At 38.8% G+C, this 72089-nt stretch overlaps 1 long non-coding RNA gene across 3 annotated transcripts; it reads left to right on the top strand.

Annotated features, from left to right (window-relative positions):
- Positions 1 to 17194: 17194 nt before the first annotated feature.
- Positions 17195 to 20035, top strand: LOC308093341. Of its 3 annotated transcripts, none has more exons than XR_013933881.1 (8): positions 17205 to 17309; positions 17622 to 17675; positions 18415 to 18481; positions 18627 to 18674; positions 19005 to 19055; positions 19252 to 19297; positions 19634 to 19724; positions 19861 to 20035. It is a non-coding gene; the product is annotated as an uncharacterized lncRNA (long non-coding RNA). The 3 variants fall into 3 exon arrangements; XR_013933882.1 differs by having other exon boundaries at positions 19008 to 19055; XR_013933880.1 differs by lacking the exon at positions 17622 to 17675 and having other exon boundaries at positions 17195 to 17309.
- Positions 20036 to 72089: the final 52054 nt, after the last annotated feature.

Genomic DNA, 72089 nt, shown 5'->3' on the forward strand with positions numbered 1-72089 from the left:
AAGACCATATAAACATTAAAATTATAAGAATTCAAGTACAATTGCCAGAGATCTGGCCAAATGAAATCTCAACTGTTCTGTTTGAATGCACAAAATATGCTGATATAGAATTATTATGAGTGACCCCTTGGGCCAGGGGGGGGGGGGGGGTTCGGGGGGGGTCCCTTTGGGGGGGGGGGGGTGTAGGAGTGGGGGGGTTTAGGAATGTGGATTACAGTAAAATTGTAATGACAAATTCCAAGATGAACTCTGCAGCCGCACTGAGGCGCTCCAAGCCGTCAGATATTCCCCGAATGTTGGTACCTGGATTGCCTTTCAATAAAACCATATTTGATGGGCATATGTATCACCTACCTGTTACTGATTTGAGAGAATTTACATTATTGTAATCAGTTCATTATTTCCTGTGTAAACCATGAATAAAACTGAAGTGTGTCATTTGGAGCGAATGGAATGGACTTCAAACGGCCCCGCCTCTGGTCCCGCCTCCGCTCCCCCCCGCCTCCCTGCGAGGTTTCGAGTAGCAGTTTCAGAGTTTCAACACTTATGGCATGCCTCTGCCGCTGCTGCTGCTGTGTGTGCGTGTGCGCGCGCGCGTGTGTGTGTGTGTTCAGAGATTTGAGGAGAATGTGCTGCTGTGTGTGTGACGCTAAATCACAGTCTCAAAATAAAGTTTAACCATTGATTTTTTTTTTCAGTCTTTCAACAATAAAGTTGCTAGTTTCAAAAACGATTCCCATTTAAAAGGTTTCTAACATGGAAAACAAAATAATACCCAAGGAGAACAGTGCCAAAATGCATATTCTGAAAGTGTGTTTGTGACCAATTTGAAACTCTGAAAAGGTGTTGACGAAACACTGTAAAATGTGTTTGCAAGGATTTGAGAAACACTTTCAGCCTATCAACACTTTTTTCAAAGATTCAAAACCAGTTCTCAGTCTTGAAATTATTTTCAAGCCTTTTGAACCCTTTATTTTAAGTCAGGAGTTTACAAGGTTTCACACATGTAAAACAAAATAATACCCAGGGAGAACAGTGCCAAAATGCATATTCTGAAAGTGTGTTTGTGACAAATTTGAAACTCTGAAAATGTGTTGGCGAAACACTGTAAAATATTTGTTCAGAGTTTTGAATTTTTTTTTCGGCCTATCAACACTTTTTTCAGAGATTCAACACTTTTTTCAGAGATTCAATACTTTTTTCAGAGATTCGAAACGAGTTTTCAGTCTTGCAAAAAAGGTTTTCAAGGTTCTGAAACCTTTATTTGAAGTTAGGAGTATTGGCAGTGATCCGATTCCATATTATCCCCAATGGCAGTTGCAAAGAGTTGCATTGGTGTGGACTGGCCTTAAAACTGTCTTGTTGCAAGGAGTTGCGACTAGCTGCATTGGTGCGGTCTGGTCTTTAGAATGGGGCAGTTGCTATAGAGTTTTTGTTCAGTAACAGTGGTCTCCCTGTCTCTCCAGGTCTTTAATAAACTGTACATTTTCAGGTTGGTTACAAATTAAGCCCCATCAGCAGAGGGAACCCCACAAATATAATTCCTCAGCTTGTGTCATACTTTTGTCAAATTATTTTCACCAAATACACTTGTTTATTCACAGAGCTGGAGAGACCCCAGTCGTCTATAGCAGTGGTTCTGAACCTTGTGTTATAATTAATACATATTGTGAAAACAGCAGATCTACATGCTCACAACGCCTCACATTGCGAGGTCTTAATAGTCCTTAAATTGTGACTTCATCCCAAAAATTAGACCCACAGGTTGAGAACCACTGGCCTATAGCAACGATTATACAGGAATATAGAGTGGGCAGAGGATGGGCCGTGGGTAGCGTGGGAACCAACGCCCATCCTGCCACATTAACAACACAGATAATCACTTTATTTTATTCACATACCAGTAGACTAACCTTTTTCATCATCTAAGCTGACCATTTTATTGACCAAAATAATTTGATCACTTTGGAAATAAACTGTTAACATCTTGAGGTTTGCTTTTTTTGGCGAAGAACAGTCAGCATGTTGATGAAGACATTGTCAACTTGTCTCTATGTAAATATCTCTGATGATGGCCCATCATCATCTAGGTGTCTTTTGTTATGAGCCTTTTACATTGAAATGGTCCCTGACTGCAGTTAACTGGAGGAGGTGGGAGGAGGTTTTTCTCCACTCCAAGACAAAAGACACACACACACACACACACACACACACACACACACACACACACACACACACACACACACACACACACCTTATTGTTATCATATTTGCATTTCAAATGTGCCGGCCGGCCCACTTGGCACAGCACGGATAATCTACACACACTTTAGGTGTGTCATTGTCTCCAAGTATCCCCCAATCTAGACTTGGTTGTCGTTGATCTACATGTGATTGATTCTCAAACTCTCTAATTTCAAGGACCACACATTAGATTTGCATTAGACCACAAACCTCCATTTGACAAGATGTTTATCTCTGGAACCCAAATCTAAGATATTTATGTTATTAGGAATGATTCAGTCAAATTGTCGGTCCATAATAGAGACACACGGCCGGAAGCGGAAGGCCTACAAATCCACGCCCACTTTTGACACTCGGGGTCCGTTAGAACGATGAACTGCAGCTCTCAATGCAATCTCTATGAGAGGCATTGTAAAATACCGTCATTTCACTGGTTAACTACTGAGGCTGTAGCGATTTTTTTGGTGTTCTAATAATCTGTCCCATTTGTTTAATTTGTCCTTTTAATGTCCCATATCTTTCATCTCGATATACTACCCACAATATACTATAATATACTCCATCAGTATGTCAAAATCGCTAGCATCGGAGATCTAGAGTTTAAGTGATTGCATGGTATATACGTCACGGACGCATCCCTTGAGGTTTTCAATACCCAGAAAACTGGCCGTTTTCATCATTATCTCTGGAACAGAAGGTCCAATCTGCTCAGTTCAAAGCTTGTTGGATGCGTGACTTTGAGGACATTAAGCACGCAATGACACATTTTCGGGTTCTTTTTTTTTTTAGGGGAGGCCAGATCTTAGTTGGGCAGGCGACCGCCTCTCCTGCCTCTACAGTGGGAACGCCACTGGTCGGCGCTCGGCAGGCACTCGTAAAGACAGTGATGTCACTGAAATGCCCGTCTGCTGTCTACCCTCTGCTGTGTTAGCATTATGGGTAACTCGTTAAAGTGGCAAATTAAATGTGAAACACATCAACTATTAAGAAAACAAGAAGATATGTTGACAAAGACACTCCATACATTTGGAAACATATTTTTATTTAAATCAATATCGTCTTCAGTTAATGGAGGATAATTTTAAAAGTAGGCTAATTCTCATATCCTCTCATAGGGAATGCATTGGCAGCTGCAGTTCATCGTTCTAATGGACCTCGAGTAGCGGCGCTGTCTCAAAAGTGGGCGTGAAATTTGTAGTCCCGTGTGTCTCTATACAGTTACTGTCTATGTACTGAAGGTATGGAGATCACAGTGAAATTGTGATCAAATTCAATGACCTCGGAGGTCCCCAAACCCTACATTGAGATCCACTGATCTACAATATGGCAAATTAAGAACTAACTAGAGACACCATGATTGATATACTGATATCTGTTGGGTGCATCTCATGTGTTTGGTAGTTGAAGAAACTCAGCATTTATGAATGAAACAATGTCATTCATTAGTAAACACTCCCCCACTCTGTGTGCAGTGCAAAGGGCCTTGATCAGCCACATCCTGAAAAGACAGGAGAGGATATGTAAAATGTTATTATATTAGGCAGTATCGTCTCAACAACCTAAGAGTCTCCAGATAAATATAAATCCCTGTCTGCAGATTTGACTCGAATTTAAAAACAATAAAGGACTAGGGGTCCTTTAGTTTAGTGCGTTTCAGGGGGACCTCAGCTAATTTGGTGAAAGATTTGGTGTAGAGGAAAACAGGGAGGGGTGGACCCCAGTCAACATAGTGGTTCATATAGCATAACAATTATGACTATTTTAACCTGTTTTATACTATATATACTTCTGGGTCACTGTTCAAAATTATCATTTTATAATGACAACACAAAAACAACTAATAATAATAATAATAATGCATTTTATTTATAATGCACTTTACATTATTGTAAATCTGAAAGTGCTTCAGGGTTTAAAAGCATGGCATAAAAACAGCATAGGCAACCACACAATGACATGGGACCCAACTAGGCTAGATTAGGGTCAAATTAAAACCATAGGTGAAAAAGCAGTTTCACTTTGAAAACCTTTGCATCATCATCATGTCACACACACAGAATGCGGCACAAACACAACACCAATGGTTTGGATCATGTGGATTGTGGAAGTTAAATGGTGGATTTGTGGATAGGACTCTATATCAGGGGTCTTCAACCTTTTCAGGCCAAGGACCCCCTAGCTGAGAGAGAGATGAAGCAGGGACCCCCTCTACATATTGTATAAAAGTGTGTTGCAGATTAAACCTTTTCATAGATTTCAACAGTGTTGTGTGAACTAATGTTTTTTGTTTATTTCACTTAAACCCTCAAGTTAATGCTTCAATCGTTGGCTCTGTACTTGATCTGCTCTTTTTTCCTTCTACACCAAACCTCTTTGCCGAAAATAGCCAATCTACAAGCGAGGCGTTGTGAGCTTGTAGATCTGCTATTTTCGGCTATTTCCCCTCAGAATAGGGATTCTAAGGTTGAAGGTGTTAATGTAAAAAAGAAATCCTATCACTCAAAGATTTGGTGGCCCCCCTTTAGTAACTCTGAGGACCCCCTAGGGTCCTCAGAGTTACACACCCCATGAAGCCTTGATTTCATGGATTTATTTTTGTTTTTGTGGCATTCCTAAGACAATAGTTTGATGACCGTGTGTATTTCCGGTAGGAGACACAAATAATCTACTTTGTCTCCTATCGGATACAGGAAAAGGAGACGGAAATCAAATTATTAGCTTAGGAATCAAATTGATAGAAAATAAGTAATTTTTTGGGTGAACTCCTCCTTTAAGGCTAAAAGCATAACACACAAAAAGTCCTGGGGACTTTTTTCCACATAGCATAAAATAATAATAATAATAATACAATGTATGCAGACTGTAAAATGAATACTTACTCATGTACCCTGTAGTAATACAAGTATACAAGGTATAAAGGCCAACATTGCTGTAATGATAAAGCACACATAGAGGACATACAGTGGTGAAAACTTTATTAAATCAAACAACCAAAAACGTTTAAATATTGGTCTGAAATGTCCAGTACAAATATTTATGTTAATCTGTGTGAAGATGTGTATGGTGGCCTTTTCCCCTAAAAATGTCTAGATAACTCTCAAAAGCAGGTGTGTATACAGAGATATTTGGAGTAAAACATGAAAAATGCAGGGCAAAGGTTTTTCCTTGGCCTCTAGAGAGTGTGCATACAAAGATTTACACTGATCGGTGCAGTTATAGGTAAAAACACAAATCGGCCTGTTACAGCGCCACCATGAGGCTGATTTGAACATTTTCAAATGGCATTTCTTCCTCGGCCTAATGGGAATGTGTTTGCAAAATTTCACGGAAATTGCATGATGTGTTCATGATTTGAGGCATTTTGTTCAAAACGGAGTACTCCTGCAAACTTTGAAAGTCAATGTTTGCCAATCAGGATGGAATATGAAAAATCTGAAATGAGCCGTTTCTTTTAATGACTATAGAGATACTATCTAGCGATTTGCTGGATTTTTGGCCAAAATCTGTAGGAGTACTGTCCAAAAATGTGTTTTGCACAAATCGGCCTCCTGGTGGCGCTATAAAAGGCCCATGTGAAAAATTTGGATCATCCAGGGAGTGTGTGTGCACAGTTTCGCTGCGATCAAGCCAACGGTGCCAGAGATTAGCTGTACACAAACTGACAAAATGACACACGGACACACACACACGGACGGACGGACAGACAGGGAGTAAAACATACTCTCTCGCCATGCCTTTTGGCCTGGCGGAGACAACAATTGACTCCAGACCAAAAATGCTGAAGCCATGGTTGATGCCATCTTTGTATTGAAAGTCTTTTTGCTATATTTTTGCATGCAATTGCTTATAACCATGTCATCTAAATGCCAATTCATTATAAACCCTGAATAATTTCAAATAAAGTATATATAAAACGTAGATGAGGTGTCGAAATGATATTAAGTAGTAAAGGTCTGCTCCTTTTTTAGCTCGGCACCAAATCTCTTTAATGAAAATAGCCCATCTACAAGTCGCAATGTGACGCATTGTGAGCATTGTAGATCGGCTATTTTCGTCACGTTTGTCTCAAGGCCAGTCCACACCAATGTTACTCCTTGCAACTCCTTGCAACCGTTATCCCCAATGGCAGTTGCAAAGAGTTGCATTGGTGTGGACTGGCCTTAAAACTGTCTTGTTGCAAGGAGTTGCGACTAGCTGCATTGGTGCGGTCTGGTCTTTAGAATGGGGCAGTTGCTATAGAGTTTTTGTTCAGTAACAGTGGTCTCCCTGTCTCTCCAGGTCTTTAATAAACTGTACATTTTCAGGTTGGTTACAAATTAAGCCCCATCAGCAGAGGGAACCCCACAAATATAATTCCTCAGCTTGTGTCATACTTTTGTCAAATTATTTTCACCAAATACACTTGTTTATTCACAGAGCTGGAGAGACCCCAGTCGTCTATAGCAGTGGTTCTGAACCTTGTGTTATAATTAATACATATTGTGAAAACAGCAGATCTACATGCTCACAACGCCTCACATTGCAAGGTCTTAATAGTCCTTAAATTGTGACTTCATCCCAAAAATTAGACCCACGGGTTGAGAACCACTGGCCTATAGCAACGATTATACAGGAATATAGAGTGGGCAGAGGATGGGCCGTGGGTAGCGTGGGAACCAACGCCCATCCTGCCACATTAACAACACAGATCATCACTTTATTTTATTCACATACCAGTAGACTAACCTTTTTCATCATCTAAACTGACCATTTTATTGACCAAAATAATTTGATGACTTTGGAAATAAACTGTTAACATCTTGAGGTTTGCTTTCTTTGGCGAAGAACAGTCAGCATGTTGATGAAGACATTGTCAACTTGTCTCTATGTAAATATCTCTGATGATGGCCCATCATCATCTAGGTGTCTTTTGTTATGAGCCTTTTACATTGAAATGGTCCCTGACTGCAGTTAATTGGAGGAGGTGGGAGGAGGTTTTTCTTCACTCCAAGACAAAAGACACACACACACACACACACACACACACACACACACACACACACACACACACACACACACACACACACACACACACACACACACACACACACACACACCTTATTGTTGTCTTATTTGCATTTCAAATGTGCCGGCCGGCCCACTTGGCACAGCACGGATAATCTACACACACTTTAGGTGTGTCATTGTCTCCAAGTATCCCCCAATCTAGACTTGGTTGTCGTTGATCTACATGTGATTCTCAAACTCTCTAATTTCAAGGACCCCCACATTAGATTTGCATTAGACCACAAACCTACATTTGACAAGATGTTTATCTCTGGAACCCAAATCTAAGATATTTATGTTATTAGGAATGATTCAGTCAAATTGTCGGTCCATAATACATTTACTGAAGGTATGGAGATCACAGTGAAATTGTGATCAAATTCAATGACCTCTGGAGGTCCCCAAACCCTACATTGAGATCCACTGATCTACAATGTGGCAAATTAAGAACTAACTAGAGACACCATGATTGATATACTGATATCTGTTTGGTGCATCTCATGTGTTTGGTAGTTGAGGAAACTCAGCATTTATGAATGAAACAATGTCATTCATTAGTAAACACTCCCCCACTCTGTGTGCAGTGCAAAGGGCCTTGATCAGCCACATCCTGAAAAGACAGGAGAGGATATGTAAAATGTTATTATATTAGGCAGTATCGTCTCAACAACCTAAGAGTCTCCAGATAAATATAAATCCCTGTCTGCAGATTTGACTCTAATTTAAAAACAATAAAAGACTAGGGGTCCTTTACTTTAGGGAGTTTCAGGGGGATCCCAGCTAATTTGGTGAAAGATTTGGTGTAGAGGAAAACAGGGAGGGGGGGGGGGGGGCAGTCAACATAGTGGTTCATATAGCATAAAAATGATGACTATTTTAACCTGTTTTATACTATACTTCTGGGTCACTGTTCAAGATTATCATTTTATAATGACAACACAAAAACAACTAATAACTAGACGCGTCGCAATTCTGGGAAATTGCAAAGTTTGGTTGCGCCGACGCCGGTCGCTGGTGCCGGCCGCCGGGACTCGAGGAATACGCCTTGAGGAATAGCGTCGGAGGCTGCACGACGTGCGATTCGAATACGGGAATTCGTGACACGTGACGTTTTGATTTGAGGAAATAGTCCCCTCCCACTAAAGAAACAGGCCCCTCCCATAAATGTAGCAGGCCAATGACATCATCATGTCACTCCTGAGATCACTTGCTTTTCTTTTTGAGAGAACTGATCCCTCCAAAAATCATGTTTTTGTGTCAAACAGTTACATTTTGCGCATTTGTGGCGCACCCTGTGGGTCAAAGTGGAAATGCTTTTGGGGATTTGTTGAGTAAACCATCTTCGACATGAGATTCAAATTTGGGATTGACTGGACGTTTCGTTCGAGTTTTTTGGCATTTTTTGTAAAACAGGCTCCTCCCGCTAACTTTGAAATCCAATTACGAACGGTATGGACTATCAAAATTCCGCTTGGATGTGTTTATCGCATGGCTCCATAGATCATGTGTACCGATTTTTGTGAGATTTGGAAAAAATCTGTAGGAGGAGGAGCTAAAAGTGTGTTTTGAAGAAAATTCAAAATGGCGGAAAATCTATCCAGACGGAAATGGGCGTGGCCTATATGGGGAGTTGCGTCGTGACCCATGGAATCCAGGGGAAAATATGTTTTTATTTTACGACATACGGTTCAAGAGTTATAGGCCAAAACGTGAAGGGAGCTGTTATAGCGCCACCATGTAGCCACATAGTGGCGCTATAACAGCTCCCTTCCTTTATAATAAAATGCATTATTATTATTATTATTAGTGTGGTTGACTGGTGTAATCTTTTTATTAATAATTTAGCAATAAACTATGAACCTCCCCTCAATTTGGGATTGACTGGACGTTTCGTTCGCGTTTTTGTAAAACTTTGAAATCCAATTACTGTCAAATGGCCGATCTACAAGTAGATTTGTAGATCTGCTATTTTCGTCTATTTCCCCTCAGAATAGGGATTCTAAGGTTGAAGGTGTTAATGTAAAAAATAAATCCTATCACTCAAAGATTTGGTGGCCCCCCTTTAGTAACTCTGAGGACCCCCTAGGGGTCCCGGACCCCCTGTTGAAGACCCCTGCTCTATATGAACAAACTTGTTATATCAACAAAACGCATCGCATTCTGTTTGTGTGACATGCATGATGCAAAGGTTTTGAAAGAGAAACTGGTCAAAGTCACTGGCCACCTACTGTAAGACATTAAAGGAGGAGTTCACCCAAAAAAAATACTTATTTTCTATCAATTACACACCCCATGAAGCCTTGATTTCATGGATTTATTTTATTTTTTGTGGCATTCCTAAGACATAATCAAATTATTAGCTTAGAAATGCGACAAAAACAAAAAAATATCTAATTGATAAAAAAATAAATCATTTTTTGGGTGAACTCCTCCTTTAAGGCTAAAAGCATAACACAAAAAAGTCCTGGGGTCTTGTTTCCACATAGCATAAAATAATAATAATAATAATACAATGTATGCAGACTGTAAAATGAATACTTACTCATGTACCCTGTAGTAATACAAGTATACATGGTATAAAGGCTAACATTGCTGTAATGATAAAGCACACATAGAGGACATACAGTGGTGAAACCTTTATTAAATCAAACAACCAAAAACATTATCAACATGTATTTCCCCCGGTATTAAAGTGTTTATTTGAGTAAAAAAAAACGGAGTTAATGTAAATAAGTAATCTGTAAAAACAATTCCGTAAAAGTAAACAAAGTCAACTGTCAGCTGTCTCAGACATCTACCAAATATGTACTATGATAATTTAACAATACAAACAACACACGTGTCAACACACAGTGAACAGCTACACAAAACCAGCAGCTTGTCAGCACTTTACTGCACCATTATGCATGCATATCAATGATAATAATAATGAACAAGACTCGTTTTAATCCCGACAAATGTGGACAGACAGTGGTGCTCATGTTGTTCTACCAATAACCTATAGGCTGGAGGGAATAATACAAGATTATAAAAAAACAAGCAATTGAAATTACATCATGTTAAATGGAAAATAATATCCATACACAAGATAAATCAAACATCTATATACACAAACAAATAATGTTTATTCAGTCGTGTTGATATTGTCAGATTATGAGATTCCTCTGTTTAGTATCCTTGTCATTGACATCCTGGATTAGACTGAATGATCATATGTGTGTCTGTGTGTGACTAACTTCAACTAGAGGCTTTTCACCTGTATGAGTCATCATGTGTTTTTTAAGATGACTTGTGCTAACACAGCCTTTACCACAAACTGTACAGGTATAGGGCTTTTCACCTGTATGAGTCATCATGTGTGTTTTTAGATTACACTGTTGACTAAAGCCTTTACCACAAACTGTACAAGAAAAGGGCTTTTCACCTGTATGAGTCCTCATGTGTGTTTTTAGATGACCCTGTTGATTAAAGCCTTTACCACAAACTGTACAAGAAAAGGGCTTTTCACCTGTATGAGTCCTCATGTGTGTTTTTAGATTACATTGTTGATTATGGCCTTTACCACAAACTGTACAAGAAAAGGGCTTTTCACCTTTATGAGTCCTCATGTGTGTGTTTTTAGATGACCCTGTTGATTACAGCCTTTACCACAAACTGTACAAGAAAAGGGCTTTTTGCCTGTATGAGTTTGTTTCTGTGATTTCAGGTCTTGGGACAGCTTTCGCTGTCCTCCCACATGTTGTGTCTTTTGTGATTTCAGTGAGTTTAAAGCTGACTGATCTGCCCTAGTCTCCTCCCAGTCATCACTGTCTTCAGTGTCTGATTCAGAACAGTGTGAAGAGAGGAGCTGGTCATCACTAGTTGGTTGTGATGTTCCACAGTCCTCTACATCAGCTTGTGTTTTCATGTGTTCAGTTGAGGTGCTGGCTACAGGCTCTGTCTGTCTGTTTTCATCATCATCTTCACTTTTCACAGCTAGTAATGTCAACGTTGACCCACCAGCCTCTTCTGGTCTTTGAAGTAGCTCCTCTTGTTCCTCTTTAATCTGTGGAGGTTGTGGTTCCTCCTGGAGCAGACTGGGGCTCCTCTCCTCTTCAGGGCAAACCTCCTCTTTACACACAGGGACATGCAGGAAGTCTACGAAAAAGATACAATGAGACTCTATAAAATGTTTGAATCTTGTACATCCACTGCAGTACCTCAGTGCAGAGTTGTGGCTGGAATAAGTATCAACAGATTACTCTTTGCCCACAACTGAACCATCGTCTGATTCATGGTACATTTAGATTGATGCAGCGGTCCGTGCATCAATGTAGTCACATTGTTAATGCTAAAATCGACAACCAATTCATATCGGTTCAACTTTACACCCTCAGTACCGGCCTACTTTCACCAATAAAATAAATAAAGAGAGTGTGCTTGAAACTTACTGAGATCCAGGTGGTCTTCAGGTTCCTGTTTAATAGAAACAGTCCTGGCTGGAGAACTGATCTTCACCTGCAGACTGGACTCCACACACTGATCTGGAATGAAGGAATACAGCACACACTTTAATAATATGGACTTTGGTAAGACACAAATACAAACTTTAATAATAAGGACTTTGATGTGATGTGAATAAGGACTGTAATAATAAGGACTTTGTGACATAAATAAGGACTTCAATAATAAGGACTTTGTGACATAAATCAGGATTTTTTAAAAACAATAATGAATCTAATCTCAAAATGAAAGAACCTCAGCAAGCAGTATTGTTATTGCATATTAGAAACAGCCAATCAGTTTGATAACAGATGTATGATCCTAAAATAGATGACACAAGTAGGTATAATATTGTTGCTGTCAGGTGGAAACCAGGTGGACAATAATTTACGAGAAAAAAATCACTTCAAAGGTTAACATATGGAGATACAAGGTTTCTGCCCGACAGCAACGATATGTTAACAAAATGAACAGCTGCTATAATAGAACAGTGAGAATCAGGATGTGAATCTCAGGATTCACATGGGAACGGTGCGGCTCCATCTAGAGTTACCAAATGGAAATCACGTACTGAATTTATTGACATTGTGTGTGTGTGTGTGTGTGTGTGTGTGTGTGTGTGTGTGTGTGTGTGTGTGTGTGTGTGTGTGTGTGTGTGTGTGTGACAGACATACTTGCAGTGTGTAGTTTGATGTTATGTGTGCAAGAGACATACCTGCAGTGTGTAGTTTAATGGTGTGTGTGTGTAACAGACAACCTGCAGTGTGTAGTTTGATGTTGTGTGTGTGTGTGTGTGTGTGTGTGTGTGTGTGTGTGTGTGTGAGTGAGTGTGTGTGTGTGTGTGTGTGTGACAGACATACTTGCAGTGTGTAGTTTGATGTTGTGTGCAAGAGACATACCTGCAGTGTGTAGTTTAATGGTGTGTGTGTGTGTAACAGACAACCTGCAGTGTGTAGTTTGATATTGTGTGTGCAACAGACATACCTGCAATGTGTAGTTTAATGTTGTGCGTGTGTAACAGACTACCTGCAGTGTGTAGTTTGATGTTGTGTGTGCAACAGACATACCTGCAGTGTGTAGATCGATGTCCATATCAAAATCAATGTCCAGCAGTTTGTTTTGTTTCTCCAGCAGAGTTTCTAGTGTCTCTATCTCTCTCTGGAAGAGGTTGCACATGAACTCTGCAGCCGCACTGAGGCGCTCCAACACAAACACTCTGACAAGCTTCACACAACAAACATCAGCACCACGCTGCTGTTTGTCCAAAACACACAATATCTCCTCTCCCACCGACGTCATGTGTTCATTTATCTTCAGCCATACAGACTCCATTTGACACGTTTTTACCTCCTTTATGGCCTTTAGCCCCCTGGTGGAAGAGGTGTGTAAGTGAAGATAGAGCTGTGGAAAGACAGTCTGTCCTCCCTCACTGTGAGTCCTGAGAGTTTAACTGTGGTGTGTCCTGGAGTCTGAGCAGGAGGACAGAGTGGAGATTTGGAGTGAAAACACCACCATTTATCTTGAAGAGGAGAAACACCTCCCACCTCCTCACATTCTTCCAGTTCACTGCAGTCAGGGTCCATTTAAATGTGAAAGGCTCATAACAAAAGACAGTGTAATGATGGGTCATCGTCAGAGAAACATTTACATAGATGCAAGTTCCAATGTCTTTTGTTACATCAACATGTTGACTGTTTTTCTTTCACCGAAGAAAGCAAACCCATGATGACAGATTTCACTCACTTCTTTGTGATGAGGCAAAAGTGAACTTTGAGTTTTAGCTATTGATCAAGTTCTTCTGTGGAATTGTCAGTTTAGATAACAAAATGTTACTTTGCTGTGAAAACAAGTGTGTTTGGTGGACATACGCTGTCATGCCACCCTTTTTTGTTTTAGAAAATGTGCTGAATTCTGGGTTTTGTCAGCACTGCACACAGAGTGGGAGTGTTTACTAATGAATAACATTATTCCAGTTATTTTGTTCTTCTTTTACATAGCATGTGAATGAATTCTTGAACTACCAACAATGTCTTTACTTTCATTTCAATACCCAGAGCAACATGTTGCGCAGATGTTAAAAATCTGCATACTGATTGACATACAGATAGACAGATACAGAACTAAAATATTAGTTAACTTCATATGGGGAACTATTACTAGGGAGGTTACAAATGTATAAAAAAATAAAGGATGGAGGGCTTGGTAAAAATGTAGCATCCGGTTTATAAAGAAGAGCTTTGTTGATAGTTGAGGCCTTGAGTTGGAACAAACAGAAGGGTTGTGCAAGGAGCTCTGTGCCTTATTTTAATATTACGTATGGTGAGTTAGTAAGCACATCTGCTTTTTGAAAACTGTTAAAAGACCTATTGAGAACTGTAATGAGGACGAATCTATTGAACAATGTATGGGTTTTTTGCCATGGATCAGGAGTTCCATTGGCCTGTTGTGTGCACTGTGGTCAGCCAACTATGGACCACTCCATGTGCCATGGTCATACATCAGGAGTCAATCTCTGGAGAGGTGGTCTTTAAACAAATATAAAACTGAACTAAAAAGACAAAAAAACAATTGACTCCAGACCAAAAATGCTGAAGCCATGGTTGATGCCATCTTTGTATTGAACGTCTTTTTGCTATATTTTTGTATGCAATTGCTTATAACCATGTCATCTAAATGCCAATTCATTATAAACCCTGAATAATTTCAAATAAAGTATATATAAAACGTAGATGAGGTGTTGAAATTATATTAAGCAGTAGAGGTCTGCTCCTTTTTGAGCTCAGCACCAAATCTCTTTACTGAAAATAGCCCATCTACAAGTCGCAATGTGACGCATTGTGAGCATTGTAGATCGGCTATTTTCGTCACGTTTGTCTCAAGGCCAGTCCACACCAATGTTACCCCTTGCAACCATTATCCCCAGTTGCAAAGAGTTAAATTGGTGTGGACTGTTCTTAAAACTGTCTTGTTGCAAGGAGTTGCGACTAGTTCCTCTTTGCCTCTTTGCCTGGCCTACTTGTTGTTAACTAGTTGTACGAACGCTTGTTTTATTGTTTTATTGGATCTTGTTTAGTCGATACAATTATTTGTTTTAGCTCCTGCTCATTTGATTTTGCTATTTTCTCTCATCTGTTTAAGGAAATAGGTAGCTGATATATTGCACTTTTACCTTAGCGCTAGGTATACTCTTGGTTGCTTGTTTTTGCAGAAAATGCACTTAAGACTTCTGGTGATTAGTAGTTTTTGTTCCCTACCTATGTTGAATGCACTTATTGTAAGTCGCTTTGGATAAAAGCGTCTGCTAAATGACTGCAATGTAGTTGCATTAGTGCGGTCTGGTCTTTAGAATGTTGCTTTAGAGTTTTTGTTCAGTAACAGTGGTCTCTCCAGGTCTTTAATAAACTGTTCATTTTCAGGTTGGTTACAAATTAAGTCAAATGTGTCAAATTAAGTTTTGTCAAATTATTTTCACCAAATACACTTGTTTATTAACTTTTTACTGAAGAGCTGGAGAGACCCCTGTCGTCTATAGCAGTGGTTCTGAACCTTGTGTTATAATTAATACATATTGTGAAAACAGCAGATCTACATGCTCACAACGCCTCACATTGCGAGGTCTTAATAGTCCTTAAATTGTGACTTCATCCCAAAAATTAGACCCACAAGTTGAGAACCACTGGCCTATAGCAATGATTATACAGAAATATAGAGTGGGCAGAGGATGGGCCGTGGGTAGCGTGGGAACCAACGCCCATCCTGCCAAATTAACAACACAGATCATCACTATATTTTATTCACATACCAGTAGACTAACCTTTTTCATCATCTAAACTGACCGTTTTATTGACCAAAATAATTTGATGACTTAAACTAAATAATAAATAAACTGTTAACATCTTGAGGTTTGCTTTCTTTGGCGAAGAACAGTCAGCATGTTGATGAAGACATTGTCAACTTGTCTCTATGTAAATATCTCTGATGATGGCCCATCATCATCTAGGTGTCTTTTGTTATGAGCCTTTTACATTGAAATAGTCCCTGACTGCAGTTAACTGGAGGAGGTGGGAGGAGGTTTTTCTCCACTCCAAGACAAAAGACACACACACACACACACACACACACACACACATACACCTTATTGTTGTCTTATTTGCATTTCAAATGTGCCGGCCGGCACAGCACAGATAATCTACACACACTTTAGGTGTGTCATTAGATCCAAGTATCCCCCAATCTAGACTTGGTTGTCGTTGATCTACATGTGATTCTCAAACGCTCTAATTTCAAGGACCCCACATTTCAGTTCAGTTCAGTTCAGTTCAGTTCAGTTCAGTTCAGTTCAGTTCAGTTCAGTTCAGTTCAGTTCAGTTCAGTTCAGTTCAGTTTTTTTTTATTTTCGGATAATGGGCACAAACATGATAACAAATAACATTTCATTATTATTATTATTATTTTCTCAGTAGTGTCCAAGAGTCTGAAAAGGGGCTAGGGAGAAGCACTAGGCTTGTCGGGCCCTGCCCTGTAGTCTTCATTATTGTTTTAATCACAAAGCACGCCCCATGGCGTACTTCCCAGTGAGCCATAGTCGTTTTTTAGACGTTCGTTTTTTTTGTAGACCTAAATTAGATGGTCTAGATTCGGTCTATATCTAGACCAAATCTAGCCGATTGAATTTAAACAATTATTCCATAAATATTGATTAAAAAAAACAACTGTAAGTTGCATAACTGATCTCCAAATATTGGACAAAAATAAATTGAATAGCCATTGATCAATATACAGTATAGTTTAGATTTAGCCTTGATCTAGACGTTTATATCAAAACTATATATCAACGTTCAAATGTAGACCATTTCTAAACTTTTATTTTTTATTCATGTTGTTTGAAAATCTTTATTTTAGGGTTTATTTTTTACCTAACATTAGGTTCAGAAATTATTATATCTCACTATTGTCACTATTGATCAATGTACAGTATAGTTTAGATTTAGCCTTGATCTAGACGTTTAAATCAAAACTATATATCAACGTTTAGATTTAGACCATATTTAAATCATTAAATACATTTTATGTTTTAGTCATGTTTTTTGAAAACGTACATATTAGGATGCTAATATGTTTAGAAATACTATTACAGCGAAATAATGCAGTTTGCATAATGGTGATAATATGCAAATATATTTTTTTAATATGTATAAATATAACAAATAAAGGCAGTTTGCACTAATGGTGATAGGCTAATATAAAATACAGAAGAACGAGTGAAAGCCAAGCAGTAAACTGCTAACCTCGCATCACTAGACTTTCTACAGTAAACCGCAGATTGGGTTTGGAGGTCGTTTTGCTTGTTTCTTTCACGAGACTTGGCAACATTGGTTTTGCTTAGCGGTCTCACAAGACGTGGCAACCCCTGGAGAGGTTTTGTAACAACACGGAAGTCAGCAACGCGTTCTAAGGCAAGCGGAAAACTGAACAGAAGAGACTATAAAGAACAGAATTGCAAAAAACATTAATTCTGAACTCAGTACACTGCATAGGTGAGTGCTAAAGGATACATTATTTGAAGGAGATGTTTATTTGTGTTGACATAGTTAGTTGGTCATGTACTAGTTAGCATTAGCCAACTAGCTGCCAGCTAGCTTCTGCCCAAACACAATTCAATGTTTTTTACTGGTGGACCGTAACGAAGTACAATCACTTGAGTTTAAATACAAATTTTAATACTTTAACAATAAAATAATCGTTTATATGTGTAAGGTTTAATCTGGAGTTAAGACTTTACAGAACCTTGTGGAATGTTTGATTAATGTATTATTTTTTCTTTATTTTTTTTGAACGACCTGTACCAGTAAAACCGACAAAGAACAACAATAATAATGGTGCTATCAGATGAAACACCACAGGTAAAAAAACATTTCGTGAGTTTTACATGTAACTGGCCTTAAAAACAATGTATCTAGCTATTTCTCACCACTAGTAAGACAACATTATTAACCTTTCCTTGAGTTGGGCCATGTGTTGAATATATTGTTTAAATCAATCAGTAGCCTATTTACATTTATTTACAGCTCTCAATCTAGGTGATGTCTAAAAGTGGCAAACTGGTGACTTTTGTCACATTTTATCTATCTATCTATCTATCTGGCTATTCCACGACAATGACTGCAACTCCTTGCAACTATTTGTGGAGCAGTTACTCTGCTCTTTTCCTTATGATAGTAAGGTCTAGATAATATGGGTGTTAAAGTGCTGAGAATATAGCATCTCCTATCTGTCATATTACTATGTCCAAAGATGTGGAAGGAGGCTAAGGTTATTCCTATAGATCTAGGTTATACCTAGAACTATAAGTATTTTACCTGTTTTGAGCAAAATCATGGACAAGTTTGTGCATTCACAAATTCAAGCTTGTTTTGTTTCAAACAAGCTTGCAACATATTCTCAACATGCCTATAGAGCTGGTCACTCTACTTATACTGCTTTGATACAGGTGACTGATGACTGGCTTAAAGCTATAGATAACTCTATGCTGGTGGGAGCTGTGCTGTTAGATTTGTTTGTTATTTTGTCCTTTTTATGTTGGGAGTATTGTCATATTCGTTCATTACAATAATATACATCTGGCCTAATTATCCTCCCCAGGTGAATCACTGCCCAGTGCCCATAGCTAAGACAGTTTTGACAGCCCCTCTACACACCTCAACACCAGGTAAATTTAAATGCTATGTTAATTGATTTAAGCCCAATGTTAAATATATATATATTGTAGATGGAAATTACAGCCTGTATCAGTATTAATGTCAAAACAAAACCTTAAGAGTTTTCTAATTCCTTCATTTCGTTTTCTGCTGTAGATCTTGACAAAACTCCGGTCAGCCGTAAAAGAGGAAGAACTGCACAAGGTGACTGCACATGAATGATTAACATTTTAAATACATTTTGACAGTTTTTGTTTGTTTGTTTACCCGCCTGTATTATCGTTGGGACTACTACTACTATGCTTTAGGTCCTCTAGAAAAAATGAGTGTAACAGAACGTTTAGCCGGAAGATTAAAATAAAAATGTATTAAAATATATTATGTATTTCAACAACAGTACATCTACTGTGGGGGCCTTACTCCTGAACAGAACAAACTAGGACTCCACAATGAAAATGTGGATAAAGCACAGCATATATCATACATGACTTGATGGTGTAAGAAGGTGTAATTTCAATGTGTTTTCACACCCAGCAGAACATTGAAGCTACACACCGGTCCAAATCAGATCCAGAAATACACAAGGTAACTTTCAATTGACTGTAGCAGTGAGCAAAATGGGTTTCAATGGGGGTTTTCTCTCCCCCAACAGTGAAGCCATAATCTGGGCCAAGAAAATGTCTGGACTCTACTCCACCTTTCAATTGACTATAACAGTAATCCTCAATGGTGATGTTGCAAGTATGACATGTAGCCTAATTACCTTGTCTTTCACCAACAGGAAATCTTATCAGAACTCCCAGGAGAAAGTCACAGGATTCCAAAAGGTACATTTTGATAAAGTTTGGAAGTCATCTTACTCTGTCAAAAGTTTAATTGGGGAGAGATAATGATGTTGAACTTGAAAACAAGTAATGTTGTTTATTAAGATCTGCACCAGCCAAAGTATAGCCTCACATTCTAAATCACAGGCAGACTGTCACATGGTTTGTTTATTTCAGTTTCCCATGTCGGAGAAAAGTAAGAATGGAATTATTTATCACATTCCACTGTGTTAGTGTATTATTTCTGTTTCATATCAACATAATTGTCTTCATTGCAGGTTGGCAGAGTGTGCCGTTTTTCTTTTTGCAATTTAGCTTCACGTTTTCTTTTTGTTTCAGACTTTTCACCAATGGCCTGATGAGTCCTTTCTACTTGCATGGACAGCAGGAGAGAGCTTTCAAAAGCACTGCCTTCTATCTGTCATCAATGGTAAAAATAACTTTGTCAGTGCTAGTTATTTGTTGATTGCTTATTCACGTTGTACACGTGTGACTGACATATACTAGATAACCTCTGTAATGTCTACTGTCAGTCTGAGAGTTATTTGTCATTGTTTTGACTGCAGAAGACATTCAGAGAGACAATGGAGAACCTCGTCAGCGCTGCCATCTCTGACCACTTCAAGCAGGCGCCTGGTAGAAGTGGTGGAGAGGGATACAAGAAGAAGAAGAAGCAAATCCAATGTTATTATTTGGTCAAAACATTTTGTTAAAACTTGTCTTTTCTTGTTGTTTAACGCATTAAGACAGGGAACGCATTTCTTTGGCTATTCAAAAAATAGCAGATATACAAGCTCATAGTGCGGAACTCTGTGCCGCGCTAAGAGCTTGTAGATCTTCTATTTTTTGAAGATTAAAAAAAAAAGTGTAAATCTTTGAATAAATATATATATGCATTTAAACTCAAGTCTAGGCAAAGCAAAGATTTGACGTAAAAACATACATTCAAAGATTTGCAAAAATGTTCAAGATTGTTAAAACAAAAATATAGCAGATCGACTAGCGCTGAGTGCCGTGCTATGAGCTTGTAGATCTGCTATTTTTGAATAGCTCAAGTATAAGATGTGTTAAAGCAGAGGTCTTCAACAGAGGGTCCGGGACCCCTAAGGGGTCCTCAGAGTTACTACAGGGGGTCCGCCAGATCTTTGTGTGATATGATATTTTTTACATTAACCACTTGAACCCTAGCATTCTTTTTCTGAGGAGAGCTTTAGCCAAAAATAGCAGATCTACAAGCTCACAACGCCTTGCGCTGCGAGGCGTTGTGAGCTTGTAGATCTGCTATTTTTGGCAAAGAGGTTTGGTGTAGAGGGGGAAAAAAAGATGAATATACAACACAATGTTATAGATATGGGGGTCCCTGCTTCATCTCTCTCTCAGCTAGGGGGTCCTTGGCCTGAAAACGTTCAAGACCCCTGTGTTAAAAATCTAACATGACAGGTCTTAATGGCTTAAAGCATTAAGAGGCGCAGAAATTAAAGAACGATTGTACAAGCTTTGGTATGTTTTTTTGTTGAAATATGTATTGTGATTACAGTTGAAGGATAGTTATGTTCAGAGTAGATCAACGTTAACATTAAGAAACATGATTTTATCCAGTGGTACAATAAAGAGTAGCATGACATTAGTGTCACACTGCAACCTATTTAAAAGATCCAGAAAGATAACAACATAATGTTAACAAATTATCAGAACATCATGGGACTACACCACTACCAAGGTAAGCAAAACAGGTAAAATTTGGTCCATCAGGTAGTTTTTGTAGAGAACCTGGATCTGCATTAAAATTGAGGCATTTAAATGCATTAATATAGGTTTCGTGTGAATAATTTGATAGATCTTAAAGGTGTATATTGCCTACAAGTTGTTTAGATGTTATTTAAACATATGATTTAATTATAAGTATATTAATATCCTTATTAAATAGACGTTTACATGACGTCTAAACAACGTTCATAGTCTATAATAGGGTTTAACCCACTGAGCGTCTATTAGACGTCTAAATAACGTCTAGGCCAAATCCGGTTTATGAGTGGTCTAAAAATGAAAGTTTTTTCGACGTCTAGGCTAAGCCTAGACGTTCTTTCAACGTCATTTGAACGGTTATATATTTATATCTAGCCGTCCAAACGACGTTGAAATAACGTCTAGGCTAGGTTTAGACGTTGAAAAAACTTTCAATTCTAGACCACTCATAAACCGGATTTAGCCTAGACGGCTAGGTGACGTTTAGACGTCATTTAAACGTCTAATAGCCCGAAAAATGCTCAGTGGGTTACTTACGTATAAATTATTTATATATACATATATATATGTACATATATACATGGTATGTGGTATATACATCCCAATATAATACAATAGTATGTTGTATATTATAATATAATTCAATATTACAATAGCAATAGTATAGTAACAATATAATAGTATATAGTATAATTGCAAATATATAACACAACATATCCCAACACATCATTTAATATAATATGTTATGATATAATATGATATAACAATACAGCAATTACAATATTATAACCATTTCTACTGTCTAATATAATTATACAATGTAATTATATAACACTACATCATACTTTCAATCAAGCTCTTCTTCCCTTCTGTACCTATCGAAAATAGATCTCTTTAGTCTAACTTTGAATTTATGTATGTTTTCACAATATTTTAATTCATCCTCTAACCCATTCCATAGGGTGGCTCCATAAGAAGAGATACACATTATTTTAAGATCTGTTTTCATCACATGTTTCTTGAAGTTCAGTGGTCCTCTGAGGTTATATCCCCCCTCTTTATCCAAAAATTTGCTTCGTACATTTCCCGGTAATTGATTATATCTTGCTTTATACATGACCTGTAGTGTTTTAAAGATGACCATATCCTTGAACTTCAAAAGATGTGATTGAAGAAACAATATATGTGTATGGTCCCGATATCCTGCATTATTTATTACTCTTATTGCTCTTTTTTGAATTATGATTAATGAATTTATGGTTGATTTGTATGTGTCACCCCATACCTCTGAGCAGTAATATAAATAGGGTAATATCATTGCACAGTACAGGGTATGTAATGAGCTGGGATTAAGTTTGTATCTTGCCTTACTTATGATTGCTATGCTCTTTGCCATTTTTTTCCTCACATGTTCTATATGGGGTTTCCAGCAGAGTTTATGGTCTAGGATCACTCCCAAGAATTTATTTTCATATACTCTTTCTATTATATTATTATCTATTATCAACTGGATATCTATTTTTATCTGGCGGTTTCCAAAGACCATACATTTTGTTTTATTTAGGTTTAGAGATAATTTATTTCTGTCAAACCAGAGTTTGTATTTGCTCATTTCTATTGTTAAGACCTTCATAAGCTGCTGGATGTCCTCCCCAGTACAGAACATGTTAGTATCATCAGCAAATAGTACACACTTCAATACACTTGACACTGAGCACAAATCATTGATGTATAAGTTAAACAGTTTGGGACACAAAACTGACCCTTGGGGGACTCCACACATAATGTTCAGGCTTCTGGATTTGCATTCTCCAAGTTGTACAATTTGTTCTCTGTTTTGTATGTAGCTTTCAAGCCAATTTGACACCACCCCTCTGAAACCATATTTTACCATTTTCCTTATAAGGATAGTGTGGTCTGTTGTGTCAAAGGATTTTTTTAAGTCTACAAAGACTCCAACCGTGTACATCTTTGAATCTATGTTTTTTATTATTTCTTCTGTTAGTTCAATCAATGCCATTGCGGGAGATCTGTTGGCTCTAAAACCGTATTGGCTCTCTGTTAGTAAGTAATTTTTTTCTACAAAGTGATCTAACCTGTCCACAAATAATTTCTCCAATACCTTTGAGAACTGTGAGAGCAAGGAAATTGGTCTGTAGTTGGTGAAATGCTGTTTATTGCCTGCTTTGTAAACTGGGATAACTTTTGCCTTTTTCATTTTATTTGGGAATATGCCATTTCTGAAAGATGAGTTGCATATGAAGGTAAATGGTTTTACTACGGTGTCCATAATTTTTTTGACAAGTGACATGCTTAGGTCATTACAGTCAGTGGAAGTCTTATTTTTGCAGTTTCCAACAATTTCCATAACTTCCTGTTCCTCCACAGCTCTCAAAAACATAGAGTTAGGGTTGCAGAAACCCCATTCATCGGCAGGCACATTTTCCTCTGGTCTTGCGGTTTTTATTTCATTTGCAAGTGTGGGTCCTATATTAACAAAGAAGTGATTGAAGCCATTTGCTATTTCGTTTAGATTGGTTATTGTTTTACCATTGTCAATGAAGGTTTGCGGATAGTTTGTGGACAGTGATCCTTTTTTTATGATTCTGTTCAGAATACTCCATAATCCCTTTATATTATTTTTATGGTTTTCTAATAAGTTATTATAATAATCTTTTTTACTTGCTTTTATAAAATGAGTTAATTTATTTTTATATCTTTTATATTTATTTTCATTATCTACAGTTCTATGTCTTATGTATTCCTTATATAATGTATTCTTTTTGTTACAGGCATTTTTTTATTTATGCGTAATCCACGGTTTCTTTGTCTCTATTTTCTTTTCTTTACATCTCTGAGTAGGGCAGTTTTTGTCAAACAGTTCCCCAAATATACTAATGAATATATTATATGCTATATTAGTATCATCTTCATTATATATGATGTTCCAGTTCTGAGCCAGCAGATCCTGCCTTAGGGCTGCAATGGTCTCTTCTGTTATTAGTCGTTTATATCTAGGTATAGCTGCTATATCTTTATTTTCATATTCACACTTATATATAGCAAATATTGGCAGGTGATCTGTAATGTCTGTCACTAATACCCCCCTCTCTATGTTATTTCCAAATTAATTTATATGTTATCAATTAGTGTTGCTGAGTTTGTAGTTATTCTAGTAGGTCTTGTTATTAATGGATATAGATTAATGCTATACATATTATCAATAAATGTATCTATGTATTTATGCTTTTGTGAATTTAATACATTCAAATTATAGTCACCACAGATAAAAATGACTTTCTGGTGGGATTTGGAAAACACACTTTCCATAGTTTTGTAAATATGTCAATGTCAGTCCCAGGAGCTCTGTAGATGCAGCTGACAATAATATTTTTATGTTTTTCTCTACATATCTCAATAGTATATTACATACATTACAATACATTCTAGCACATTATCAATAACAATAGACATATTTTCTATCACTTCATATTTTAGGTTGATGTCCATATACAGGGCAACTCCACCCCCTATTTTCTTTTCTCTGTTCCTATAATTAAGTTCATACTCTTTAAGAGGAAAGTTGATACCCCTGTCAGGGTCAAACCATGTTTCAGAGACAGCAACAATATTGAAGGGTTTTTTATGTTTATCTAGGTAATCCCTGATGTTTCCATAATTTGTATACATGCTCCTACTATTGAAGTGTATTATTGATATATCTTTTCCAGGTGGTTTTATATTTAGTTGTTCCTCAGTATTGCCGTGCTATGAGCTTGTAGATCTGCTATTTTTTGAATAGCCCAAAGAAATCTTTAAAATGACACAGATGCTTTACCGGTCTAAATGGGTTAATGTGCACATTGTCCCTCGAGGAGCTCCATTCATGGGGTGAATAACACATAATCTCCAGTGTCCATCCTGGTGTATTTAGCTCCATGCCAGGAGGGAGAGAGCAGCTTATTCTCTTGTTTTCACACACAGATGCCTGTATGGACGCTCTGATGTAGTTGCCAAGAAATAGCCTTCATGTGTTTGTGCCTCTTTGTATTTATACCTGCCTTTATCTTCTCTGTCCTGTCTGTCTCTCTCTCAGTTTACCTCTATCCATTCCTCTTTTTTGTCTCCTCTTCCTCTCCCTCTCCGTCTCTCTCTCCGTCTCTCTCTCTCTCTCTCTCTCTCTCTCTCTCTCTCTCTCTCTCTCTCTCTCTCTCTCTCTCTATCTCCTTTCTCTTTGTTGTCTCCGCTAAGCCGGTTTGGCCGAGACTATGACTATGTCTCGGCCAATGTCCGTCTGTGCGTCCTTGTGTGCGTCCTTGTGTGTGCGTGTGTTCGTCCGTCTGTCTGTGAGCAGCTAATCTCCGGCACCGTTGGACCGATCAACTGTGCACGTATGGAGGCCAGAGCAGAACCAGTTTCCATAAGTTTTTCACATCGACTTGTAATAGCGCCACCATTAGGCAGATCTTTTCAATACTTTTTTTTTAATATTACGCATGCAGCGGCCGATTACTGTAAACTTCACATTGGCCGGTTATAGCACCACCAGGAGGCAGATTTTTGCAAAACATTTATTTTTGCTATTAGAGATTTTGTCCAAACATCACGCAAATCAGTACACATTGGCCCTCATTTATCAACACGGAGCAGCCCAAATAATGGGCGTACGGCGCGTTGTGAGCTTGTAGATCTGCTATTTTCAAAATATACAGCGCTTCTGCGAGCGCATTTTCGGGACTCCCGATGATCTTTTCATGGACAGTGAGGTGTACAAACTTACAGTAGCTTGTCCTATGTTATGGAGTTATGTCATAGAGAGTTATGAAGACTACAACCTGGCTGGGTTAAGGATATAAACCCGACGCTCCAATCTCTTATTAACGTGGCGGCACGGAATCACTGCAGCCTGGCTGGCCGAGTCTGACTGCTTTATTTTAGTGTAACTCGAACGCGCACTGCTTGATATGGGGTAAATAAATTAATATGCAAACGTATTCCATTCATGGTGATGTGATTGTTATCATAATATGTAATTCATGTAGGGGGGGGGGGGGAGAGGGAGAGAGAGAGAGAGAGAGAGAGAGAGAGAGAGAGAGAGAGAGAGAGAGAGAGAGAGAGAGAGAGAGAGAGAGAGAGAGAGAGAGAGAGAGAGGCAGGCGTGTGACTTGACAGGCAGCGAGGCGAGTCGGCGAAACTGTCTTTCCTTTAGGTTCTTCATGTCGTAAAATCAGGGTGTTTCCAGAATATTTAAGGGCGTGTTATTTATATGACGCTCGTTTTCAGACGTGAGATTTATCAAGGCAGGGACCAAATGTACGCTCGGATCGGCTGTGTAGGATTCGTTGATAAATGTGACTTCGACGTTGGCGTACGGCCGAATATATGGAAAAATATACGCCGGTTTATACACTGCGTTGATAAATGAGGGTGTGTATCTCTATAGTCATGTGATCAAGATCGACCTGTCCGATTTTTCATGTTTCATCCTGATTGGCTGAGATTGACTACCTGGCCTGGCGGAGACCTGTGCTTCTAGTTTCCCTCCTGTCTCATTCAGCCTGTTATCTGTCCGTCTGTGTGTGAATACATAGTGTTGGCAGGTGGAAGCAGCGAGTGTCCTGACATCCTGCAGGTCATGCACCGAGCGCAGACATCAACACAATTTGAAACACGCTCTTTTTTTCTCCTTCTCTTTTGAGGTTTTTTATCCAGTGGCTTACAATGAACACACCTGTTTCACAACAACACACAGTAAAGCCACATTTCCCAGAAAGTCCCCTCTCTTAAGCCATGGATTTATGTTGCTGTCTTGTCTGCGGTTGACTGACACATCAGTCTCTTTGATCTCATTGACCTCAGTCTGTCAGCGTTATTGATCTATACGGTTGATCAAACATATAGTATGTTTTGATTGATTGAATACTTTATTAGACAGAAATGTAAGCACTTGGTATTAACGTAGAGTAGGTGGCCAGTGACTTTGACCAGTTTCACTTTCAAAACCTTTGCATCATCATCATGTCACACACACAGAATGCGGCACAAACACAACACCAATGGTTTGGATCATGTGGATTGTGGAAGTTAAATGGTGGATTTGTGGATAGGACTCTATATCAGGGGTCTTCAACCTTTTCAGGCCAAGGACCCCCTAGCTGAGAGAGAGATGAAGCAGGGACCCCCTCTACATATTGTATAAAAGTGTGTTGCAGATTAAACCTTTTCATAGATTTCAACAGTGTTGTGTGAACTAATGTTTTTTGTTTATTTCACTTAAACCCTCAAGTCAATACTTCAATCGTTGGCTCTGTACTTGATATGCTCTTTTTTCCTTCTACACCAAACCTCTTTGCCGAAAATAGAAGATCTACAAGCTCACAACGCCGAGCTCGTAGATCTGCTATTTTCGGCTATTTCCCCTCAGAATAGGGATTCTAAGGTTGAAGGTGTTAATGTAAAAAAGAAATCCTATCACTCAAAGATTTGGTGGCCCCCCTTTAGTAACTCTGAAGACCCCCTAGGGGTCCCGGACCCCCTGTTGAAGACCCTGCTCTATATGAACAAACTTGTTATATCAACAAAACGCATCGCATTCTGTTTGTGTGACATGCATGATGCAAAGGTTTTGAAAGAGAAACTGGTCAAAGTCACTGGCCACCTACTGTAAGACATTAAAGGAGGAGTTCACCCAAAAAATGACTTATTTTCTATCAATTACACACCCCATGAAGCCTTGATTTCATGGATTTATTTTTGTTTTTGTGGCATTCCTAAGACAATAATTTGAAGACCGTGTGTATTTACGGTAGGAGACACAAATAATCTACTTTGTGTCTCCTACCGGATACATTAGCCGGTAGGAGACGGGAATCAAATTATTAGCTTAGGAATGTGACAAAAACAAAAAAGAATCCAATTGATAGAAAATAAGTCATTTTGTGGGTGAACTCCTCCTTTAAGGCTAAAAGCATAACACAAAAAAAGTCCTGGGGTCTTGTTTCCACATAGCATAAAATAATAATAGTAATAATAATAATAATAATAATAATAATAATAATAATAATAATAATAATAATAATAATAATACAATGTATGCAGACTGTAAAATGAATACTTCCTCATGTACCCTGTAGTAATACAAGTATACAAGGTATAAAGGCTAACATTGCTGTAATGATAAAGCACACATAGAGGACATACAGTGGTGAAACCTTTATTAAATCAAACAACCAAAAACATTATCAACATTTATTTTCCCAGGTATTAAAGTGTTTCTTTGAGTTAAAAAAAAACGGAGTAAATGTAAATAAGTAATCTGTAAAAACAATTCCGTAAAAGTAAACTAAGTCAACTGTCAGCTGTCTCAGACATCTACCAAATATGTACTATGATAATTTAACAATACAAACAACACACGTGTCAACACACAGTGAACAGCTACACAAAACCAGCAGCTTGTCAGCACTTTACTGCACCATTATGCATATCAATGAAAATAATAATGAACAAGACTCGTTTTAATCCCGACAAATGTGGACAGACAGTGGTGCTCATGTTGTTCTACCAATAACCTATAGGCTGGAGGGAATAATAGAAGATTATAAAAAACAAGCAATTGAAATTACATCATGTTAAATGGAAAATAAGATAAATCAAACATCTATATACAGAAACAAATAATGTTTATTCAGTCGTGTTGATATTGTCAGATTATGAGATTCCTCTGCTTTAGTATCCTTGTCATTGACATCCTGGATTAGACTGAATGATCATATGTGTGTCTGTGTGTGACTAACTTCAACTAAAGGCTTCCCCCCTGTATGAGTCCTCATGTGTTTGTTTAGATTACTTGTGCTAGCAAAGCTTTTACCACAAATTGTACAGGTACAGGGCTTTTCACCTGTATGAGTCATCATGTGTGTTTTTAGATTACTTGTGCTAAGACAGCCTTTACCACAAACTGTACAGGTACAGGGCTTTTCACCTGTATGAGTCCTCATGTGTGTTTTTAGATTACTTGTGCTAGCAAAGCTTTTACCACAAAATGTACAGGTATAGGGCTTTTCACCTGTATGAGTCATCATATGTGTTTTTAGATGACCCTTGTGAACACAGCCTTTACCGCAAATTGTACAGGTAAAGGGCTTTTCACCTGTATGAGTCATCATGTGTATTTTAAGATGACCTGTGTTAAGACAGCCTTTACCACAAACTGTACAGGTAGAGGGCTTTTCACCTGTATGAGTCCTCATGTGTGTTTTTAGACTACACTGTTGATTAAAGCCTTTACCACAAACTGTACAAGAAAAGGGCTTTTCACCTGTATGAGTCATCATGTGTTTTTTAAGATGACTTGTGCTAAGACAGCCTTTACCACAAACTGTACAGGTACAGGGCTTTTCACCTGTATGAGTCATCATGTGTGTTTTTAGATTACCCTTGTAAACACAGCCTTTACCACAAACTGTACAGGTAAAGGGCTTTTCACCTGTATGAGTTATCATGTGTTTTTTAATAGTATTTTTCTGATTAAAGCCTTTACCACATACTGTACAAGAAAAGGGCTTTTCGCCTGTATGAGTCCTCATGTGTGTTTTTAGATCGCTTGTGCTAACAAAGCCTTTACCACAAACTGTACAAGAAAAGGGCCTTTCGCCTGTATGAGTCATCATGTGTATTTTAAGATGACTTTTGCTAACACAGCCTTTACTACATACTGTACAAGAAAATGGCTTTTTGTCTGTATGAGTTTGTTTCTGTGATTTCAGGTCTTGGGACAGCTTTCGCTGTCCTCCCACATGTTGTGTCTTGTGTGATTTCAGTGTGTTTAAAGCTGACTGATCTGCCCTAGTCTTCTCCCAGTCGTCACTGTCTTCAGTGTCTGATTCAGAACAGTGTGAAGAGAGGAGCTGGTCATCACTAGTTGGTTGTGATGTTCCACAGTCCTCTACATCAGCTTGTGTTTTCATGTGTTCAGTTGAGGTGCTGGCTACAGGCTCTGTCTCTCTGTTTTCATCAGACAAATGATCTTGAGACAAGATCTGACTGCTAGCACCAAACGATCTACGCCGACTTAGATCGTTTGGTGCTAGCAGTCAGATCTTGTCTCTTTTCTACACGTCTGTTGTTCAAACTGTGATGTTGTACTGTAGCACGGCCTGGTTTAACAGCCTACCAGTGGTATATAAGAACAAACTGTATAGCCAAATTAAGATCTGCGCTAAAATTGTTGGTAGGCCAGTTGAGGCTGTGTTACGTTCCTTTAAAGAAGCCCAGATCAATAGCATGCTTAGACTGGCGAAGAGCATCTCCTCTGACCCCTTACATGTCTTAAATGATGAATATCGACTGTTGCCCTCCAGGAGGCGTTTTGGAGTCCCAGAATATAAGAAAAACAGGCTAAAGAACTCTTTTGTACACCAGTCTGTTCTGCTTTTAAACCAATATCGGTAAGCCAAGAGGATGTTCTATTGTTCTTGTTTCTGTCTGCTACTGTGATGTGAGTCCTGTAATGTATTGTGTATGTCCTGTCTGTATCTTGAAACGGTGACGTCTTGGACACAAAACAAATTTCAGTGAAAACTGACAATAAAGTTGTATCGTATCGTATCGTATCGTATCGTATCGTATCATCATCTTCACTTTTCACAGCTAGTAATGTCAACGTTGACCCACCAGCCTCTTCTGGTCTTTGAAGTAGCTCCTCTTGTTCTTCTTTAATCTGTGGAGGTTGTGGTTCTTCCTGAAGCAGACTGGGGCTCCTCTCCTCTTCAGGGGAAACCTCCTCTTTACACACAGGGACATGCAGGAAGTCTACGAAAAAGATACAATGAGACTCTATAAAATGTTTGAATCTTGTACATCCACTGCAGTACCTCAGTGCAGAGTTGTGGCTGGAATAAGTATCAACAGATTACTCTTTGCCCACAACTGAACCATCGTCTGATTCATGGTACATTTAGATTGATGCAGCGGTCCGTGCATCAATGTAGTCACATTGTTAATGCTAAAATCGATAACCAATTCATATCGGTTCAACTTTACACCCTCAGTACCGGCCTACTTTCACCAATAAAATAAATAAAGAGAGTGTGCTTGAAACTTACTGAGATCCAGGTGGTCTTCAGGTTCCTGTTTAATAGAAACAGTCCTGGCTGGAGAAGTGATCTTCACCTGCAGACTGGACTCCACACACTGATCTGGAATGAAGGAATACAGCACACACTTTGATAATGTGGACTTTGGTAAGACACACATACAAACTTTAATAATAAGGACTTTGTGACATAAATAAGGACTTCAATAATAAGGACTTTGTGACATAAATAAGGATTTTTTTAAACAATAATGAATCTAATCTCAAAATGAAAGAACCTCAGCAAGCAGTATTTTTATTGCATATTAGAAACAGCCAATCAGTTTGATAACAGATGTATGACCCTAAAATAGATGACACAAGTAGGTATAATATTGTTGCTGTCAGGTGGAAACCAGGTGGACAATAATTTACGAGAACAAATCACTTCAAAAGGTTAACATATGGAGATACAAGGTTTCTGCCCGACAGCAACGATATGTTAACAAAATGAACAGCTGCTATAATAGAACAGTGAGAATCAGGATGTGAATCTCAGGATTCACATGGGAACGGTGCGGCTCCATCTAGAGTTACCAAATGGAAATCACGTTCTGAATTTATTGACAGAAAAGCTCATAACATGTCTATGGCGGATTTTTATGAAACAAAAACTTTGCAGATAGTAAGAGGATCGTTCAAGATTTCTTTGCAGCTACAATGTTGGTGAGTTTAAATGTGTTTAATACAATCAGATAGGACTTTTCTGTTTGGATGTATGGGCTGTCAAGGGTTGGTATTAAAACTCTAGAGTCCAGATATAAAAAATAGGATCTAAGAGTTGATTGCGGCTGTGTGTGTGCAACAGACATACCTGCAGTGTGTAGATTGATGTTGTGTGTGCAAGAGACATACCTGCAGTGTGTAGTTTAATGATGTGTGTGTGTGTGTGTGTGTGTGTGTGTGTGTGTGTGTGTGTGTGTGTGTGTGTGTGTGTGTGTGTGTGTGTGTGTGTGTGTGTGTGTGTGTGTGTGTGTGTGTGAAATGTGAAAGGCTCGTAACAAAAGACAGTGTAATGATGGGTCATTTTGACTCCAGACCAAAAATGCTGAAGCCATGGTTGATGCCATCTTTGTATTGAAAGTATTTTTGCTATATTTTTGGTGAGTTTAAATGTGTTTAATACAATCAGATAGGACTTTTCTGTTTGGATGTATGGGCTGTCAAGGGTTGGTATTAAAACTCTAGAGTCCAGATATAAAAAATAGGATCTAAGAGTTGATTGCGGCTGTGTGTGTGCAACAGACATACCTGCAGTGTGTAGATTGATGTTGTGTGTGCAAGAGACATACCTGCAGTGTGTAGTTTAATGATGTGTGTGTGTGTGTGTGTGTGTGTGTGTGTGTGTGTGTGTGTGTGTGTGTGTGTGTGTGTGTGTGTGTGTGTGTGTGTGTGTGTGTGTGTGTGAAATGTGAAAGGCTCGTAACAAAAGACAGTGTAATGATGGGTCATCATCAGAGACACATTTACATAGATGCAAGTTCCAATGTCTTTTGTTTCGACAGATTTCACTCACTTCTTTGTGATGAGGCAAAAGTGAATTTTGAGTTTCAGCTATTGATCAAGTTCTTCTGTGGAATTGTCCGTTTAGATAACAAAATGTTACTTCGCTTTGAAAACAAGTGTGTTTGGTGGACATTACAATGATACGCTGTCATGCCACCCTTTTTTGTTTTAGAAAATGTGCTGAATTCTGGGTTTTGAGTGGGAGTGTTTACTAATGAATGACATTATTCCAGTGATTTTGTTCTTCTTTTACATAGCATGTGAATGAGTTTAATTCTTGAACTACCAACAATGTCTTGACTTTCATTTCAATACCCAGAGCAACATGTTGCGCAGATGTTAAACATCTGCATACTGATTGACATACAGATAGATAGATACAGAACTAAAATATTAGTTAACTTTATATGGGGAACTATTACTAGGGAGGTTACAAATGTATTAAAAATTAAAGGATGGAGGGCTTGGTAAAAATGTAGCATCCGGTTTATGAAGAAGAGCTTTGTGGATAGGTGAGGCCTTGAGTTGGAACAATCAGAAGGGTTGTGCAAGGAGCTCTGTGCCTAATTTTAATATTATGTATGGTGAGTTAGTAAGCACATTTGCACGTTTAAATATTGGTCTGAAATGTCCAGTAAAAATATTTATGTTAATCTGTGTGAAGATGCGTATGGTGGCCTTTTCCCCTACAAATGTCTAGATGACTCTCAAAAGCAGGTGTGTATAAAAATATTGGGAGTAAAAACATTTCTGAAAAAGAGGTATGTCATGTGGCTGGTCTCAGTGAGGAGCTGCTTTTTGAAAACTGTTAAAAGACCTATTGAGAACTGTAATGAGGACGAATCTATTTGTAGCAGGGGGGGCTTTTTAAAGGGAATAATAATAATTAAATATACAATGCCTACTAGACTACGCCACCTTTTTCTAGAGGGAAGGTCCTCTTTAACAATGCAATGCACAGGTTCGTTTAACCAAGGATGAGCATGGAAATAAGACAAAGTGACTTTATAAAAAAAGGCTGTTTATTATTTTCCTAAATAAACATCCTTCATGAATATCCAACATTCCTTCATGTACATAAAGTATTCAAGCTTTTAAAATACACACTAGACTAAAACACCACAATCATATAAATAACCAACACATACAATACCATATATTGGGCTGGCGTAACAGAGGAGGAGAAGGAGCACAGCAGCATGGAATAAGGGCATACTTTGTACCATACTTACTAATTTACCAGGCGGCCTATATGCCGATACATTTAGAAAAGCCATGCCTTCCAGCTCTTGTCCTCCTCAGGTACACCAACCTTATAGCAAGCTAGGGGATCTCCTGAATGAAAGCAGCCCAGCCCTTTTATCTCCTGTGACAATAAACCCCACCCTTAATTTGAAACGAGGAGCACCTGGCTGATGCTGCCATAGTAACAGGTCTACCTGGTTACATATTGAACAATGTATGGGGTTTTTGAAGAAAACATGTCTGCCATGGATCAGGAGTTCCATTGGCCTGTTGTGTGCACTGTGGTCAGCCAACTATGGACCACTCCATGTGCCATGGTCATACATCAGGAGTCAATCTCTGGAGAGGTGGTCTTTAAACAAATATAAAACTGAACTAAAAAGACAAAAAACTATTGACTCCAGACCAAAAATGCTGAAGCCATGGTTGATGCCATCTTTGTATTGAAAGTATTTTTGCTATATTTTTGTACGCAATTGCTTATAACCATGTCATCTAAATGCCGATTCATTATAAACCCTGAATAATTTCAAATAAAGTATATATAAAACGTAGATGAGGTGTCGAAATGATATTAAGCAGTAAAGGTCTGCTCCTTTTTGAGATCCAAATCTCTTTACTGAAAATAGCCCATCTACAAGTCGCAATGTGACGCATTGTGAGCATTGTAGATCGGCTATTTTCGTCACGTTTGTCTCAAGGCCAGTCCACACCAATGTTACTCCTTGCAACTCCTTGCAACCATTATCCCCAATGGCAGTTGCAAAGAGTTGCATTGGTGTGGACTGGCCTTAAAACTGTCTTGTTGCAAGGAGTTGCGACTAGTTGCATTGGTGCGGTCTGGTCTTTAGAATGGGGCAGTTTCTATAGAGTGTTTGTTCAGTAACAGTGGTCTCCCTGTCTCTCCAGGTCTTTAATAAACTGTACATTTTCAGGTTGGTTACAAATTAAGCCCCATCAGCAGAGGGAACCCCACAAATATAATTCCTCAGCTTGTGTCATACGTAGTTCCAATTTTGTCAAATTATTTTCACCAAATACACTTGTTTATTCACTTTTTACTGAAGAGCTGGAGAGACCCCAGTCGTCTATAGCAGTGCTTCTGAACCTTGTGTTATAATTAATACATATTGTGAAAACAGCAGATCTACATGCTCACAACGCCTCACATTGCGAGGTCTTAATAATCCTTAAATTGTGACTTCATCCCAAAAATTAGACCCACAGGTTGAGAACCACTGGCCTATAGCAATGATTATACAGGAATATAGAGTGGGCAGAGGATGGGCCGTGGGTAGCGTGGGAACCAACGCCCATCCTGCCACATTAACAACACAGATCATCACTTTATTTTATTCACATACCAGTAGACTAACCTTTTTCATCATCTAAACTGACCATTTTATTGACCAAAATAATTTCATCACTTTGGAAATAAACTGTTAACATCTTGAGGTTTGCTTTCTTTGGCGAAGAACAGTCAGCATGTTGATGAAGACATTGTCAACTTGTCTCTATGTAAATATCTCTGATGATGGCCCATCATCATCTAGGTGTCTTTTGTTATGAGCCTTTTACATTGAAATGGTCCCTGACTGCAGTTAACTGGAGGAGGTGGGAGGAGGTTTTTCTCCACTCCAAGACAAAAGACACACGCGCACACACACACACACACACACACACACACACACACACACACACACACACACACACACACCTTATTGTTGTCTTATTTGCTTTTCAAATGTGCCGGCCGGCCCACTTGGCACAGCACAGATAATCTACACACACTTTAGGTGTGTCATTGTCTCCAAGTATCCCCCAATCTAGACTTTGTTGTTGTTGATCTAGCCTACATGTGATTCTCAAACTCTCTAATTTCAAGGACCCCACAACTTTTTGTTTTTCTATAGTTTTAGCAATTTTCGCGATATTTTTTTACAGTGGGCGGGGGCATTCTGTCCGATTGTTAAATATGTCTTTTTTTAAACACTAAAACCCAGCGTTTTCTTTATCATAATTTACAGTAGCTCTTCTAGCCCCCAATAACTCACATCTGGCCATCAAAGACCACAGGACCTTTTTTATTGTGTAAAAAAAACATATTTAGCCACCGGACAGAATGCCCCCGCCCACTGTAAAAAAGATCGCGAAAATTGCTAAAACTATAGAAAGCAGTAAATGAAAAATAACACTCATCTTTTATTTACTTTAATTACAAGCTAAAATAAAAAAAGGCACTGAAGCCCTGACTGCTGCAGATAAGCAGGTTTGTTAAGAGTTACAATTACACTGTTTAATTTACACATTCTATTGTAAATGTAAGGATGAATCCTGTCAATCAGTGTGACTGACAGGAGAGATGATCAGAGGAGCAGAATTTGTACCATTGCAGTTCCTATATGGACTGAAGAATGGGTAGAGTTTATCAGTGAAGGTGCATCCACTGAAGGTGTAGAGATTAACTCTGGTCTCCACATCATAAAAGGAGACCAGACCCTCCTCATAATCCACAAACACTCCCACTCTCTGGAGCTCCTCTCTTACAGGGAGGACGACATCAGGGCCACGACCAACTAGAGCCTCTTACTCATTTCCATTCCTCAACCATATAGTCCAGTAACCATCGTCGGGATCCAGATGATGGACTCTCTTACCACTCCTACATCCCAGTCAGACTTCCCTCCAACCTGAACCTCATAGTAAAACCTTCCTGAGGAGAAGCTTTGTTTTCCTAAGACACAGTGACAGAAAGAGAATCTCTCTTTGTTCTCTGAGAGATTCTTCCTTACATTTCCACAACTCACTTGTTCAAATGCTTGTCTGTCTTCTTCATCTTCATTGTCTTGAACAGTTTCAGCAGTTGATTGGTGTGTTTGATCTATGTCAGTTTTCTCTAGTGCTACATATTGTATTTGATAAAGGTGGCCAATTGTTACAGTATTAAGACTTCGACCTTGTTGTGGGATCAATTCAACTCTATAGTCCTCTTCTGTGTTACTGTTGTAGATGAGTATGCTTTCTTAGCTTTGGCCTTCTGCGCCTTTGCTTGACCAATGTTAGGTGTTCTCAGAGGGACACACACACGCACGGACGGGTGATTTGTACTGGAAGGTACTGTTCCAATCAAGACTGATTGATCCTGTCTTACCTCACTTCAAAAACATAAATGGCTTTTTGAAGTGACACACCTATTTATAGGATTTTATTTCGTCATGCGTCCCTCTAGCCAATCAAAGGCATTGGTGTCAACATATTGACACGTGTCACGTGGAGCTTGACCAATGTTAGCTTGGCTAGGAGGGAGGTGAACACACAGCGGGACGAAGCGAAAAGCGGAGATAATAATAATAATAATACAATGTATGCAGACTGTAAAATGAATACTTACTCATGTACCCTGTAGTAATACAAGTATACAAGGTATAAAGGCTAACATTGCTGTAATGATAAAGCACACATAGAGGACATACAGTGGTGAAACCTTTATTAAATCAAACAACCAAAAACATTATCAAAAGCTATTACTTATTTAGTAAATGTAAATAAGTACTCTGTAAAAACAATTCCGTAAAAGTAAACTAAGTCAACTGTCAGCTGTCTCAGACATCTACCAAATATGTACTATGATAATTTAACAATACAAACAACACACGTGTCAACACACAGTGAACAGCTACACAAAACCAGCAGCTTGTCAGCACTTTACTGCACCATTATGCATGCATATCAATGAAAATAATAATGAACAAGACTCGTTTTAATCCCGACAAATGTGAACAGACAGTGGTGCTCATGTTGTTCTACCAATAACCTATAGGCTGGAGGGAATAATACAAGATTATAAAAAACAAGCAATTGAAATTACATCATGTTAAATGGAAAATAAGATCCATACACAAGATAAATCAAACATCTATATACACAAACAAATAATGTTTATTCAGTCGTGTTGATATTGTCAGATTATGAGATTCCTCTGCTTTAGTATCCTTGTCATTGACATCCTGGATTAGACTGAATGATCATATGTGTGTCTGTGTGTGACTAACTTCAACTAAAGGCTTCCCCCCTGTATGAGTCCTCTTGTGTCTGTTTAGATTACTTGTGCTAGCAAAGCTTTTACCACAAACTGTACAGGTATAGGGCTTTTCACCTGTATGAGTCCTCATGTGTGTTTTTAGATCGCCTGTGGTAACACAGCCTTTACCACAAATTGTACAGGTACAGGGCTTTTCACCTGTATGAGTCATCATGTGTATTTTAAGATGACTTGTGCTAAGAAGGCCTTTACCACAAATTGTACAGGTACAGGGCTTTTCACCTGTATGAGTCCTCATGTGTGATTTTACATGACCCTGTTGATTAAAGCCTTTACCACAAACTGTACAAGAAAAGGGCTTTTCACCTGTATGAGTCATCATGTGTTTTTTAAGATGACTTGTGCTAAGACAGCCTTTACCACAAACTGTACAGGTACAGGGCTTTTCACCTGTGTGAGTCCTCATGTGTTGTTTTAGATAACACTGTTGATTAAAGCCTTTACCACAAACTGTACAAGAAAGGGGCTTTTCACCTGTATGAGTCATCATGTGTGTTTTTAGATGACTCTTGCGAACACAGCCTTTACCACAAACTGTACAAGAAAAGGGCTTTTCACCTGTATGAGTCATCATGTGTATTTTAAGATGACCTGTGCTAACACAGCCTTTACCACAAACTGTACAGGTATAGGGCTTTTCACCTGTATGAGTCATCATGTGTGTTTTTAGATTACCCTGTTGATTACAGCCTTTACCACAAACTGTACAAGAAAAGGGCTTTTCGCCTGTATGAGTCATCATGTGTATTTTAAGAAGACTTGTGCTAACAAAGCCTTTACTACATACTGTACAAGAACATGGCTTTTTGCCTGTATGAGTTTGTTTCTGTGATTTCAGTTCTTGGGACAGCTTTCGCTGTCCTCCCACATGTTGTGTCTTGTGTGATTTCAGTGAGTTTAAAGCTGACTGATCTGCCCTAGTCTCCTCCCAGTCATCACTGTCTTCAGTGTCTGATTCAGAACAGTGTGAAGAGAGGAGCTGGTCATCACTAGTTGGTTGTGATGTTCCACAGTCCTCTACATCAGCTTGTGTTTTCATGTGTTCAGTTGAGGTGCTGGCTACAGGCTCTGTCTCTCTGTTTTCATCATCATCTTCACTTTTCACAGCTAGTAATGTCAACGTTGACCCACCAGCCTCTTCTGGTCTTTGAAGTAGCTCCTCTTGTTCCTCTTTAATCTGTGGAGGTTGTGGTTCCTCCTGGAGCAGACTGGGGCTCCTCTCCTCTTCAGGGCAAACCTCCTCTTTACACACAGGGACATGTAGGAAGTCTACGCAAAAGATACAATGAGACTCTATAAAATGTTTGATTCTTGTACATCCACTGCAGTACCTCAGTGCAGAGTTGTGGCTGGAATAAGTATCAACAGATTACTCTTTGCCCACAACTGAACCATCGTCTGATTCATGGTACATTTAGATTGATGCAGCGGTCCGTGCATCAATGTAGTCACATTGTTAATGCTAAAATCGATGACCAATTCATAGCGGTTCAACTTTACACCCTCAGTACCGGCCTACTTTCACCAATAAAATAAATAAAGAGAGTGTGCTTGAAACTTACTGAGATCCAGGTGGTCTTCAGGTTCCTGTTTAATAGACACAGTCCTGGCTGGAGAACTGATCTTCACCTGCAGACTGGACTCCACACACTGATCTGGAATGAAGGAATACAGCACACACTTTAATAATATGGACTTTGGTAAGACACAAATACAAACTTTAATAATAAGGACTTTGATGTGATGTGAATAAGGACTGTAATAATACGGACTTTGTGACATAAATAAGGACTTCAATAATAAGGACTTTGTAAAATAAATAAGGATTTTTAAAAACAATTATGAATCTAATCTCAAAATGAAAGAACCTCAGCGAGCAGTATTTTTTATTGCATATTAGAAACAGCCAATCAGTTTGATAACAGATGTATGATCCTAAAATAGATGACACAAGTAGGTATAATATTGTTCCTGTCAGGTGGAAACCAGGTGGACAATAATTTACGAGAAAAAAATCACTTCAAAGGTTAACATATGGAGATACAAAGTTTCTGCCCGACAGCAACGATATGTTAACCAAATGTACTGCTGCTATAATAGAACAGTGAGAATCAGGATGTGAATCTCAGGATTCACATGGGAACGGTGTGGCTCCATCTAGAGTTACCAAATGGAAATCACGTACTGAATGTATTGACAGAAAAGCTCATAACATGTCTATGACGGATTTTTATGAAACAAAAACTTTGCAGATAGTAAGAGGATCATTCAAGATTTCTTTACAGCTACAATGTTGGTGAGTTTAAATGTGTTTAATACAATCAGATATGACTTTTCTGTTTGGATGTCAAGGGTTGGTATTAAAACTCTACAGTCCAGATATAAAAAATAGGATCTAAGAGTTGATTGCGGCTGTGTGTGTGTAACAGACATACCTGCAGTGTGTAGATTGATGTTGTGTGTGCAAGAGACATACCTGCAGTGTGTAGTTTAATGGTGTGTGTGTGTGTGTGTGTGTGTGTGACAGACAACCTGCAGTGTGCAGTTTGATGTTGTGTGTGGAACAGACATAGGCTAACTGCAATGTGTAGTTTAATGTTGTGCGTGTGTAACAGACTACCTGCAGTGTGTAACTTGATGTTGTGTGTGCAACAGACACAAAATAAAAAAAGGCACTGAAGCCCTGACTGCTGCAGATAAGCAGGTTTGTTAAGAGTTACAATTACACTGTTTAATTTACACATTCTATTGTAAATGTAAGGATGAATCCTGTCAATCAGTGTGACTGACAGGAGAGATGATCAGAGGAGCAGAATTTGTACCATTGCAGTTCCTACATGGACTGAAGAATGGGTAGAGTTTATCAGTGAAGGTGCATCCACTGAAGGTGTAGAGATTAACTCTGGTCTCCACATCATAAAAGGAGACCAGACCCTCCTCATAATCCACAAACACTCCCACTCTCTGGAGCTCCTCTCTTACAGGGAGGACGACATCAGGGCCACGACCAACTAGAGCCTCTTACTCATTTCCATTCCTCAACCATATAGTCCAGTAACCATCGTCGGGATCCAGATGATGGACTCTCTTACCACTCCTACATCCCAGTCAGACTTCCCTCCAACCTGAACCTCATAGTAAAACCTTCCTGAGGAGAAGCTTTGTTTTCCTAAGACACAGTGACAGAAAGAGAATCTCTCTTTGTTCTCTGAGAGATTCTTCCTTACATTTCCACAACTCACTTGTTCAAATGCTTGTCTGTCTTCTTCATCTTCATTGTCTTGAACAGTTTCAGCAGTTGATTGGTGTGTTTGATCTATGTCAGTTTTCTCTAGTGCTACATATTGTATTTGATAAAGGTGGCCAATTGTTACAGTATTAAGACTTCGACCTTGTTGTGGGATCAATTCAACTCTATAGTCCTCTTCTGTGTTACTGTTGTAGATGAGTATGCTTTCTTAGCTTTGGCCTTCTGCGCCTTTGCTTGACCAATGTTAGGTGTTCTCAGAGGGACACACACACGCACGGACGGGTGATTTGTACTGGAAGGTACTGTTCCAATCAAGACTGATTGATCCTGTCTTACCTCACTTCAAAAACATAAATGGCTTTTTGAAGTGACACACCTATTTATAGGATTTTATTTCGTCATGCGTCCCTCTAGCCAATCAAAGGCATTGGTGTCAACATATTGACACGTGTCACGTGGAGCTTGACCAATGTTAGCTTGGCTAGGAGGGAGGTGAACACACAGCGGGACGAAGCGAAAAGCGGAGATAATAATAATAATAATACAATGTATGCAGACTGTAAAATGAATACTTACTCATGTACCCTGTAGTAATACAAGTATACAAGGTATAAAGGCTAACATTGCTGTAATGATAAAGCACACATAGAGGACATACAGTGGTGAAACCTTTATTAAATCAAACAACCAAAAACATTATCAAAAGCTATTACTTATTTAGTAAATGTAAATAAGTACTCTGTAAAAACAATTCCGTAAAAGTAAACTAAGTCAACTGTCAGCTGTCTCAGACATCTACCAAATATGTACTATGATAATTTAACAATACAAACAACACACGTGTCAACACACAGTGAACAGCTACACAAAACCAGCAGCTTGTCAGCACTTTACTGCACCATTATGCATGCATATCAATGAAAATAATAATGAACAAGACTCGTTTTAATCCCGACAAATGTGAACAGACAGTGGTGCTCATGTTGTTCTACCAATAACCTATAGGCTGGAGGGAATAATACAAGATTATAAAAAACAAGCAATTGAAATTACATCATGTTAAATGGAAAATAAGATCCATACACAAGATAAATCAAACATCTATATACACAAACAAATAATGTTTATTCAGTCGTGTTGATATTGTCAGATTATGAGATTCCTCTGCTTTAGTATCCTTGTCATTGACATCCTGGATTAGACTGAATGATCATATGTGTGTCTGTGTGTGACTAACTTCAACTAAAGGCTTCCCCCCTGTATGAGTCCTCTTGTGTCTGTTTAGATTACTTGTGCTAGCAAAGCTTTTACCACAAACTGTACAGGTATAGGGCTTTTCACCTGTATGAGTCCTCATGTGTGTTTTTAGATCGCCTGTGGTAACACAGCCTTTACCACAAATTGTACAGGTACAGGGCTTTTCACCTGTATGAGTCATCATGTGTATTTTAAGATGACTTGTGCTAAGAAGGCCTTTACCACAAATTGTACAGGTACAGGGCTTTTCACCTGTATGAGTCCTCATGTGTGATTTTACATGACCCTGTTGATTAAAGCCTTTACCACAAACTGTACAAGAAAAGGGCTTTTCACCTGTATGAGTCATCATGTGTTTTTTAAGATGACTTGTGCTAAGACAGCCTTTACCACAAACTGTACAGGTACAGGGCTTTTCACCTGTGTGAGTCCTCATGTGTTGTTTTAGATAACACTGTTGATTAAAGCCTTTACCACAAACTGTACAAGAAAGGGGCTTTTCACCTGTATGAGTCATCATGTGTGTTTTTAGATGACTCTTGCGAACACAGCCTTTACCACAAACTGTACAAGAAAAGGGCTTTTCACCTGTATGAGTCATCATGTGTATTTTAAGATGACCTGTGCTAACACAGCCTTTACCACAAACTGTACAGGTATAGGGCTTTTCACCTGTATGAGTCATCATGTGTGTTTTTAGATTACCCTGTTGATTACAGCCTTTACCACAAACTGTACAAGAAAAGGGCTTTTCGCCTGTATGAGTCATCATGTGTATTTTAAGAAGACTTGTGCTAACAAAGCCTTTACTACATACTGTACAAGAACATGGCTTTTTGCCTGTATGAGTTTGTTTCTGTGATTTCAGTTCTTGGGACAGCTTTCGCTGTCCTCCCACATGTTGTGTCTTGTGTGATTTCAGTGAGTTTAAAGCTGACTGATCTGCCCTAGTCTCCTCCCAGTCATCACTGTCTTCAGTGTCTGATTCAGAACAGTGTGAAGAGAGGAGCTGGTCATCACTAGTTGGTTGTGATGTTCCACAGTCCTCTACATCAGCTTGTGTTTTCATGTGTTCAGTTGAGGTGCTGGCTACAGGCTCTGTCTCTCTGTTTTCATCATCATCTTCACTTTTCACAGCTAGTAATGTCAACGTTGACCCACCAGCCTCTTCTGGTCTTTGAAGTAGCTCCTCTTGTTCCTCTTTAATCTGTGGAGGTTGTGGTTCCTCCTGGAGCAGACTGGGGCTCCTCTCCTCTTCAGGGCAAACCTCCTCTTTACACACAGGGACATGTAGGAAGTCTACGCAAAAGATACAATGAGACTCTATAAAATGTTTGAATCTTGTACATCCACTGCAGTACCTCAGTGCAGAGTTGTGGCTGGAATAAGTATCAACAGATTACTCTTTGCCCACAACTGAACCATCGTCTGATTCATGGTACATTTAGATTGATGCAGCGGTCCGTGCATCAATGTAGTCACATTGTTAATGCTAAAATCGATGACCAATTCATAGCGGTTCAACTTTACACCCTCAGTACCGGCCTACTTTCACCAATAAAATAAATAAAGAGAGTGTGCTTGAAACTTACTGAGATCCAGGTGGTCTTCAGGTTCCTGTTTAATAGACACAGTCCTGGCTGGAGAACTGATCTTCACCTGCAGACTGGACTCCACACACTGATCTGGAATGAAGGAATACAGCACACACTTTAATAATATGGACTTTGGTAAGACACAAATACAAACTTTAATAATAAGGACTTTGATGTGATGTGAATAAGGACTGTAATAATACGGACTTTGTGACATAAATAAGGACTTCAATAATAAGGACTTTGTAAAATAAATAAGGATTTTTAAAAACAATTATGAATCTAATCTCAAAATGAAAGAACCTCAGCGAGCAGTATTTTTTATTGCATATTAGAAACAGCCAATCAGTTTGATAACAGATGTATGATCCTAAAATAGATGACACAAGTAGGTATAATATTGTTCCTGTCAGGTGGAAACCAGGTGGACAATAATTTACGAGAAAAAAATCACTTCAAAGGTTAACATATGGAGATACAAAGTTTCTGCCCGACAGCAACGATATGTTAACCAAATGTACTGCTGCTATAATAGAACAGTGAGAATCAGGATGTGAATCTCAGGATTCACATGGGAACGGTGTGGCTCCATCTAGAGTTACCAAATGGAAATCACGTACTGAATGTATTGACAGAAAAGCTCATAACATGTCTATGACGGATTTTTATGAAACAAAAACTTTGCAGATAGTAAGAGGATCATTCAAGATTTCTTTACAGCTACAATGTTGGTGAGTTTAAATGTGTTTAATACAATCAGATATGACTTTTCTGTTTGGATGTCAAGGGTTGGTATTAAAACTCTACAGTCCAGATATAAAAAATAGGATCTAAGAGTTGATTGCGGCTGTGTGTGTGTAACAGACATACCTGCAGTGTGTAGATTGATGTTGTGTGTGCAAGAGACATACCTGCAGTGTGTAGTTTAATGGTGTGTGTGTGTGTGTGTGTGTGTGTGACAGACAACCTGCAGTGTGCAGTTTGATGTTGTGTGTGGAACAGACATAGGCTAACTGCAATGTGTAGTTTAATGTTGTGCGTGTGTAACAGACTACCTGCAGTGTGTAACTTGATGTTGTGTGTGCAACAGACATACCTGCAGTGTGTAGATCGATGTCCATATCAAAATCAATGTCCAGCAGTTTGTTTTGTTTCTCCAGCAGAGTTTCTAGTGTCTCTATCTCTCTCTGGAAGAGGTTGCACATGAACTCTGCAGCCGCACTGAGGCGCTCCAACACAAACACTCTGACAAGCTTCACACAACAAACATCAGCACCACGCTGTTGTTTGTCCAAAACACACAATATCTCCTCTCCCACCGACGTCATGTGTTCATTTATCTTCAGCTGTACAGACTCCATTTGAGACGTTTTTACCTCCTTTATGGCCTTTAGCTCCCTGGTGGAAGAGGTGTGTAAGTGAAGATAGAGCTGTGGAAAGACAGTGTGTCCTCCCTCACTGTGAGTCCTGAGAGTTTAACTGTGGTGTGTCCTGGAGTCTGAGCAGGAGGACAGAGTGGAGATTTGGAGTGAAAACACCACCATTTATCTTGAAGAGGAGAAACACCTCCCACCTCCTCACATTCTTCCAGTTCACTGCAGTCAGGGTCCATTTAAATGTGAAAGGCTCATAACAAAAGACAGTGTAATGATGGGTCATCGTCAGAGAAACATTTACATAGATGCAAGTTCCAATGTCTTTTGTTTCATCAACATGTTGACTGTTTTTCTTTCACCAAAGAAAGCAAATTTCAGTTTCAGCTATTGATCAAGTTCTTCTGTGGAATTGTCCGTTTAGATAACAAAATGTTACTTCGCTTTGAAAACAAGTGTGTTTGGTGGACATTACAATGATACGCTGTCATGCCACCCTTTTTTGTTTTAGAAAATGTGCTGAATTCTGGGTTTTGAGTGGGAGTGTTTACTAATGAATGACATTATTCCAGTGATTTTGTTCTTCATTTACATAGCATGTGAATGAGTTTAATTCTTGAACTACCAACAATGTCTTTACTTTCATTTCAATACCCAGAGCAACATGTTGCGCAGATGTTAAACATCTGCATACTGATTGACATACAGATAGATAGATACAGAACTAAAATATTAGTTAACTTTATATGGGGAACTATTACTAGGGAGGTTACAAATGTATTAAAAATTAAAGGATGGAGGGCTTGGTAAAAATGTAGCATCCGGTTTATAAAGAAGAGCTTTGTGGATAGGTGAGGCCTTGAGTTGGAACAATCAGAAGGGTTGTGCAAGGAGCTCTGTGCCTAATTTTAATATTATGTATGGTGAGTTAGTAAGCACATTTGCACGTTTAAATATTGGTCTGAAATGTCCAGTAAAAATATTTATGTTAATCTGTGTGAAGATGCGTATGGTGGCCTTTTCCCCTACAAATGTCTAGATGACTCTCAAAAGCAGGTGTGTATAAAAATATTTGGAGTAAAAACATTTCTGAAAAAGAGGTATGTCATGTGGCTGGTCTCAGTGAGGAGCTGCTTTTTGAAAACTGTTAAAAGACCTATTGAGGACGAATCTATTGAACAATGTATGGGGTTTTTGAAGAAAACATGTATGCCATGGATCAGGAGTTCCATTGGCCTGTTGTGTGCACTGTGGTCAGCCAACTATGGACCACTTCATGTGCCATGGTCATACATCAGGAGTCAATCTCTGGAGAGGTGGTCTTTAAACAAATATAAAACTGAACTAAAAAGACAAAAAACAATCGACTCCAGACCAAAAATGCTGAAGCCATCTTTGTATTGAAAGTCTTTTTGCTATATTTTTGTATGCAATTGCTTATAACCATGTATTCTACATGCCAATTCATTATAAACCCTGAATAATTTCAAATAAAGTATATATAAAATGTAAATGAGGTGTTGAAATGATATTAAGCAGTAAGGTCTGCTCCTTTTTGAGCTCAGCACCAAATCTCTTTACTGAAAATAGCCCATCTACAAGTCGCAATGTGACGCATTGTGAGCATTGTAGATCGGCTATTTTCGTCACGTTTGTCTCAAGGCCAGTCCACACCAATGTTACTCCTTGCAACTCCTTGCAACCGTAATCCCCAATGGCAGTTGCAAAGAGTTGCATTGGTGTGGACTGGCCTTAAAACTGTCTTGTTGCAAGGAGTTGCGACTAGTTGCATTGGTGCGTCTGGTCTTTAGAATGGGGCAGTTTCTATAGAGTTTTTGTTCGGTGGTCTCCCTGTCTCTCCAGGTCTTTAATACACTGTACATTTTGGTTGGTTACAAATTAAGCCCCATCAGCAGAGGGAACCCCACAAATATAATTCCTCAGCTTGTGTCATACTTTTGTCAAATTATTTTCACCAAATACACTTGTTTATTCACAGAGCTGGAGAGACCCCAGTCGTCTATAGCAGTGGTTCTGAACCTTGTGTTATAATTAATACATATTGTGAAAACAGCAGATCTACATGCTCACAACGCCTCACATTGCGAGGTCTTAATAGTCCTTAAATTGTGACTTCATCCCAAAAATTAGACCCACAGGTTGGGAACCACTGGCCTATAGCAATGATTATACAGGAATATAGAGTGGGCAGAGGATGGGCCGTGGGTAGCGTGGGAACCAACGCCCATCCTGCCACATGAACAACACAGATCATCACTTTATTTTATTCACATACCAGTAGACTAACCTTTTTCATCATCTAAACTAACCATTTTATTGACCAAAATAATTTGATCACTTTTACATTGAAATGGTCCCTGACTGCAGTTAACTGGAGGAGGTGGGAGGAGACACACACACACACACACACACACACACACACACACACACACACACACAGACACACACACACACACACACACACACACACACACACACACACACACACACACACACACACACACACACACACACACACACACACACACACACCTTATTGTTGTCTTATTTGTATTTCAAATGTGCCGGCCGGCCCACTTGGCACAGCACGGATAATCTACACACACTTTAGGTGTGTCATTGTCTCCAAGTATCCCCCAATCTAGACTTGGTTGTCGTTGATCTACATGTGATTCTCAAACTCTCTAATTTCAAGGACCCCACATTAGATTTGCATTAGACCACAAACCTCCATTTGACAAGATGTTTATCTCTGGAACCCAAATCTAAGATATTTATGTTATTAGGAATGATTCAGTCAAATTGTCGGTCCATAATACATTTACTGTCTATGTACTGAAGGTATGGAGATCAGTGAAAATTCAATGACCTCTGGAGGTCCCCAAACCCTACATTGAGATCCACTGATCTACAATATGGCACTTTAAGAACTAACTAGAGACACCATGATTGATATACTGATATCTGTTTGGTGCATCTCATGTGTTTGGTAGTTGAAGAAACTCAGCATTTATGAATGAAACAATGTCATTCATTAGTAAACACTCCCCCACTCTGTGTGCAGTGCAAAGGGCCTTGATCAGCCACATCCTGAAAAGACAAGAGAGGATATGTAAAATGTTATTATATTAGGCAGTATCGTCTCAACAACCTAAGAGTCTCCAGATAAATATAAATCCCTGTCTGCAGATTTGACTCGAATTTAAAAACAATAAAAGACTAGGGGTCCTTTAGTTTAGGGCGTTTAAGGGGGATCCCAGCTAATTTGGTGAACGATTTGGTGTAGAGGAAAACAGGGAGGGGGGGACCCCAGTCAAGATAGTGGTTCATATAGCATAAAAATTATGACTATTTTAACCTGTTTTATACTATATATACTTCTGGGTCACTGTTCAAAATGATCATTTTATAATGACAACACAAAAACAACTAATAATAATAATAATGCATTTTATTTATAATGCACTTTACATTATTGTAAATCTGAAAGTGCTTCAGGGTTTAAAAGCATGGCATAAAAACAGCAAAGGCAACCAAACAATGACATGGGACCCAACTAGGCTAGATTAGGGTCAAATTAAAACTATAGGTGAAAAAGCAGTTTCACTTTCAAAACCTTTGCATCATCATCATGTCACACACACACAGAATGCGGCACAAACACAACACCAATGGTTTGGATCATGTGGATTGTGGAAGTTAAATGGTGGATTTGTGGATAGGACTCTATATCAGGGGTCTTCAACCTTTTCAGGCCAAGGACCCCCTAGCTGAGAGAGAGATGAAGCAGGGACCCCCTCTACATATTGTATAAAAGTGTGTTGCAGATTAAACCTTTTCATAGATTTCAACAGTGTTGTGTGAACTAATGTTTTTTGTTTATTTCACTTAAACCCTCAAGTCAATACTTCAATCGTTGGCTCTGTACTTGATCTGCTCTTTTTTCCTTCTACACCAAACCTCTTTGCCGAAAATAGCCGATCTACAAGCTCACAACGCCTCGCGCTGCGAGGAGTTGTGAGCTCGTAGATCTGCTATTTTCGGCTATTTCCCCTCAGAATAGGGATTCTAAGGTTGAAGGTGTTAATGTAAAAAAGAAATCCTATCACTCAAAGATTTGGTGGCCCCCCTTTAGTAACTCTGAGGACCCCCTGTTGAAGACCCCTGCTCTATATGAACAAACTTGTTATGTCAACAAAACGCATCACATTCTGTTTGTGTGACATGCATGATGCAAAGGTTTTGAAAGAGAAACTGGTCAAAGTCACTGGCCACCTACTGTAAGACATTAGTTCACCCAAAAAATTACTTATTTTCTATCAATTACACACCCCATGAAGCCTTGATTTCATGGATTTATTTTTGTTTTTGTGGCATTCCTAAGACAATAATTTGATGACCGTGTGTATTTCCGGTAGGAGACACAAATAATCTACTTTGTGTCTCCTACCGGATACATTAGCCGGTAGGAGACGGGAATCAAATTATTAGCTTAGGAATGTGACAAAAACAAAAAATAATCCAATTGATAAAAAATAAGTCATTTTTTGGGTGAACTCCTCCTTTAAGGCTAAAAGCATAACACAAAAAAAGTCCTGGGGTCTTGTTTCCACATAGCATAAAATAATAATAATAATAATAATAGAATGTATGCAGACTGTAAAATGAATACTTACTCATGTACCCTGTAGTAATACAAGTATACAAGGTATAAAGGCTAACATTTCTGTAATGATAAAGCACACATAGAGGACATACAGTGGTGAAACCTTTAGTAAATCAAACAACCAAAAACATTATCAACATTTATTTTCCCAGGTATTAAAGTGTTTCTTTGAGTTAAAAAAAAACTGAGTAAATGTAAATAAGTAATCTATAAAAACAATTCCGTAAAAGTAAACTAAATCAACTGTCAGCTGTCTCAGACATCTACCAAATATGTACTATGATAATTTAACAATACAAACAACACACGTGTCAACACACAGTGAACAGCTACACAAAACCAGCAGCTTGTCAGCACTTTACTGCACCATTATGCATGCATATCAATGAAAATAATAATGAACAAGACTCGTTTTAATCCCGACAAATGTGGACAGACAGTGGTGCTCATGTTGTTCTACCAATAACCTATAGGCTGGAGGGAATAATACAAGATTATAAAAAACAAGCAATTGAAATTACATCATGTTAAATGGAAAATAAGATCCATACACAAGATAAAACAAAAATCTATATACACAAACCCTGAATAATTTCAAATAAAGTATATATAAAACGTAAATGAGGTGTTGAAATGATATTAAGCAGTAAAGGTCTGCTCCTTTTTGAGCTCAGCACCAAATCTCTTTACTGAAAATAGCCCATCTACAAGTCGCAATGTGACGCATTGTGAGCATTGTAGATCGGCTATTTTCGTCACGTTTGTCTCAAGGCCAGTCCACACCAATGTTACTCCTTGCAACTCCTTGCAACCATTATCCCCAATGGCAGTTGCAAAGAGTTGCATTGGTGTGGACTGGCCTTAAAACTGTCTTGTTGCAAGGAGTTGCGACTAGTTGCATTGGTGCGGTCTGGTCTTTAGAATGGGGCAGTTGCTAGAGTGTTTGTTCAGTAACAGCGGTCTCCCTGTCTCTCCAGGTCTTTAATAAACTGTACATTTTCAGGTTTGTTACAAATTAAGCCCCATCAGCAGAGGGAACCCCATAATTCCTCAGCTTGTGTCATACGTAGTTCCAATTTTGTCAAATTATTTTCACCAAATACACTTGTTTATTCACTTTTTACTAAAGAGCTGGAGAGACCCCAGTCGTTTATAGCAGTGGTTCTGAACCTTGTGTTATAATTAATACATATTGTGAGAACAGCAGATCTACATGCTCACAACGCCTCACATTGCGAGGTCTTAATAGTCCTTACATTGTGACTTCATCCCAAAAATTAGACCCACAGGTTGAGAACCACTGGCCTATAGCAACGATTATACAGGAATATAGAGTGGGCAGAGGATGGGCCGTGGGTAGCGTGGGAACCAACGCCCATCCTGCCACATTAACAACACAGATCATCACTTTATTTTATTCACATACCAGTAGACTAACCTTTTTCATCATCTAAACTGACCATTTTATTGACCAAAACTATTTGATCACTTTGGAAATAAACTGTTAACATCTTGAGGTTTGCTTTCTTTGGCGAAGAACAGTCAACATGTTGATGAAGACATTGTCAACTTGTCTCTATGTAAATATCTCTGATGATGGCCCATCATCATCTAGGTGTCTTTTGTTATGATCCTTTTACATTGAAATGGTCCCTGACTGCAGTTAACTGGAGGAGGTGGGAGGAGGTTTTTCTCCACTCCAAGACAAAAGACACACACACACACACACACACACACACACACACACACACACACACACACACACACACACACACACACACACACACACACACACACACACACACACACACACACACACACACACACACACACACACACACCTTATTGTTGTCTTATTTGCATTTCAAATGTGCCGGCCGGCCCACTTGGCACAGCACGGATAATCTACACACACTTTAGGTGTGTCATTGTCTCCAAGTATCCCCCAATCTAGACTTGGTTGTCGTTGATCTACATGTGATTCTCAAACTCTCTAATTTCAAGGACCCCACATTAGATTTGCATTAGACCACAAACCTCCATTTGACAAGATGTTTATCTCTGGAACCCAAATCTAAGGATATTTATGTTATTAGGAATGATTCAGTCAAATTGTCGGTCCATAATACATTTACTGTCTATGTACTGAAGGTATGGAGATCACAGTGAAATTGTGATCAAATTCAATGACCTCTGGAGGTCCCCAAACCCTACATTGAGATCCACTGATCTACAATGTGGCAAATTAAGAACTAACTAGAGACACCATGATTGATATACTGATATCTGTTTGGTGCATCTCATGTGTTTGGTAGTTGAAGAAACTCAGCATTTATGAATGAAACAATGTCATTCATTAGTAAACACTCCCCCACTCTGTGTGCAGTGCAAAGGGCCTTGATCAGCCACATTCTGAAAAGACAGGAGAGGATATGTAAAATGTTATTATATTAGGCAGTATCGTCTTATCTGGAGTCTCCAGATAAATATAAATCCCTGTCTGCAGATTTGACTCTAATTTAAAAACAATAAAAGACTAGGGGTCCTTTAGTTTAGGGCATTTCAGGAGGATCCCAGCTAATTTGGTGAAAGATTTGGTGTAGAGGAAAAAAGGGAGGGGGGACCCCAGTCAACATAGTGGTTCATATAGCATAAAAAGTATTTATATTTTAACCTGTTTTATACTATATATACTTCTGGGTCACTGTTCAAAATTATCATTTTATAATGACAACACAAAAACAACTAATAATAATAATAATAATAATAATAATTCATTTTATTTATAACGCACCTTTCATTCTTGTAAACCTGAAAGTGCTTCAGGGTTTAAAAACATGGCATAAAAACAGCATAGGCAACCAAACAATTACATGGGACCCAACTAGGCTAGATTAGGGTCAAATTAAAACTATAGGTAAAAAAGCAGGACAAAGACAAAAAAAAAACAAAGGCCTAGAAAAAAATAAGAAAACGCTTTAAAAAATATATATATATATTTTAAATACATTTTCATAATCATTTTAAAAGCATCGGTGGACTGTGGTGCTCTCAGGTGTTTTCGGGGAGGGCATTCCCTCTGTGTAGCAGAAGGCCTGGTCGCCCATGGTGAAGGAGGTTGGTGTGGGGGATGTGTGAGAGTAGTAGAATGAGAATTTTCCCATGTTTTCCCGTGTTTTTCCCACATTTAACATTCGGACATATAGGCCTATATTAATGACACCCGCTCTTTCTCAGAGCGAATTAGTATTCGTAGGTAACATTTCACTCGTCTCGCTCAAACCTTCGGGTCGAGCAGGACAAATGAATGCAGTTTCTGGAACACTGCAAATAACCCCCAAAGCCCACCCTAAGCTGCCTCTCTTCCCTTTCCGGATGTTTTAGACCAAATAATGAACTTTACATTATTGTAAATCTGAAAGTGCTTCAGGGTTTAAAGGCATGGCATAAAAACAGCATAGGCAACCACACAATTACATGGGACCCAACTAGGCTAGATTAGGGTCAAATTAAAACTATAGGTGAAAAAGCAGTTAAACAATTGAGGGAGACCCTCATTTACAATTATGCCGAGATTACACACATATAAATAACATAGGAGTAACAAGAAAAACAATAAAGTTGACACAAACCGTTAAGACAATTGCATGTTAACATCAATCAGTTAAAACAGTTGCATATGGGTAAGACACGGTTATTATATAGATTCCTAAAATGGCCAATATATACTAGGGTATTCAATTTAAGCTCTTGTTGCAAAAGGTTCCAAGACTCAGGTGCACCAAAGCTGAAAGCAGCCTTTCCCTGTTCTGAATTGGCAAAAGGAGCCAACAGGATTAGAAAATCGCTGGAGCGGGTAAGAATGTGATTAGGTTTCAGACGTAGCATGGATGAGATATAAGGTGGTAATTTACCAACCAGGGCTTTATAAATAAAAAGATGCCAATGACTATTGCGTCTCTCAGTCAGAGCGGACCAGCCCACTTTATCATACAAGGCACAATGATGGGTGTTGTAGCTATCACCAGTAATAAATCTCAGAGCTGAGTGGTACACTGTGTCCAGAGGCTTGAGTGTGGAGGCGGCTGCATGACGGTAGATTATATCTCCGTAGTCTAGTACTGATAGAAATGTGGCTTCAATAATCCTTTTCCTACAGAGCATGGGGAAGCTGGCTTTATTCCTATATAGGCAGCCAATCTTTTGACGGAGTTTTACAACGAGGTTATTTATGTGATGTTTGAAATTAAGCTTGTCGTCCAGCCATATACCAAGGTATTTGTATTCTGTGACTTTTTCTATTGATGATCCATTGGTGGTGGTGATAAGGAGATTGGAGTGGTCTATGTGTTTGGATTTGGAGAAGACCATGAATTTGGTTTTATTGTCGTTAAGTGTGGTAAGACTGGTAAAGGAGTGTTGTAGGGAGTTCAAGGAGAGTTGTAATTGTTCTATGGCCAATACAGGGGAGTCAGCGGTACAGTATAAAATGGTGCCGTCAGCATAGAGATGGATTTGACAGCCACATAGTGAGGAAACAATATCATTAATATATATAGTGAACAGGACAGGGCCTAGAATGGATCCCTGTGGTACGCCGGATTTAACCGGCAGGAAATCAGACTGCCCACCTCCCAACTTCACACATTTGGTCTGCCACACAGATAATTTGCGAACCAACTGCAGGCGTTCTTATCAGCTCTTATCAGCATCATCATGCATGTCACACACACAGAATGCGGCACAAACACAACACCATTGGTTTGGATCATGTGGATTGTGGAAGTTAAATGGTGGATTTGTGGATAGGACTCTAGACAGACAGACAGACAGACAGACAGGCAGACAGTGAGAGAGAGACAGACAAGCAGACAGTGAGAGACAGGCAGACAGACAGACAGACAGACATGCAGACAGTGAGAGAGAGACAGACAGGCAGACAGTGAGAGAGACCCAACTAGGCTAGATTAGGGTCAAATTAAAACTATAGGTGAAAAAGCAGTTTCACTCTCAAAACCTTTGCATCATCATCATGTCACACACACAGAATGCGGCACAAACACAACACCAATGGTTTGGATCATGTGGATTGTGGAAGTTAAATGGTGGATTTGTGGATAGGACTCTATATCAGGGGTCTTCAACCTTTTCAGGCCAAGGACCCCCTAGCTGAGAGAGAGATGAAGCAGGGACCCCCTCTACATATTGTATAAAAGTGTGTTGCAGATTAAACCTTTTCATAGATTTCAACAGTGTTGTGTGAACTAATGTTTTTTGTTTATTTCACTTAAACCCTCAAGTCAATACTTCAATCGTTGGCTCTGTACTTGATCTGCTCTTTTTTCCTTCTACACCAAACCTCTTTGCCGAAAATAGGCGTTGTGAGCTCGTAGATCTGCTATTTTCGTCTATTTCCCCTCAGAATAGGGATTCTAAGGTTGAAGGTGTTAATGTAAAAAAGAAATCCTATCACTCAAAGATTTGGTGGCCCCCCTTTAGTAACTCTGAGGACCCTCTAGGGGTCCCGGACCCCCTGTTGAAGACCCCTGCTCTATATGAACAAACTTGTTATATCAACAAAACGCATCGCATTCTGTTTGTGTGACATGCATGATGCAAAGGTTTAGAAAGAGAAACTGGTCAAAGTCACTGGCGACCTACTGTAAGACATTAAATGACTTATTTTTTATATCAATTGGATTATTTTTTGTTTTTGTCGCATACCTAAGCTAATAATTTGATTCTCGTCTCCTACCGGCTAATGTATCCGGTAGGAGACACAAAGTAGATTATTTGTGTCTCCTACCGGAAATACACACGGTCATCAAATTATTGTCTTAGGAATGCCACAAAAACAAAAATAAATCCATGAAATCAAGGCTTCATGGGGTGTGTAATTGATAGAAAATAAGTCATTTTTTGGGTGAACTCCTCCTTTAAGGCTAAAAGCATTACAAAAAAAGTCCTGGGGTCTTGTTTCCACATAGCATAAAATAATAATAATAATAATAATAATAATAATAATAATAATAATACAACAATGTATGCAGACTGTAAAATGAATACTTACTCATGTACCCTGTAGTAATACAAGTATACAAGGTATAAAGGCTAACATTGCTGTAATGATAAAGCACACATAGAGGACATACAGTGGTGACACCTTTATTAAATCAAACAACCAAAAACATTATCAACATTTATTTCCCCAGGTATTAAAGTGTTTCTTTGAGTAAAAAAAAAACGGAGTAAATGTAAATAAGTAATCTGTAAAAAACAATTCCGTAAAAATAAACAAAGTCAACTGTCAGCTGTCTCAGACATCTACCAAATATGTACTATGATAATTTAATAATACAAACAACACACGTGTCAACACACAGTGAACAGCTACACAAAACCAGCAGCTTGTCAGCACTTTACTGCACTATTATGCATGCATATCAATGAAAATAATAATGAACAAGACTCGTTTTAATCCCGACAAATGTGGACAGACAGTGGTGCTCATGTTGTTCTACCAATAACCTATAGGCTGGAGGGAATAATACAAGATTATAAAAAACAAGCAATTGAAATTACATCATGTTAAATGGAAAATAAGATCCATACACAAGATAAAACAAAAATCTATATACAGAAATAAATAATGTTTATTCAGTCGTGTTGATATTATGAGATTCCTCTGCTTTAGTATCCTTGTCATTGACATCCTGGATTAGACTAATCCTGGATTAGATTGAATGATCATATGTGTGTCTGTGTGTGACTAACTCCAACTAAAGGCTTCCCCCCTGTATGAGTCCTCATGTGTGTTTTTAGATTACTTGTGCTAGCAAAGCTTTTACCACAAACTGTACAGGTATAGGGCTTTTCACCTGTATGAGTCCTCATATGTGTTTTTAGATGACCCTTGTGAACACAGCCTTTACCACAAATTGTACAGGTACAGGGCTTTTCACCTGTATGAGTCATCATGTGTGTTTTTAGATGACCATTGTGAACACAGCCTTTACCACAAATTGTACAGGTATAGGGCTTTTCACCTGTATGAGTCCTCATATGTGTTTTTAGATGACCCTTGTGAACACAGCCTTTACCACAAACTGTACAGGTACAGGGCTTTTCACCTGTATGAGTCCTCATGTGTGTTTTTAGATTACACTGCTGATTAAAGCCTTTACCACAAACTGTACAAGAAAAGGGCTTTTCACCTGTATGAGTCCTCATGTGTGTTTTTAGATCGCTTGTGCTAACACAGCCTTTACCACAAACTGTACAAGAAAAGGGCTTTTCGCCTGTATGAGTCATCATGTGTATTTTAAGATGACTGTTGTTAACACAGCCTTTACTACATACTGTACAAGAAAAGGTCTTTTTGCCTGTATGAGTTTGTTTTTGTGATTTCAGGTCTTGGGACAGCTTTCGCTGTCCTCCCACATGTTGCGTCTTGTGTGATTTCAGTGAGTTTAAAGCTGACTGATATGCCCTAGTCTCCTCCCAGTCATCACTGTCTTCAGTGTCTGATTCAGAACAGTGTGAAGAGAGGAGCTGGTCATAACTAGTTGGTTGTGATGTTCCACAGTCCTCTACATCAGCTTGTGTTTTCATGTGTTCAGTTGAGGTGCTGGCTACAGGCTCTGTGTCTCTGTTTTCATCACCATTTTCACTTTTCACAGCTAGTAATGTCAACGTTGACCCACCAGCCTCTTCTGGTCTTTGAAGTAGCTCCTCTTGTTCCTCTTTAATCTGTGGAGGTTGTGGTTCCTCCTGGAGCAGACTGGGGCTCCTCTCCTCTTCAGGGGAAACCTCCTCTTTACACACAGGGACATGCAGGAAGTCTACGAAAAAGATAAAATGAGACTCTATAAAATGTTTGAATCTTGTACATCCACTGCAGTACCTCAGTGCAGAGTTGTGGCTGGAATAAGTATCAACAGATTACTCTTTGCCCACAACTGAACCATCGTCTGATTCATGGTACATTTAGATTGATGCAGCGGTCCGTGCATCAATGTAGTCACATTGTTAATGCTAAAATCGATAACCAATTCATATCGGTTCAACTTTACACCCTCAGTACCGGCCTACTTTCACCAATAAAATAAATAAAGAGAGTTTGCTTGAAACTTACTGAGATCCAGGTGGTCTTCAGGTTCCTGTTTAATAGAAACAGTCCTGGCTGGAGAACTGATCTTCACCTGCAGACTGGACTCCACACACTGATCTGGAATGAAGGAATACAGCACACACTTTAATAATATGGACTTTGGTAAGACACAAATACAAACTTTAATAATAAGGACTTTGATGTGATGTGAATAAGGACTGTAATAATAAGGACTTTGTGAAATAAATAAGGACTTCAATAATAAGGACTTTGTGACATAAATAAGGATTTTAAAAAAATAATTATGAATCTAATCTCAAAATGTAAGAACCTCAGCGAGCAGTATTTTTTATTGCATATTAGAAACAGCCAATCAGTTTGATAACAGATGTATGATCCTAAAATAGATGACACAAGTAGGTATAATATTGTTGCTGTCAGGTGGAAACCAGGTGGACAATAATTTACGAGAAAAAATCACTTAAAAAGGTTAACATATGGAGATACAAGGTTTCTGCCCGACAGCAACGATATGTTAACAAAATGAACAGCTGCTATAATAGAACAGTGAGAATCAGGATGTGAATCTCAGGATTCACATGGGAACGGTGCGGCTCCATCTAGAGTTACCAAATGGAAATCACGTACTGAATGTATTGACAGAAAAGCTCATAACATGTCTATGGCGGATTTTTATGAAACACAAACTTTGCAGATAGTAAGAGGATCATTCAAGATTTCTTTACAGCAACAATGTTGGTGAGTTTAAATGTGTTTAATACAATCAGATAGGACTTTTCTGTTTGGATGTATGGGCTGTCAAGGGTTGATATTAAAACTCTACAGTCCAGATATAAAAAATAGGATCTAAGAGTTGCTTGTGGCTGTGTGTGTGTAACAGACATACATGCAGTGTGTAGTTTGATGTTGTGTGTGCAAGAGACATACCTGCAGTGTGTAGTTGTGTGTGTGTGTGTGTAACAGACAACCTGCAGCGTGTAGTTTGATGTTGTGTGTGCAACAGACATACCTGCAATGTGTAGTTTAATGTTGTGCGTGTGTAACAGACTACCTGCAGTGTGTAGTTTGATGTTGTGTGTGCAACAGACATACCTGCAGTGTGTAGATCGATGTCCATATCAAAATCAATGTCCAGCAGTTTGTTTTGTTTCTCCAGCAGAGTTTCTAGTGTCTCTATCTCTCTCTGGAAGAGGTTGCACATGAACTCTGCAGCCGCACTGAGGCGCTCCAACACAAACACTCTGACAAGCTTCACACAAACATCAGCACCACGCTGTTGTTTGTCCAAAACACACAATATCTCCTCTCCCACCGACGTCATGTGTTCATTTATCTTCAGCCGTACAGACTCCATTTGACACGTTTTTACCTCCTTTATGGCCTTTAGCCCCCTGGTGGAAGAGGTGTGTACGTGAAGATAGAGCTGTGGAAAGACAGTCTGTCCTCCCTCACTGTGAGTCCTGAGAGTTTAACTGTGGTGTGTCCTGGAGTCTGAGCAGGAGGATAGAGTGGAGATTTGGAGTGAAAACACCACCATTTATCTTGAAGAGGAGAAACACCTCCCACTGCAGTCAGGGTCCATTTAAATGTGAAAGGCTCGTAACAAAAGACAGTGTAATGATGGGTCATCGTCAGAGAAACATTTACATAGATGCAAGTTCCAATGTCTTTTGTTTCATCAACATGTTGACTGTTTTTCTTTCACCAAAGAAAGCAAACTCATGATGACAGATTTCACTCACTTCTTTGTGAAGAGGCAAAAGTGAATTTTGAGGTTTAAGTATTGATCAAGTTCTTCTGTGGAATTGTCCGTTTAGATAACAAAATGTTACTTTGCTGTGAAACAAGTGTGTTTGGTGGACATTACAATGATAGGCTGTCATGCCAACCTTTTTCGTTTTAGAAAATGTGCTGAATTCTGGGTTTTGTCAGCACTGCACACACAGTGGGAGTGTTTACTAATGAATGACATTATTCCAGTGATTTTGTTCTTCTTTTACATAGCATGTGAATGAGTTTAATTCTTGAACTACCAACAATGTCTTTACTTTCATTTCAATACCCAGAGCAACATGTTGTGCAGATGTTAAAAATCTGCATACTGATTGACAGACAGATACAGAACTAAATATTACTAGTTAACTTTATATGGGGAACTATTACTAGGGAGGTTACAAATGTATTAAAAATTTATGGATGGTGGGCTTGGTAAAAATGAAGCATCCGGTTTATAAAGAAGAGGTTTGTGGATAGGTGAGGCCTTGAGTTGGAACAAACAGAAGGGTTGTGCCTTATTTTAATATTATGTATGGTGAGTTAGTAAGCACATTTGCACGTTTAAATATTGGTCTGAAATGTCCAGTACAAATATTTATGTTAATCTGTGTGAAGATGCGTATGGTGGCCTTTTCCCCTACAAATGTCTAGATGACTCTCAAAAGCAGTTGTGTATAAAAATATTTGGAGTTAAAACATTTTTGAAAAAGAGGTATGTCATGTGGCTGGTCTCAGTGAGGAGCTGCTTTTTGAAAACTGTTAAAAGACCTATTGAGAACTGTAATGAGGACGAATCTATTAAACAATGTATGGGTTTTTTGAAGAAAACATCTCTGCCATGGATCAGGAGTCCCATTGGCCTGTTGTGTGCACTGTGGTCAGCCAACTATGGACCACTCCATGTGCCATGGTCATACATCAGGAGTCAATCTCTGGAGAGGTGGTCTTTAAACAAATATAAAACTAAAAAGACAAAAAACAATTGACTCCAGACCAACAATGCTGAAGCCATGGTTGATGCCATCTTTGTATTGAAAGTCTTTTTGCTATATTTTTGTATGCAATTGCTTATAACTTCTACATGCCAATTCATTATAAACCCTGAATAATTTCAAATAAAGTATATATAAAATGTAAATGTGTTGAAATGATATTAAGCAGTAAGGTCTGCTCCTTTTTGAGCTCAGCATCAAATCTCTTTACTGAAAATAGCCCATCTACAAGTCGCAATGTGACGCATTGTGAGCATTGTAGATCGGCTATTTTCGTCACGTTTGTCTCAAGGCCAGTCCACACCAATGTTACTCCTTGCAACTCCTTGCAACCATTATCCCCAGTTGCAAAGAGTTGCATTGGTGTGGACTGTTCTTAAAACTGTCTTGTTGCAAGGAGTTGCGACTAGTTCCTCTTTGCCTCTTTGCCTGGCCTACTTGTTGTCAACTAGTTGTACGAACGCTTGTTGTATTGTTTTATTGGATCTTGTTTAGTCGATACAATTATTTGTTTAGCTCCTGCTCATTTGATTTTGCTATTTTCTCTCATCTGTTTAAGGAAATAGGTAGCTGATATATTGCACTTTTACCTTAGCGCTAGGTATACTCTTGGTTGCATGTTTTTGCAGAAAATGCACTTAAGACTTCTGGTGATTAGTAGTTTTTGTTCCCTACCTATGTTGAATGCACTTATTGTAAGTCGCTTTGGATAAAAGCGTCTGCTAAATGACTGCAATGTAGTTGCATTGGTGCGGTCTGGTCTTTAGAATGTTGCTTTAGAGTTTTTGTTCAGTAACAGTGGTCTCCCTGTCTCTCCAGGTCTTTAATAAACTGTACATTTTCAGGTTGGTTACAAATTAAGTCAAATTTGTCAAATTAAGTTTTGTCAAATTATTTTCACCAAATACACTTGTTTATTCACTTTTTACTGAAGAGCTGGAGAGACCCCTGTCGTCTATAGCAGTGGTTCTGAACCTTGTGTTATAATTAATACATATTGTGAAAACAGCAGATCTACATGCTCACAACGCCTCACATTGCGAGGTCTTAATAGTCCTTAAATTGTGACTTCATCCCAAAAATTAGACCCACAGGTTGAGAACCACTGGCCTATAGCAATGATTATACAGGAATATAGAGTGGGCAGAGGATGGGCCGTGGGTAGCGTGGGAACCAACGCCCATCCTGCCACATTAACAACACAGATCATCACTTTATTTTATTCACATACCAGTAGACTAACCTTTTTCATCATCTAAACTGACCGTTTTATTGACCAAAATAATTTGATCACTTTGGAAATAAACTGTTAACATCTTGAGGTTTGCTTTCTTTGGTGAAGAACAGTCAGCATGTTGATGAAGACATTGTCAACTTGTCTCTATGTAAATATCTCTGATGATGGCCCATCATCATCTAGGTGTCTTTTGTTATGAGCCTTTTACATTGAAATGGTCCCTGACTGCAGTTAAATGAAGGCAAAGACAAAAGACACACACACACACACACACACACACACACCTTATTGTTGTCTTATTTGCATTTCAAATGTGCCGGCCGGCCCACTTGGCACAGCACAGATAATCTACACACACTTTAGGTGTGTCATTGTCTCCAAGTATCCCCCAATCTAGACTTGGTTGTCGTTGATCTACATGTGATTCTCAAACTCTCTCATTTCAAGGACCCCACATTAGATTTGCATTAGACCACAAACCTCCATTTGACAAGATGTTTATCTCTGGAACCCAAATCTAAGATATTTATGTTATTAGGAATGATTCAGTCAAATTGTCGGTCCATAATACATTTACTGTCTATGTACTGAAGGTATGGAGATCACAGTGAAATTGTGATCAAATTCAATGACCTCTGGAGGTCCCCAAACCCTACATTGAGATCCACTGATCTACAATGTAGCAAATTAAGAACTAACTAGAGACACCATGATTGATATACTGATATCTGTTTGGTGCATCTCATGTGTTTGGTAGTTGAAGAAACTCAGCATTTATGAATGAAACAATGTCATTCATTAGTAAACACTCCCCCACTCTCTGTGCAGTGGAAAGGGCCTTGATCAGCCACATCCTGAAAAGACAGGAGAGGATATGTAAAATGTTATTATATTAGGCAGTATCGTCTCAACAACCTAAGAGTCTCCAGATAAATATAAATCCCTGTCTGCAGATTTGACTCTAATTTAAAAACAATAAAAGACTAGGGGTCCTTTAGTTTAGGGAATTTCAGGGGGATCCCAGCTAATTTGGTGAAAGATTTGGTGTAGAGGAAAACAGGGAGGGGGGACCCCAGTCAACATAGTGGTTCATATAGCATAAAAATTATGACTATTTTAACCTGTTTTATACTATATATACTTCTGGGTCACTGTTCAAAATTATCATTTTATAATGACAACACAAAAACAACTAATAATAATAATAAGAATAATGCATTTTATTTATAATGCACTTTACATTATTGTAAATCTGAAAGTGCTTCAGGGTTTAAAAGCATGATATAAAAACAGCATAGGCAACCAAACAATGACATGGGACCCAACTAGGCTAGATTAGGGTCAAATTAAAACTATAGGTGAAAAAGCAGTTTCACTTTCAAAACCTTTGCATCATCATCATGTCACACACACAGAATGCGGCACAAACACAACACCAATGGTTTGGATCATGTGGATTGTGGAAGTTAAATGGTGGATTTGTGGATAGGACTCTATATCAGGGGTCTTCAACCTTTTCAGGCCAAGGACCCCCTAGCTGAGAGAGAGATGAAGCAGGGACCCCCTCTACATATTGTATAAAAGTGTGTTGCAGATTAAACCTTTTCATAGATTTCAACAGTGTTGTGTGAACTAATGTTTTTTGTTTATTTCACTTAAACCCTCAAGTCAATACTTCAATCGTTGGCTCTGTACTTGATCTGCTCTTTTTTCCTTCTACACCAAACCTTAATGTAAAAAAGAAATCCTATCACTCAAAGATTTGGTGGCCCCCCTTTAGTAACTCTGAGGACCCCCTAGGGGTCCCGGACCCCCTAGGGGTCCCGGACCCCCTGTTGAAGACCCCTGCTCTATATGAACTAACTTGTTATATCAACAAAACGCATCACATTCTGTTTGTGTGACATGCATGATGCAAAGGGTTTGAAAGAGAAACTGGTCAAAGTCACTGGCCACCTACTGTAAGACATTAAAGGAGGCGTTCACCCAAAACATTACTTATTTTCTATCAATTACACACCCCATGAAGCCTTGATTTCATGGATTTATTTTTGTTTTTGTGGCATTCCTAAGACAATAATTTGATGACCGTGTGTATTTCCGGTAGGAGACACAAATAATCTACTTTGTGTCTCCTACCGGATACATTAGCCGGTAGGAGACGGGAATCAAATTATTAGCTTAGGAATGCGACAAAAACAAAAAAGAATCCAATTGATAGAAAATAAGTCATTTTTTGGGTGAACTCCTCCTTTAAGGCTAAAAGCATAACACAAGAAAAGTCCTGGGGACTTGTTTCCAGGACATATAAAATATGAATAATAATGATAATAATAAGGGTAATAATATTGATATAATAATAATAATAATACAGTGTATGCAGACTGTAAAATGAATACTTACTAATGTACCCTGTAGTAATACAAGTATACAAGGTATAAAGGCTAACATTGCTGTAATGATAAAGCACTAGAGGACATACAGTGGTGAAACCTTTATTAAATCAAACAACCAAAAACATTATCAACATTTATTTCCCCAGGTATTAAAGTGTTTCTTTGAGTTAAAAAAAACGGAGTAAATGTAAATAAGTAATCTGTAAAAACAATTCCGTAAAAGTAAACTAAGTCAACTGTCAGCTGTCTCAGACATCTACCTATCTATATCAAACAACCAAAAACATTATCAACATTTATTTCCCCAGGTATTAAAGTGTTTCTTTGAGTTAAAAAAAACGGAGTAAATGTAAATAAGTAATCTGTAAAAACAATTCCGTAAAAGTAAACTAAGTCAACTGTCAGCTGTCTCAGACATCTACCAAATATGTACTATGATAATTTAACTATACAAACAACACACGTGTCAACACACAGTGAACAGCTACACAAAACCAGCAGCTTGTCAGCACTTTACTGCACCATTATGCATGCATATGAATGAAAATAATAATGAACAAGACTCGTTTTAATCCCGACAAATGTGGACAGACAGTGGTGCTCATGTTGTTCTACCAATAACCTATAGGCTGGAGGGAATAATACAAGATTATAAAAAACAAGCAATTGAAATTACATCATGTTAAATGGAAAATAAGATCCATACACAAGATAAATCAAACATCTATATACAGAAACAAATAATGTTTATTCAGTCGTGTTGATATTGTCAGATTATGAGATTCCTCTGCTTTAGTATCCTTGTCATTGACATCCTGGATTAGACTGAATGATCATATGTGTGTCTGTGTGTGACTAACTTCAACTAAAGGCTTCCCCCCTGTATGAGTCCTCATGTGTTTGTTTAGATTACCCTTGTGAACACAGCCTTTACCACAAACTGTACAGGTATAGGGCTTTTCACCTGTATGAGTCATCATGTGTGTTTCTAGATTACCCTGTTGATTAAAGCCTTTACCACAAACTGTACAAGAAAAGGGCTTTTCACCTGTATGAGTCCTCATGTGTGTTTTTAGATCGCTTGTGCTAACACAGCCTTTACTACATACTGTACAAGAAAGGGGCTTTTCGCCCGTATGAGTCATCATATGTGTTTTTAGATGACCCTTGTGAACACAGCCTTTACCACAAACTGTACAGGTAAAGGGCTTTTCACCTGTATGAGTCATCATGTGTTTGTTTAGATTACTTGTGCTAGCAAAGCTTTTACCACAAACTGTACAGGTATAGGGCTTTTCACCTGTATGAGTCCTCATGTGTGTTTTTAGAATACCCCGTTGATTAAAGCCTTTACCACAAACTGTACAAGAAAAGGGCTTTTCGCCTGTATGAGTCCTCATGTGTGTTTTTAGATCACCCTGTTGATTAAAGCCTTTACCACATACTGTACAAGAAAAGGGCTTTTCGCCTGTATGAGTCATCATATGTGTTTTTAGATGACCCTTGTGAACACAGCCTTTACCACAAACTGTACAGGTAAAGGGCTTTTCACCTGTATGAGTCATCATGTGTATTTTAAGATGACCTGTGCTAACACAGCCTTTACTACATACTGTACAAGAAAATGGCTTTTTGTCTGTATGAGTTTGTTTCGGTGATTTCAGGTCTTGGGACAGCTTTCGCTGTCCTCCCACATGTTGTGTCTTGTGTGATTTCAGTGAGTTTAAAGCTGACTGATCTTCCCTAGTCTCCTCCCAGTCATCACTGTCTTCAGTGTCTGATTCAGAACAGTGTGAAGAGAGGAGATGGTCATCACTAGTTGGTTGTGATGTTCCACAGTCCTCTACATCAGCTTGTGTTTTCATGTGTTCAGTTGAGGTGCTGGCTACAGGCTCTGTCTCTCTGTTTTCATCATCATCTTCACTTTTCACAGCTAGTAATGTCAACGTTGACCCACCAGCCTCTTCTGGTCTTTGAAGTAGCTCCTCTTGTTCCTCTTTAATCTGTGGAGGTTGTGGTTCTTCCTGGAGCAGACTGGGGCTCCTCTCCTCTTCAGGGGAAACCTCCTCTTTACACACAGGGACATCCAGGAAGTCTACGAAAAAGATACAATGAGACTCTATAAAATGTTTGAATCTTGTACATCCACTGCAGTACCTCAGTGCAGAGTTGTGGCTGGAATAAGTATCAACAGATTACTCTTTGCCCACAACTGAACCATCGTCTGATTCATGGTACATTTAGATTGATGCAGCGGTCCGTGCATCAATGTAGTCACATTGTTAATGCTAAATTCGATAACCAATTCATATCGGTTCAACTTTACACCCTCAGTACCGGCCTACTTTCACCAATAAAATAAATAAAGAGAGTGTGCTTGAAACTTACTGAGATCCAGGTGGTCTTCAGGTTCCTGTTTAATAGAAACAGTCCTGGCTGGAGAACTGATCTTCACCTGCAGACTGGACTCCACACACTGATCTGGAATGAAGGAATACAGCACACACTTTAATAATATGGACTTTGGTAAGACACAAATACAAACTTTAATAATAAGGACGTTGATGTGATGTGAATGAGGACTGTAATAATAAGGACTTTGTGAAATAAATAAGGACTTCAATAATAAGGACTTTGTGACATAAATAAGGATTTTTTTAAACAATAATGAATCTAATCTCAAAATGAAAGAACCTCAGCGAGCAGTATTTTGTATTGCATATTAGAAACAGCCAATCAGTTTGATAACAGATGTATGATCCTAGATGACACAAGTAGGTATAATATTGTTGCTGTCAGGTGGAAACCAGGTGGACAATAATTTACGAGAACAAATCACTTCAAAGGTTAACATACGGAGATACAAGGTTTCTGCCCGACAGCAACGATATGTTAACAAAATGAACAGCTCTGCTATAATAGAACAGTGAGAATCAGGATGTGAATCTCAGGATTCACATGGGAACGGTGCGGCTCCATCTAGAGTTACCAAATGGAAATCACGTACTGAATGTATTGACAGAAAAGCTCATAACATGTCTATGGAGGATTTTTATGAAACAAAAACTTTGCAGATAGTAAGAGGATCATTCAAGATTTCTTTACAGCTACAATGTTGGTGAGTTTAAATGTGTTTAATACAATCAGATAGGACTTTTCTGTTTGGATGTATGGGCTGTCAAGGGTTGGTATTAAAACTCTAGAGTCCAGATATAAAAAATAGAATCTAAGAGTTGATTGCGGCTGTGTGTGTGCAAGAGACATACCTGCAGTGTGTAGTTTAATGGTGTGTATGTGTGTGTGCGTGACAGACAACCTGCAGTGTGTAGTTTGATGTTGTGTGTGCAACAGACATAGGCTGCAATGTGTAGTTTAATGTTGTGCGTGTGTAACAGACTACCTGCAGTGTGTAGTTTGATGTTGTGTGTGCAACAGACATACCTGCAGTGTGTAGATCGATGTCCATATCAAAATCAATGTCCAGCAGTTTGTTTTGTTTCTCCAGCAGAGTTTCTAGTGTCTCTATCTCTCTCTGGAAGAGGTTGCACATGAACTCTGCAGCCGCACTGAGGCGCTCCAACACAAACACTCTGACAAGCTTCACACAAACATCAGCACCATGCTGTTGTTTGTCCAAAACACACAATATCTCCTCTCCCACCGACGTCATGTGTTCATTTATCTTCAGCCGTACAGACTCCATTTGAGACGTTTTTACCTCCTTTATGGCCTTTAGCTCCCTGGTGGAAGAGGTGTGTAAGTGAAGATAGAGCTGTGGAAAGACAGTCTGTCCTCCCTCACTGTGAGTCCTGAGAGTTTAACTGTGGTGTGTCCTGGAGTCTGAGCAGGAGGATAGAGTGGATATTTGGGGTGAAAACACCACCATTTATCTTGAAGAGGAGAAACACCTCCCACCTCCTCACATTCTTCCAGTTCACTGCAGTCAGGGTCCATTTAAATGTGAAAGGCTCATAACAAAAGACAGTGTAATGATGGACCATCATCAGAGAAACATTTACATAGATGCAAGTGTCTTTTGTTTCATCAACATGTTGACTGTTTTTCTTTCACCAAAGAAAGCAAACTCATGATGACAGATTTCACTCACTTCTTTGTGATGAGGCAAAAGTGAATTTTGAGGTTTAGCTATTGATCAAGTTCTTCTGTGGAATTGTCCGTTTAGATAACAAAATGTTACTTTGCTGTGAAAACAAGTGTGTTTGGTGGACATTACAATGATAGGCTGTCATGCCAACCTTTTTCGTTTTAGAAAATGTGCTGAATTCTGGGTTTTGTCAGCACTGCACACAGAGTGGGAGTGTTTACTAATGAATGACATTATTCCAGTGATTTTGTTCTTCTTTTACATAGCATGTGAATGAGTTTAATTCTTGAACGACCAACAATGTCTTTACTTTCATTTCAATACCCAGAGCAACATGTTGCGCAGATGTTAAAAATCTGCATACTGATTGACAGACAGATACAGAACTAAAATATTAGTTAACTTTATATGGGCGACTATTACTAGGGAGGTTACAAATGTTAAAGGATGGAGGGCTTGGTAAAAATGAAGCATCCAGTTTATAAAGAAGAGCTTTGTGGATAGGTGAGGCCTTGAGTTGGAACAAACAGAAGGGTTGTGCAAGGAGCTCTGTGCCTTATTTTAATATTATGTATGGTGAGTTAGTAAGCACATTTGCACGTTTAAATATTGGTCTGAAATGTCCAGTAAAAATATTTGTTAATCTGTGTGAAGATGCGTATGGTGGCCTTTTCCCCTACAAATGTCTAGATGACTCTCAAAAGCAGGTACGTATAAAAATATTTGGAGTAAAACATTTCTGAAAAAGAGGTATGCCATGTGGCTATAGAGTTTTTGTTCAGTAACAGTGGTCTCCCTGTCTCTCCAGGTCTTTAATAAACTGTAAATTTTCAGGTTGGTTACACATTAAGCCCCATCAGCAGAGGGAACCCCACAAATATAATTCCTCAGCTTTTGTCATACGTAGTTCAAATTGTCAAATTATTTTCACCAAATACACTTGTTTATTCACTTTTTACTAAAGAGCTGGAGAGACCCCAGTCGTCTATAGCAGTGGTTCTGAACCTTGTGTTATAATTAATACATATTGTGAAAACAGCAGATCTACATGCTCACAACGCCTCACATTGCGAGGTCTTAATAGTCCTTAAATTGTGACTTCATCCCAAAAATTAGACCCACAGGTTGAGAACCACTGGCCTATAGCAATGATTATACAGGAATATAGAGTGGGCAGAGGATGGGCCGTGGGTAGCGTGGGAACCAACGCCCATCCTGCCACATTAACAACACAGATCATCACTTTATTTTATTCACATACCAGTAGACTAACCTTTTTCATCATCTAAACTGAAATTTTATTGACCAAAATAATTTGATCACTTTGGAAATAAACTTTTGTTATGAGCCTTTTACATTGAAATGGTCCCTGACTGCAGTTAACTGGAGGAGGTGGGAGGAGACACACACACACCTTATTGTTGTCTTATTTGCATTTCAAATGTACCGGCCGGCCCACTTGGCACAGCACGTATAATCTACACACAGGTCTCCAAGGTCCCCAAACCCTACATTGAGATCCACTGATCTACAATATGGCAAATTAAGAACTAACTAGAGACACCATGATTGATATACTGATATCTGTTTGGTGCATCTCATGTGTTTGGTAGTTGAAGAAACTCTGCATTTATGAATGAAACAATGTCATTCATTAGTAAACACTCCCCCACTCTGTGTGCAGTGCAAAGGGCCTTGATCAGCCACATCCTGAAAAGACAGGAGAGGATAATGTAAAATGTTATTATATTAGGCAGTATCGTCTCAACAACCTAAGAGTCTCCAGATAAATATAAATCCCTGTCTGCAGATTTGACTCTAATTTAAAAACAATAAAAGACTAGGGGTCCTTTAGTTTAGGGCGTTTCAGGGGGATCCCAGCTAATTTGGTGAAAGATTTGGTGTAGAGGAAAACAGGGAGGGGGGGACCCCAGTCAACATAGTGGTTCATATAGCATAAAAATTATGACTATTTTAACCTGTTTTATACTATATAGATGTATGATCCTCAGCTTTGGCCAGAAGGAACGTATGTACGGCGGTTCTACGAGCCACGTAAGCCCAGGGCTGCTGCTGCTGGGGCAGGTGTTAAGTTACTGCCTGTCATAAGGATGCGTGAGCCTGAGGCTGGGGCTTCGAGTACATGATAGACTTGTTTATGAACTATGAGAGTTGTGTCTTATAACTCGCGTGGCCTGTGCCTCGGACAGGACGCAGGGGAGAGAGCGCAGCGCGTTGTTATTGACAAGCTCCTAGAGAATGCTCATATACTGTGTATACAGGAGACTTGTTTTAGCAACACAAGATCTTGATAAACTTAACCCTGTCCATAACGATTTCCATGGGGCAGGGGAATCAACGACTGACTTAAGTACAAGAATAATGCGTGGCAGGATCCCAGGGGGGGGTGGCCATTCTATGGCATAAGAAGCTCGACCCACTTGTCAGTGTGATTAGGCTGGAAGTGGACTGGTGCATAGGCATTAAAGTTGTGCATGAGAACGTTTCTATCATTTAAAATGTTTACACTCCTTATGAATGTCACAAAAATGAGGATGAATACCTTAATAGGCTTGCTTTTATTAGTTCCTATATTAAAGAAAATGTTTACACATGCATATATATCCTGGGTGATTTGAATGCTGACATATCAGATAGCAACTCAAGGTTTGGTCAACATCTAACACCATTTTGTAAAGACAATAAGGTTATTCTGTCCAGCAAGGTGCTGTTGCCAGTAGGCAGCTACACATATATCAGTGAAGCATGGCATACGACATCCTGGCTGGATCACTGTATAGCTACAGCCGATGCTCATGATAGTATAGAGAAAGTTGAGATCTTGTATGGTCTGGCCACAGCAGATCACATGCCTGTCTCTCTGACTATAAATGTTGAGGGTCTACCTGGGCTGGCCAGCCATGGTAGTCCAAAACAACATGATAAATTGGACTGGGCAATCCTCACAGAAGATGACTTACTACATTACAAGTCACTGACTGATGTATACTTAAGTAATATTGATTTACCTGTTGAGGCTATTACATGTGGAAACATTAACTGTAAGAATGATAGACATTATAGTGACCTGTGTAAAATGTATGACATGATAGTACAATGTTTAGTTAATGGAAGCAAACCTTTTAAAAGAAAAAGGAGTAAACAACATAATCTGAGACCTGGATGGAATGTGTATGTTCATGAGCTACATGTAGAGGCTAAAGAAGCCTTTAAATGTTGGGTTTTAGCAGGAAAGCCCATG

This window comes from Gymnoscopelus braueri (assembly GCF_963280865.1).
Source record: "Gymnoscopelus braueri genome assembly, chromosome: 10".
Lineage (NCBI taxonomy): Eukaryota > Metazoa > Chordata > Actinopteri > Myctophiformes > Myctophidae > Gymnoscopelus > Gymnoscopelus braueri.